Source organism: Panthera pardus, unplaced genomic scaffold (genome assembly GCF_024362965.1).
Source record: "Panthera pardus isolate Hobbes unplaced genomic scaffold, ASM2436296v1 HiC_scaffold_19, whole genome shotgun sequence".
Lineage (NCBI taxonomy): Eukaryota > Metazoa > Chordata > Mammalia > Carnivora > Felidae > Panthera > Panthera pardus.
The window spans coordinates 22,870,920-22,940,549 of NW_026526754.1; the positions used below are offsets into that span (position 1 = coordinate 22,870,920).

At 57.4% G+C, this 69,630-nt stretch overlaps 1 protein-coding gene across 1 annotated transcript; it reads left to right on the forward strand.

Annotated features, from left to right (window-relative positions):
* Positions 1-15,418: 15,418 nt before the first annotated feature.
* IRF8 (interferon regulatory factor 8) lies at positions 15,419-38,386 on the forward strand. The gene is made up of 9 exons (XM_019412994.2): positions 15,419-15,535; positions 19,208-19,382; positions 24,435-24,618; positions 27,020-27,108; positions 28,506-28,611; positions 29,811-29,858; positions 34,087-34,473; positions 35,353-35,468; positions 36,075-38,386. Exons 2-9 carry the CDS (start codon positions 19,209-19,211, stop codon positions 36,249-36,251), a joined length of 1,281 nt encoding a protein of 426 aa, XP_019268539.2. The 5' UTR covers positions 15,419-15,535; position 19,208; the 3' UTR covers positions 36,252-38,386.
* The last annotated feature ends 31,244 nt before the right edge of the window (positions 38,387-69,630 follow it).

A 69,630-nucleotide genomic window follows, 5' to 3' on the forward strand; every position in this document is an offset into this window, starting at 1 on the left:
AGGCTCCTGGCAGAATTCAGCTCCTTGAAGACGTGGGCCTGAGGTTCCCCACTGCCGTGCTGGATGTCGTCTGGGGACCGGTCTTTTCTTCTAGAGGCCACCCACGTTCCTCCTCGTGCTTTCCATGTGGCCCCTCAGGCTTTGCCTCTCTGACCTCCCCTCCTGCTGCCGGCGGGGGGGAAAAACTCTCTGGTTTTTCAGGGGTGCGTGTGATTAGATTCGACTCACCAGATAATCGTCCTTTTGATTTTACTCAAAGTCAACTGATGAGTGATCTTAATTACAAAATGTCACGTAACAGACGTAATCGGGGCATGACGTCCCGTCGCCTGCACAGGCCCCAGGGATCAGGGCAGGGAATCGGGGTGGGGGGGGGTGCGTTTTTAGGCGCTGTCCAAGTAGAGGTGATGTGGACAAGGAGAGCTTGCCACTACAAGCCACTAAAGGAAGAGGAGGATGGGAGCATGAGGGTCATCTGTGCTTCCCTGGCCTGGACGTCACAGCAAGCTTTATGGGTGCGGCGGGGGCGGGGGGGGGGGGTTGCGGCCCTGGCTCCCTGGCAGTGGGGCAAGGGAGGTGCTAAAGGGGTGAAGCCTTCTGTAGATTGCACACGTCAGTCTGATTTGGTGCTGACCCTGGGGATTCTTTCTTTCCCTCTGAACTAACAATCTTCCCAAGTGTTTGACCCGGGGCAGCTGGTGGCCGGTCTTCTCACCAAATCTGTACATCAGGGGACACGGTGATCTGACACGAACACTTTTGGTCCTTTTGGCTTTCTGAGGTTGAAATGCGGTGGTGATTTTAGGGCCAGAATTACCTCGAATGTTTTGGAAGCAAAAAGCGCTATTCTCTGAAAGACCGGTCATCAGTCTTCCCCCCCCCCCCCCACCCCGCTCCGCCACCCCCAAGTCGTGAGGCTGGGAGCCCGTTGCGGGCAGAGCAGGCTCACTGCGGGCGCAGCTCGGATCTGAGCAGAGCCCGTGCTGGAGGACCAGACCCCTCAAGAGTCTGGTGTCATTGCTCCTATCCCCGGAAATCAGTGCACGGTGACGCTGGAAGATTTTAAATGGAAGGTGTGTCACAGAAATGTTTTGTATTCCTTTGTCCCTTTTAAAAGTCATCGGTCAAGGCTTTGTGTTTCACACGAGTCACTCGGTCCCGAAGCCAGGCAGTGCCGTCCCGGGCAGTGTCCGGGGCAAGGGGCCCCCAGATACCGCTGTATCTGTATCTGTATTTAGCAACCTGGGAGTTGCTAAATTAGCAGGGTTTCTGGATAGGAACAAACACCAAGAAATTCTCCAGCGGGAACCATAGAAGTTCCTCCTTGCTCTTCACCTGAGGCCCACGGGGCCAAGAGAGAAAGGTGCACTGTGATGCGATTGGTTTCTTCTTCAGCCATATATACACACTGCATGATGTGGCTCCCCAAACCGTTATTCTCGACGGTGCCCTGTCATCGGATTGCCGAAGGAATCTGTATGGGTGTCCTGGGGCCGTCACAACAAATTGCCAGAGAGCGCGTGGCTGAAAACAACAGAAACTCGTTCTTTCACATTTCTGGAGGCCAGACGACTGAAATCAACGTGTAGGCAGGCTTTGGGAGGAGAACCCATTCTGTGCCTGTCTCCCAGCTTCTGCTGGCTGCCGGGGACCCTGGTGTTCCCTGGTCGGGCCGCGTCGCTCCGATCTCAGCCTCTGTCTGCGTGCGGCCTCTCCCTGGGTGCCCGTGTCCTTTCTTCCTATAAGGACCTCCTACGTCTCAGGTAATCTCATCTCGAGATCCGTAATTTAGTCACATCTGCAAAGAGCCCTTTTCCAAGCAAAGTCACAGGTCTTAGGGTGTGGACATACCTCTTCGGAGGGGTCACCATCCAGCCCACCGTGAGGTCCACGACCCAAAAGAGGCGGAGAATCCTTGTGACCTCCCTAGGGGATTACTGACGTCTCCTGTCAAAACCTTACTTTTTCATGATTTTTGCTGCTGGAACTTGCGGGCATTCCTGACTTGCCCACCAAAAATAATGCTTCCCCTCCGCCTTGAAAAGCTTCTGAACAGGATCAAGTTATACTGAGGACTGACAAGGGCATTTCCCCCACCTCCCCTGCTTTTTTTTTTCTTTTTTTTTTTTACTCTCAAATATTGTCTAATCAGGAAACCACTGGATGGAGGTGACGTGAAACCTCTCCCACATACATTCTACAGCGTGACGCTTGCTAAATGCCTTTTCGCCAGGAGGAAACTCCCGCCGTGCTTGGGACAGCACTTCTCAGCTTTGGGCCCGGTCTCAAGTCCGACACCCACATCCCCTGTCCCCTGTCACTTCTCCCGAGACACTGGAAACCACTGCGGGGTCAGGGCTGGCTGGGCGCCCCGTCCTCTACAAACCACTTTCTCCCACATGACTCCATGTGGCCACGACGCTGGTTTTCCTCCAGCTCACATAGCCGATTTCTCCGCTTTTCTGTTCTTAACTTAAATGTCACCCCCTCAGAGCTGCCTGACCACCCTCTCTGCCCTGAGGTGCCTCGTATTTCCTCTTCTCTTTTCCCTCCCCTGTTGTCTCCTGAAGATGTCTGCATAGCGAGCAGACAGCAACCTCACTGCCTTTGAATGACATAATTTTTAAATTTCCTCCAGTCAAAACCAGAAGAGAGAAGTGGAGAACGCTGGGTGAGAACCATGTCATTCAACAGCTTAGGATATGCGCACAGTGAAATTCGGGCGATTTTAGTCTGAACGTTCAAATGACCTTTTTTCCGAAAGAGCGCGGGAGCTCGAGCTTGACCCCCCGATCCCCAGCTGCAAACGTTTGCGTGCCCAGACCCACCACCGCTACCGTATGTTTGGGTACGGTTTCTTCTTACTGGGGTAGGATTCGTTTCTTCTTACTGGGGTAGGATTCACATGCCCCCAAACCTGCCATTTTCAAGAGGGCAATTCAGTGCATTTTAGTCCACGCACAGGGTTGAGCCAAGCCGCACCTGGGATGCTTGGCTATTGCAGAGGCGAAGGGTGAAAAACACTTTTTTTTTCTAGTATGGAATTTGTGTCGCGCCTGTTAAGGTGTTGAAACCACATTAAAAGAACTTGAGTGTGTTTCTGTGTCGTCTGGTGCAGGGGAGCGCGTGAGGGGCCGGACGGTAGCAGGGGTGCTGCCCGGCTGGAAGGCGGGCAGAGGGGGAGCCAGGCAGAGAGGGAGGCGGGAAGCCGTGAGCCAGGAAAGGAGAACTGCCTGTCCGGAAACCCCCAGGTTCACGGTCAGGGAGACCAACCACCCACGGAAAACTTTTCTGAATGACACAATGAATTCTTTCATCTTGCCACCCACCTGAGGCGAAGATGCCCACGGAGCCCTCCCCTCCCCCTCCCCCTCCCCTCTCCCCCTACTCCCCCCTCCCCCGCCTTCCCAAAGGCCATCTGTGTCTCAGCACATCACTCGTCACTCGGGTTCTGGCGTAGAAAGCCCATCTCCGCATGGCTCCCACCCCCGCCCACGTGTCCCTTACTCTCCCGTCTGTAACCTGGATGCTGCTACCCTGTGACCACCAGTGTCCCCGGGCGCTGCCACACAAAGCAACCAGATTCCAAGAGATGAAACCAGGCTTTCTATTGTCCCAGGGGTCCCCGCCACAAGTTTCTCTCCCGGTTAGGTCTTTTCTGCCTCTACCTGTAAAAAGCCCTTCTCAACCTTTAAAGCCTATTTCAAATGTGGCTTCCTCTGTGAAGTCTTCCCTGATTGTTCCAGTTGGGGTGAATTTGGTGCAACAGGTAAGCCCTACTTCCTTCATGTCAAGAGAACCAGGTTTTCTCCTTCTCCAGTTTGCTGACTGGCCGACCCTTTGTGCCTCGATGCATCCACGTTTCTGCATGTGTCCAGTGGGGGTGCTGGTGTTCAGCCTGACCCTCCATCCCCCAATCAGACGGCCGAGAAGCTCCAGCAGACGGCCCGTGGCCCGTGAGGAAGGGCTTCATCGACTTTACCAGAGTGTCCTGCGTGGGTACATTGTTATCTTTCCCTCTGGACCCGCACGTGCTGGCCCTGCCCAGGTCCTTCTAACCACATGCATATTTTACTTTGAATTATAGTGATTGTGCACTTGTCCAATTGTCCCTGCTAGAGAGGCCCCAGGTGTCCTGAGAGAGGAGATTATGATTATTCTTTACTCCTCCTAATCATTTAGTATATGCCGTGTGTGTGCATTTTCTCCCAACCACCCCCCCCTTCTCTTTTGTGTGGGTACATTTGCTAACAAGGTTGAAAAGTCAGTCCTGGGTCAAGGGACAACATAGGATCCCCTCCCTGTCCCAGCTGTGCCTTGTCTGCATTCCCTTGTGAGCACACTGTTTCTTGCCTGAAACCCCTCTTCCCATCTGGTTCACATCTCTGGATTTGTCCTTCTGAGTTCTGCTTCTGGTACAAGCTGTTCTGGCCGTTGGCTCTCACTCCCGGGTGTCACATCACATTTCCACACACATAGGGCAGTTTCCGAGCTGACCCTGTGGCTTCCATGACTTTCAGTCTCTGCCTGGGCTGTCACCGCATTCCCTCAGTCCCAGCCACTCAGTGACAGGACTGGACATCGGGCAGGGCGAGCCCCCCACATCGTTGTGCAACACTGTCTTGGCTCGTCTCTGTGATGTTATGTGCTCCCATCCATGAACATGGTATGCTCTCTATCCGGTCATGTTCTGTTTTCTCACTTCCAATAACAGAGCACTTCCTGATTCGCAAATGACACCCTCTGGCCGTGTCCTCACATGGTGGAGGGGCGAGGGGTCTCTCTGGAGCCTTTCATAAAGACACTGACCCCATTCATGGGGGCTCTGTCCTCATGACCTAATCACTCCCCGAAGCCCCAGTTCCTCATCCCATTACATTGGGGGTCAGGCTTCCACATACGAATACTGAGGGACATGCACCATTCCAGGAAGTTCATGTATCGAAACAGTAAATAACCCAAACCAAGCAGCAAATGAGGAGGTAAGAGCATTCGGACGGTCTGTGGGGGGAAGAAACATGGCATCCGTTGCCTGAGAGGGTAAAGCACCTGCTCAATACAGGGGAGTCTCCGCGGGCATCAGCAGCACACGCTGCCTCTCCGGAGTCCTACCTCCTGGGATGAAACAGGTTTCCATCTACTCGCATCCGATGAGAAAGAGTCCCTGGAAATTACTCTACAAAGAGATAGTCCCCAACGCTCAGGGGCCCGGAAAGCAGCCCCAAGACTTGGAAGCGAGCAAGGAGAGGGTGTGCGCAGCTCCCGAGGGTTGGTGTGAGCTCGTGCGACCCTCCCGCAGACGCGACCTTCACACCTGCTCCAGGAGCGGAGGGGAAGCAGGTGGTGTTCGCACACATCTCCAGTCTGACCCTCAAGTGATGATGCTTCTGTTTGCATGAGTAGGTGACAGGGGTGCAAAGCAAGAGCTCAGAGCAAGAAGAAGGCTGTCAGGAAGGAAATGACTAACTTGTAAAGAAATTTCAGCCACTTGTGTCCTCTCTCCAACGCCCCAAGTTCCCAGTGGGTGGGCATTGCAGCCTAGCTCTGCCGGAGAAATCAGTCCCGGAGATCTGGAAGAAACTGAAGCACCTGGCCGGTTCAACCCTTTAATCTTCCAGGAGAGGAGACAGGCACCCCCGGGGCAAAGCAACGTGGAGGAGGGGGAGGAGCCTTGGGCTTGAGGTCAAGAGCTCTCGGCCTCCCTGGGCCTCACCCTGCACATCTGCCAAATGGGGACAATCATACCTGTCCCACAGGGCTGTTTGGAAAACCACATGAGAAGGCCCGAGAGCAAGCGTTTTGTCAAAGAGAAAGCAAACTGCGGATTTAAGTTGTTACGGCCCACGAGGGCGTTAAGCCCTGCCCTTCACTTTCAGGCGGAGTCCTGTGATCCAGCGCTGGCCACCAGAAGGTCCCTGCGCTGTGCCTCCTCGGCCTTGGGCACCGGCTCAAGGTTATGGCTTCCCTGCGACCTTTCTCTGTTGCTAGTTAAGTGGCACATCCCAGCCAGTGACTGTGCGGCTCCAGCGAAACGAATTACGACCGGGTGTGGATTTAACCGCCCCAGTTCCCGTTAGTGACAATGAACTGGAATCATGATCTTTTTTTTTTTTTTTTTTTTTTTTTTTTATTTAAGTGATCTCTACACCCAGTGCGGAGCTCGAACTCATGACCCCGAGATCGAGTCACATGTTCTTGCTGTTGAGCCGGCCAGGCGCCCCTGCAATCGGGATCTTAAACTTGCAAGGGACCTGAGTAGTTTGGATTCAGTCGCTCTCTCCTGATGACGCCGGAGCACTTCCCGCAAAAAAACCGCCACAGCCGGGGAAGCACCTGTTCCCTCCGCGGTCCCCCGGGGGAGAGGTAGCTCCCCAACGCACCGGGCCCGTCATCCCGCGTTCAGAGGGCTTGTGAAAACACAGCTCACCCATCACGTGGACTGCAGTGGACACGGAAGCAAGTCCTGCCACTGGCACACAGCCCCACGTGCCACAGAGGTCGGAAAGAAGGTCACGTGGGGACTGTTGTCAAGTTTTCCGCCCTGTCTCTTAGGACCAGTGTGAAGACGGGCTTCTGGCTCACCGTTTTCAATGTCGCTTTGAATCCTCAGAGCCTATGGCTCTACGCAGAGGTAAATAACCACCGTTGTGCTATTTTTCCCCCCCGTGCTCAGTCGTATGTTTATCAGAGAGATAATTATGGCAAGTCCACAAAGGTAGCTCGGAGACGGGATGGACCAACTCGTTCTAGATTATTAAGCACTGCTGGTCGAGCGCGAGCAGGGTCCTGGCCCCAGCCCGAAGGTACTACGCGCCCCGTGTTACTTACGCATATTAAAATTTAAAGACTTTCATCTACGCTACATGTCAGAATCGGTAGTTTTGGTAAAGCGGTGTTTCCTTGCAGTAGCCCCAAATGGGATAGATATTTTTGATCTGTGCCTAGAACCCGTTTACTCCAAAAAGCTCTTCTTTTCAATGAGTGTCCCAAGCTCTCTCACTAGTAATTGGTGTGAATATAAAGTTTATATTTGAAAGGGAAAAAAAAAAAAAAAATCAAATGCTCAGTGCAAATTCTTTAAAGTTTTATACACTTGCCCTCGCTCCTTTGGAGGGTGGTTATGAATTAGCACATTGCAAGGATAATATATAATAAATAATGTATAATAAACATCCAGGAAGTGAATAAACAGTGCCTTTGAAAGTAATGGATTTCAGGGGCACCTGCGTGGCTCAGTCGGTTGAGCATCCGACTTCGGCTCAGGTCATGATCTCACAGTCCCTAGTCTGTGGGTTCGAGCCCCGCGTCCGGCTCCGTGCTGACAGCTCAGAGCCTGGAGCCTGCTTCCGATTCTGTGTCTCCGTCTCTCTGCCTCTCCCCTGCTTGTGCTCTGTCTCTCCCTCTCTCAAAAAATACACAAAAACACACACAAAAAAATAAAAACATAAAAAAAAAAAGTAATGGGTTTTAGGGTATAAACAAACAGAGACTTATCTCAGATTTTTGTCATCCTTCCGGGGTAAAGAAATAAATTGGGGGTAGTATTAGCGACGGGTAAATAATCATCGAACTCCACCTTGAACAAATAGACCAATTGATTCAGTTAAAAGAGAAACTGCTTATAAGGACATGGGCTCAAAGTTCACATCCCTAGAGCAGACGAGTTGTGTCCAGGTTCTGAATATTTCCTTCCCAAGGCCCTTGGGTCCGCCCCGATTCGGCACCTTGAAGAAATCCCCCTTTTATGGAAAGACAGCCTCTTACACGGAAAAAAGATTGACCTCTTGCGTGTACCCTCACGCGCACAGACGCACGCACACGCCCTTTGTGTTTAACAACCTGACACACTGCAGCCATCTGTTCTGTGCTGGGTGCACTAATGAACGAATCTTTCCCTTATCTGCCTGGATAAAGAGCCAGCTTTCAAGTAGCCTGGCTTTGTCAGGCAGAGCTCAGACTTCCTGCACTGCGGGCCCAGGGCCGCCCGTGCACACCCTCGGGTCTTTGTTCTGACCTCACCAAGGTCTGTCGGGCGTCTCGGCTTGAGCCAACATCCCCGTCACTTGCTCGCAGGTTGTGAGTGGCCCCTCTGCCACTGTAGTCCTCGTTCTACACAAACCTTGAATACAGCAGGACGGATTTTCCGGACGTTCACGGCCGTGTGCACCCCCCACCCCCAGACCAAGGTGTCGATGGCTCCCTGGTGACTCATCCCCATCACGTCCTGCTCAAGCCCCGCCCCCATGCCACCCCTCCCCCCCCCCCCCCCCGAGGTGACCTCTATTCTGACCTCTGCCACCTTAGTTAGCCTGTTCCTGAACTCGTGCACACGAAAGCAGACACCGTTGCTCTGGCTTCTTTCACTCAGCGTCGTGTCTGTGAGCCGCGTCCTCGCTGCCGACCGGAGTGACAGTGTGTTCTTTCTGTGATGCACCGGGTCATCCGCGCGCAGCCCAGTCGGGATCCGGGCTGCCTCCGTCCGACACTGGGTGTTATTCTGCGTGAAGCTGCAGTGAAGTCTCCGGCACGTGGGTTTTGGTGGACGCGCTCCCTGCGCTCATTTCTCTTGCGGACAGATTTAGGAGGAGAAGTTCTGGGCACGGGTTCCACCTGTGTTTTGCAAAGCGATCTCGCCAGGTTGCGCTCCCGCCAGCCGCGCGTCATCGCCCTCATCCTCCCCCGTCTCTCCCGACACCTGGATTGTCGGTCCCTTTATAATTTTGGCTGTTCCGGCGGGTGTATCGGGGTATCTTGCTGTGGGTTTCGATTCGCGTTTCCCTGGCCGGCGACTTTGTCCACCTTCTCGTGCGCTCTGTGGCTACTTACTTGGTTAGTGCCGAGGCTGTTTGATCTTTCTCTTCGCTTCATGTGTCCCGTCTCTTGACAGACGCACGTGTGAAGGTCAGAGCGCGAGCATGACTTTCCGTGTTAGCGAGACTTAATCTCGATAGTCTTAGAAGAAGGACTGATTCAAATGTGTCCTTTGTTTTGTGCCCACACAAACCACTTCACATCAAGGAGCTCTCGCAAAGGGGATCAGCCTTGTGCAAGGAAGTCACGTTCCTTTTACAAAGCCTGAGCGCTTGCCGGGGCTCCAGGGCATTAAAACGTGTCGCACGAAGACCGCTAGAGACACAGGTCCGGGCACTACGCTGTCACCGCGCCCGCCATCCGTCACAACAGAGCAGTTTTCTGTAACAGCCAGGCGGAGAGTTAACTAGGGGGCCGACTCACAGATGATAAAGTGCATTTCCACACAGCTCTTCCCACTGCCTTTCTCTGAAAACGGCCTGTGACGTCTGGCGGCACAGAAGGTCCAGGCACCCAATCGCCTCTGCTTTGGAGTGGAGATGGAATCTTGCTCTTACTGGTGCATAGGACTCCTTTCTATTCTAGACAAAAGTCATTTCTTGAAAATGGGCGTGGTGAGTTTCTGGGCTCGCTTCATGCCGTCTCATAACGAACGTGAACTCCCGATTTTAGTGAAGCCCCGTGTATGTAGCGTTTCGTTCATGGCTTTGTTGCTTTGTCCGTCCTGTCTGAGGACCCTTTGCCTGCACCCACCCTCCCCCCCCCCCCACAACTGTTTTCTTGCTTGTTAGATTATTTAAAAAAATATTTTTAACGTTTATTTATTATTGAGAGACAGAGCGTGAGCAGGGGAGGGGCAGAGAGAGAGGGAGACAGAATCCGAAGCAGGCTCCAGGCTCTGAGCCATCAGCACGGAGCCCGATGCGGGGCTCGAACTCGCGAACCGCGAGATCGTGACCTGAGCCGAAGTCGGACCCTAATCGACTGAGCCGCCCAGGCGCCCCACTGAGACGATTGTTAGATTATTTTTAGCAAGCATCCTGTCCTGCCGGCGCTATGCTTCTGACCCACGGCCCGCCGCACCCCCGGCACATTGTGTTTTCTTTAAAGCCTTTCGTATCCACCCAGATGAATACTCTTCTGACTGTCCTGCTCCTCGGCCCGTGTGTCTGGTGCTCTTTGGCTGGCCAGTCACAGTTTTAGCAATTAACCAGCCTTTCGACGATTTGGCCTCGCCTGTCTTGGAGGAGAGCAGTCATGTCCTTGTGTGGATGTGGTCTTAAACAGAAAGTTCACTTCAGAGTCAGTATCACATCCTGAAGGGGCTCAACTCCATTAGAGTCATTGTTTACTGGTCTCACGGAAACACGCCCTCAGGAAAAAAAATCCGACCGTGGTCCTTGTTTCCTAAGCCCAGGGCCGTACTTGGAGGGCAGTGGGGTCAAGCCTGGGAAGCCAGAGAAGCTAGAGAGGCACATCGGGGTCCCCGTGGCCGGCAGACGCAGCTGGCAGCCAGCAGGCCCCACGCAGCGTAGGCGATGCAGGTGGCAGGAGAGAGGCCCTCCCCGGAGGCCTTCCTCCCACCTGCCTTCACTCCTGCCTGTCCTGCGAGCTGCGCCCCTGGGCGACAGGAGAAAACGCAACTCACCCTCGTTCACAAGTAAATGCAGGCAGCTGGTAGCAGGGACACAGCCACGGGCGCCTTTTGGGTGTCAAAAGCCCCTCAGAATTGGGAGCGTGTGCGGAAGTGAGCGGACGCGGCAGGGCTGAGACCGTGGGCCCCGGGAAGGCCTGTTGGCAAGGTCGGCCCTCGGCCGGCATCCGGGATTCGGGGAGGGTCCCCCCCTGCCAGAACCGACAAGAGTGGCTCCCTGTGCCGACACTGTGCAGACGGTGTGGCTGGTGTTGAACACCTGCTCCTCTCCTGGGAGGCCGGGATTTGGGCACGTGCCAGGCAGAGGTGGGCGCACACGGGACCGGCCCCCCGATGAAACCCCGGGCGCTGAGTCCCTACCGAGTATCGTTGGGGGATGCCACGTCACACTTGCTGTCACAGCGCATCGCTGGGGAATTGAGTGTGTCCTGTGTGACCCTGGGGAGAGGGCTCCGGAAGCTGGCCCCTGTTCCCCCAGACTTTGCCCACGTGCCTGTGCCTTTGCTGATCGTGCCGTGTGTCCTGTCCTTAGAATATCCTGGCCGTGAGTACAACTCTTTGCTGAGTTCTTGAGTCCTTCCAGTGAAATACCACAACTGAGGGTGTTCTTGGAGACGCTCAGCTAAGAGGAGTGTAAAAAAATAACTCCTCTCCTAGAGCACAAAGACGAAAGAATGTTCTTCCAGCTTTCTCTCCTCTTGTCCCCCCGAGACCACCTCTTGTCTGTCTAAGGCCCCTCCTAATTCAGGGCTGTGCTAACTAGGCGTGCTAAACCAGAGCAAGGTTTTATTCTTTATCTTAAGGAGAATGCAGAGCAATCGTTCATAAATGTGTCCCACAAATTATGTTATACAGACTTCCGTGTGGCTGGAGTCCAGTGCGTTTAAAATGAGGGTCAAAGGCTGGAGGGAAAAAAAAAAAGGTTAGGCTTGAGTCGGATCTTAGGGATAGTGTGGCAGGCAGAGTAATGGGCCCAAAGACACCCGGGTCCTAATCTGTGGAGCCTGGGAACGTGTCATTTTACACAGCGAAGGGAAAGTCAGTTTGCAGATGGGATTGAAGGTACTAATCAGCTGGGTGGGGACAGTGTCCTCAGGTGGGGACGGTGTCCTGGATGACGCCGGTGGGAAATGCATGTGTACCTGGTGTCATCACAGGGCACTTAAATGTGGGAGAGGAATGTCTTAGCTTCTTGGGCCTGCTATGACAAAACACGCACACTGGGTGGCTTATCTACAGCACAGATCGGTCTCTCGCAGTTCTGGGGGCTGGAAAATCCACCCTCAGGGTGCTGGCAGATTCGGTGTCTGGTGAGGGCCCGCTTCCTAGACGGCTGCCTCCTCTGTGTCCTCCCACGGCAAGGAGGGAGGGAAGTCCCTGGAGTCCTTTCACAAGGGCCCTACTCCCGTTCACGAGGGCCCCGCCGTCACGGCCCCATCACCTCCGCAAAGCTTCACCTCCTAATGCAACTGAGGGGTTATCCTAATAGGAGGGGCTGTCTCGCCTCCTAATCACCGTGGGGTGAGGATTTCAGCGCATGAATTTTGGGTGACAAGGGAGGCAGAAGAAAAGGGCAAAGTGATGGGATGTGGCTTTCAAGATGGAGGAAAGGGCCCCAAGCCCAGAACACGGCTGGAAGAAGCTGGAAAGACACAGGAACGCAGCTCCGTGGACGCTTTGATCTTAGTCCCCCGAGACCTGGGCTGGATTTCTGCCGCCCAGAACTGCAAGATAATAAATGTGTGCTGTTTTAAGCCTTTAGTTATTGGTGATGTTACAGCAGACACAGGAAATGAATAGAGACTTGGAGATTTTTTTTAGTGTGTTTATTAGGTAGGTGATGAACAGTACAAGGCACAGGCTGCGGGCTGTGACCCGCTCATCAGAAGTGCTCGGTGCCACGACCAGTAGGTCTCCCTTGCCCGGTAGGTTTCCAGAACAGGAGTCAGAGCCCCCGCCCCAGGCTTTCTCAGGAGGGAGTTGACACCTGTCCTCCCAGCGAGCACATTTCCGAGCTCTCTTGAACCCTCCTCTCTAAGCCTGGCTTAGAAAGTGCAAAGGTGGGGCCTGGAAAATGAAAATCTCCCCCCCCGAGAAATCTCTCCACTAGTTCCCTTACTGAGCCCGCAACCTCCCTGGCGCCCCCCATGGTCTCACCAACCCTCGCTACTCCTAAGAGGCAGGCGTGACTAGGCTGAACCATGCGAAACTGCCCTTTCTGTGGAGCAGAAAGCAACTGAATATCAGCGATTTCAAATGATTTAACATAACAGTATCATCAGCGCCATTATACAGACGAGGAAACTGAAGCTTAGGAGGGTTAACTCCTCTGCTCAAGGTCACACGTTTAGTAAGCCAGGAACTTGGGATCTGAACCGGGGCCCGGCTGCATAACGTGCTGTTCTGACCGCGTTGGCAGGCTGCGACCCAGGGAGAGGGTTCGGGTCAGATGATGTAAGAGGTGATTTTGGAAGGGTATGGTTTTTATTATTTATTTATTTGATTATTTATTTAAATGTTTATTTTTGAGAGAGAGAGAGGACACGAGAGTCGGGGGGGGGGGCAGGAAGAGGCGGGGACAGAGGATCCGAAGCAGGCTCTGTGGTGACAGCAGCGAGCCCGACGCGGGGCTCGAACTCACAAACTGTGAGACCGTGACCTGAGCCGAAGTCGGACACTTAATTGACCGAGCCACCCAGGCGCCCCAGGAGGGTATGGTTTCTAGATGCCAAGATGAACATCTCGACGTGCTGTGAAGCCACAGCGAATCCATCCTGGAGGGAGAGGCTTCAGCAGGGGGACCGGGTGGGACACGCAGAGACCCGGAGGACGAAGGTGCCCACGGCTGCGGCAGAGACCAGGGTGAAGTCTACCTGGATTATGGGGTGCTGGCAGGTCACCGGAGAGGAAGGAATGGTCAGAGACTCTTTTGTTCTTTGGGTCTTCGGTCCGTGGCACCGTACCTAACCCACAGCCGTGGCTCAATAAATGCTCATTAAGTAAGAACAGAGCTAAACGGATAAGGTTAGAAATTGTCGCCAGGCAGTGAGGACTCACCACGGTGAAAATACGGGTTTCAGGAGCAGTTTTACGCAAGCTCGTGTATTGTGAACGGCTCCCGTAATGTATATAGTGACACCTACCGCCAACAATGCATGCTGTGACGGTTCCAGGGCTGACTTCTCTATATTTGTGTGCTCCTGTCTTTACCCAACTGGAGTGTCGAGCAGGAATTTGAGCACACATCTTTGTGTCGTGGGCAGCACTGATCGGTCAGTAACTCTGGGTAGCTTAAGGGGCACGTTTGCGAAAAGGTAGGACTATAAACACCCATGCAGCCTCTTTAAAGCATTTCTGAGCTCGGGAAGCTTGTCCCACATCCTAACAGACATATCAAAATACTCCCACAAAATCATCCAACTACTCTTAAAGAATTTGAGCTTTGCAAAAATAGCTTTCACTTGAAATTATTTGGTGACAGGGAACTCATTTAATGTTTGATTGCTATGACTTCCTGGCAATCATGGTGTCAGGAAATTCTTACCAAGTGATTTCTAACTTGCATGTGGTTTTCAAAGACGATGGAATGTTTATCAGTAAATAAATTACAATTTGATGTTGGCACATTATGTTTTGGGGGCTTTTCTTTGAGCACTTAGTAATTTCAAACTGGCAGCGTACTTTTTGCATTTTGGGGCCAATAAAATTTCTTTCTCAGGCTCAAACATTTTTATAGGTTCTTGAAAAGCCTAATGAATAAATGGCTCGGAAAACACCGATGCTTGTGTATTAGTGGCCGATGAGGCCATAAAAACCAATGAAGGCTCTCCTTCTTCTCTATATAAGGCTGCCCCAGACCTGAGTGTGGGGAAACGTGTCTTTTTCCTCCTGTCTTCGAGGGTTTTCTTTGTCATTTCCGTCACCACTGTTGCCCCCCCAGTGCACTCCCATATATAGTAAATGCCAGCTTACATCCACAGGGGGCTGGAAACTGGATGCACACCCACAGAGGACCCTGCCTCAACACAAGTGACATTTTCTGGGGAAAATAATTTATGATGAAAATTTCCCTAATTGGACATTCTAGCACGAGTATGCTAGACAATCCTGTTTTTATTTCTGATCTTCAGAGGGCAGTGGTTTCGGATACCTTTTTAGCTGGGCACTTTTTTTTTTTTTTAACACTCCCGGTCAATTGCAAGCATTCCTCATCTAGGACCAGGTCTATAAGTAGACACATGTCGGATGTAAGGTTGGCCATTGTTTGGACATGTTATTAGGGGCTTCCTCCGGGTGGCGGATGCCTCCCACGCAGCCCACAGAGATGATAGCCTGACCAGGGCTGGGTGGGCACCCTGGGGGTCACTCTGCAGGGACCCACAGGCCGTCTGCAGCATTGACCTCTGGGCCCCCACCATCCCAGCCGTGACTTCCACTGACCTCTGCGGTCTGACACCCATCATAAATCCCAGAGCCCTGCCTCTGGAATCTGAACCCGGCCCCAGCCCCAGCCCCACCGTGTCCTGAACGCCGCCATCTGACCCTCGCCCCAGCCCCGACGTGGCCTCACCTCCGCGGTCTGACCCCAGCATCGCCCGGAGAACCTGGCAGCGCCTTGACTTCCGCCATCTGACACCCACCGCCCGCCCTGCCCTCGGCCTGGGCGCGTGGACGCCCCCGAGTCCCCTCGGGAATTCCTGCGGACACCCCCGTCCCGCGCCGCCCCCGGGACCCCCGGCGGGGACCCCGGAAGGGCACCCGGGCCGTCAGCGGCCGCCCCTGCGCAAAGTGATTTCTCGGAAAGCTGAGCGCTTCGAAGAAGGCGGGCCGGACGGGCCGCGCCCATTGGGCGGTCCTGGCGGCGCGTCCGCGCCCATTGGGCCACCCGGGAGGCCCTGCAGCGCCCATTGGCCTGCGCGGCCGTCGCTCGGCGCCCCGGGCCCGCCCCCCGTCCCTACACTCGCGCGGGCGCCCGAGCCCGAGGCCGCATCCCTGGAGCGCGGCGGCGAGCGTGGGAACGCGGGCGGCGGCGCCGAAGGCGGGCGGAGGGCCGGGCGCGCGCGGCGGCAGGTAGGCGGCTGGGCGGGAGCGGGCCCAGGCGGCGGGCCGGCCCGGCTCTGTCTCTCCTCCCCCTCTGCTGGTCCCCCGGAGCCCAAACCCAAAGTCCAGGCGTTGAGCATGGGGTGGCCGCTCCCTAAATGGCTGATGCTTGACAAAAAATAATCCCATTTTTCTTAAAATCTGGTTTGCACGGAAAACTTTAGAATGGCCTGCCTAACGAGGGGAAGTATTGACCCCTTTTTGCAAGAGCTGCCCCTGGGTCTCGCCCAAGCCCTGCTGCCTGGAGGAACGCTTGGAGGGTCACGACCCAGAAACTGCCCGGAAACTCGCCGAGGCTGCGTGCCCTGCATTGTGGAGGGGTGCGCCCTGGGGTTTTCTTCTGCCTGCTGACAGTTAGGATTTATGAGTGGGTCTGCGGCCCTTTGCTCCTGTCATAGCCCAGTGGTCCCTGGCGAGAAAGGCTGTGGAGGGCTCACAGCAAACGGGAGCATTTTGGTATAAAAGCTCCAGGGCCAAGGGGAGACTTTCTAAGGTGAGATCTGTTGCTTCCCCAAGGTTGTGGAGGGTGTTGTGAATGGAGACTGGAGACTGAATTTTCCAGAACTTCAGACTCTCCCTGGGGGCACCTGGGTGGCTCAGTCGGTTAAGCGTCTGACTTCGGCTCAGGTCATGATCTCATGGTTCCTGAGTTGGAGCCCTGCATCTGGCTCTGTGCTGACAGCTCAGGGCCTGGAGCCTGCTTCGGATTCTGTGTCTGCCTCTCCCCTGCTGGTTCTCCCTCTCCCTCTCTCTCTCTCTCTCTCTCTCTCTCTCTCTCAAAAATAAACATTAAAAAACCCCAAAACAACCTAACCCTTCAACATATGGGGAGATATGACACTTTTTTTTTTTTTTTTTTTTTAACCTAAATTAGGAGCTGGTCCTTAAATGAAGGTTCTGAGCCTGTCCTTTGGGGTTGTGTCCGGTTCCTCCATGAACAGAATTGGGTTCAGTCATTTCAGAAAGATTGAGGCCCAAGCAAGAAAAATGGCTTTGATGCTTTTGGTCTGGGGTCAGGGGAGATGGGGATTTGTGGCCACCAGGCAAATGCCGAGGGGCCCTGAGGAGTGCGGGAGGTGAGTCCTCTGTGGCCTCATGGGCACATCCTGGAATCTGGGTTGGGTGGGGCCCGGGCTAAGCGTCTTATCATCTCCTGCCTGGGAAGCCTGATCCCCCGGACTCATTTATTGGGATGCAGATTAGCTCCAGATAGGACTTGGCCCATAAAGAGAATTATTACCTAAAAATCAAGGAAGAGGAAGTTATAAACATGTGACTGGACTTATACATTTTTTTCTGGCTTGGCATTTGGTGGAATTAATTTGTTAGCGTTCAGTAAATCATTGTGGGTCATCATCGAGCTAGAATCTTGGCTTTTACTGCTGTTTAGGGTCTTAGAGGTGATCTCAGTGAAAGTTTAGGTAGGGCGGTCCATGTGCTTAGATCTCGTGACTTAACCGTGGTTTTTCTCTGCAGAGTCAGTGAAGTAAGACGCTGGCCGGGGTGCCTGGGGGTCAGGGTGCCTCTCTGGGTCTCCATGTTCCCTCCTGTGAGCAAACCGGCTGCTCACATGGCTTCTAAAGTGTTGTCCCGCTTTCATGTCCCGTAATCACTTTTCCTCTTAGTGCCCCTCTCTGTCTTTTCTCTTTTCCTGTTCTTATAAATCAGCAAGGCAGTTGTTCCTGACAATTCTGGGAGTTGTGAATCCATTAGAAATCTCAATAAGAAGGTGTTGGTTCACTTTCTAGAAAAGCATCCATACAAACAAAATCTTGCTTTTCATTTCAGGGGGCTCCTGGAACACGGACTGGGGTTTATAAGCCTAGTACTAAGAGGGTGAACAAAATACTCCTGAGTGGGCACATTTCATTGAATTGGCAGACCCGCAGACACCGCCCCTTCTATCGTGTTCTGGCCCCTCACCCTCCTCCTGCACACAGCTCATTCCTCAAGCGAGGGGACAGTCTCCTGTCTTTTCTCCAGGGGGGATCTGTAGGAATCAGTCCTCTGCGAGGTTATTTTTCCGGGGCGGGGTTGGGGGGGGCTTGGTGGTGTCGTTCTCTTTCTGTTACTAGGTGTCCCTCCTAAATCTGTACCTTCTTACTTATACATGCAGGGACTGCTTTGGAATTCTGGGATGCTTGAGAGGCACTCATTTTGCAGATGAGGAGAGCCTCAGAGGCGTTCAGGTGGTTTTCCCAAACACCTTCCTCTAGTTGGAGCAAAGCCTTTGCTGGGTCTGCAGTTTCCAAATCCAAGTCCAATTTCTATCCCACGTGCTTCACTCCTTTTACCTCCACAGGTGGGCATGGAAAAGTTACAGCTGGCACTTGGGACTCACCTCCTCTCTGGGACCCGGACCCCCTTCCGGTCCGACAGCTACCTGCAGGGTGGCTGGTTTCCGAGTCACGTACATTATGGACCAGCATGGCTCTGGATGTGACTGTTTTCTGGAGGACATTGTGTCTTGTCTCCACTGATTGTCTCAAACCGATTTGCCCGAAGAGGTCACATTTTAATCAGAGGAATAGAAATGCTTTTTTTTTTTTTTTTTTTTTGGTGGGCGTCTGTCCAACCGCCTAGGGGATTTCCACCCCTGTTCTTGTAAATGCGGGCTATGAGTGGATGTGGCATGACTGTTCTCTCTTTTTCTCTGGGCTGTTGGGAAAGCTGCCTGTTCTGGCGAGAATGTTCCTCCAAACGATGTCTCTGGGCACCCTGGTGAGATCCCCAAATTCTGGTGCCTTCTGGAAGAGTCTAGCCCGGCTAACTTGGTCTGTCCAGTGGTCAGAGTGGGTTTCCTTGCTTTTGTCCCCGTTGGTCGTGAGACTTCCCGAGGAAGAAAGTTGGAAGAAATGACATCCGGTATTTAGAGAGAACCTTCTAAGGTCCAGGCGTGGCCTCAGGTGCTTTATACACATCCTCTGAGCCCTCACCGCAATGACGCAAAGTATTGATACTTGTTCTGGGGCTTCAGCCTGGGTGCCTGGCACCCAAGGTTAAATGATGGTTCAGGGTCACTCAGCTGGGAGATGGCGGGACTCAAGTGGGCCCCCAGCTCTGTCTCATTCCCAGACTCTTGGTCTTATCGTTAGCCCAGCTGTGAAGGAACCATCTCAAAGGGATAGCCTTGAGGATCTCTTCTTTCTTGGCACACACAGATGTCATATTTACTCATGAACACTGGTCAGACTGGGCATCGAGTAATGGAGCTTGCTCTCGGAGGGACGAGCTGCTCACTAAAGGGACCTGACAGTGTCAGAGTGATTACTCCCCATCTCGTACTGTGAGTGGAAAGGTGTCCTCAGATGGGGCTGTCTGCCCAAACCAGAGCGAGGGGCGAAAGCTAGAAGGAGTGCCAGGCGGAACCCTAGGAGGGGCTGACGTCTGGCTGCTGGGAAGCTGCAGGTTTCCCGGGGAGCTTCCACTTTTCCTTCGGGGGTTTGAGGCCCAGGGGAGGCATGGCCTCCCCTCGGCAGGTGGCCCGGCGTCCCAGGTCTGTGGGTTTCCCCGAGGCGGGCACCTGTGTGGCAACCCTCTGATCTTCCTGTCAGTGCTTCTTGGTGTGCCAGTACACGGGACGCTGCGATTAACGGGACGATATTTGTAACATCACAGAATGTGTTCGATTTCCTTTCCAAGGATGTGTGACCGGAACGGTGGCCGGCGGCTTCGGCAGTGGCTGATCGAGCAAATCGACAGCAACATGTACCCGGGGCTGATCTGGGAAAACGATGAGAAGAGCATGTTCCGGATCCCTTGGAAGCACGCTGGCAAACAAGATTATAATCAGGAAGTGGATGCCTCCATTTTCAAGGTACAGACTCGAGCTCCCTCCCCGCGTCACCAGTGGTTTCGGTCTTCCCTGCAGGCCCGTGGAGGGGTTGAGTGACATCTCTCTTATTTGCTCGAAAATTAACCTGTTTTCTTAAAACACACATCGATTGAGTGCCGAACGTGTCTCAGAAATATATACCGGGTGGTTTTGCATCTACGGTATGTGTGATCAAATCCCTTCGAGGTTGTGTGTTGTTGGTATTCTCCCCCCCGAGGAAATTGAGGGCACCTTTATCACCTACACCACCATTTATTTTGCACGAGGACTAGTGAAGCGGGAGTGAGAGTACTTCTCCGAGGCCCTGAGACCCCCGGACGCTACCGCCTAAATCCACAAAAAAATTCTAGGAAGGGCGTAAGTCTTCATTTTTCAAGGTTATCTGCCTGGCAGTGTAGGGTCGGCTCAGATGAGAGAGACACCATCTGTCGTGACTTCCGGGGCCTGGTCATGTAGGGTGTCCTGAGGCAGCAGCAGATATCTAAAATAGTCTTCCTCCCCTTGAGAATAAGAAGTACCCAAGCATGGAGAGGCTCGCTGTTTACCGCCAGCGCCCAGTGAGAGCTCGCCCCGTGCCAGGCCTGGCCCACGTGTTTCTTTTTCCTTCCACACACGGCTGTGCTGCTCTCCTGCCTCTGTAGAGGCCCCGAGAGAAGGGACTTGTCCAAGATCTCATGGCTCTCGGGTGATGGAGCCTGGCAGCCCAAGCATGAGCCCTTGCCCCCGAGCGAGCCCGAGCCGTACCCATAAGCAGAGGTGTTTGTCATTCCCCTGGGGGTCATCGTCACCCGTGGGTTTCTCTGAGGCTCCAGGAATGCAGGCTCCCTGCTGCGTTCTCCCTGGGAGATTTGGATCCCTCGGTCAAGGTGAGCCCAGGCTTCTGTGTTTGCAGACAGATGTACCGCAGGTAGCTGACCCTGAGCCCTCCCTTGTTCTGTGGGCATGGGGGTATGGGAGTGAGTATGGGGGAGGAGCAGGGCGGGCTGAGTTGTGGAAGGGAGGAACAGGACCCTGGGCCGTGGTGAGGGAGGGAGCGCAGGCCTGCGGGTCCCCAGCGCAGCGCCCGGATGCTTCCCCAGGGATGACTGATCCACTGGCCCAACCAAACAGAAGCGACCGGAGATCACCCCTGGCCCCAGAGCGGATCATAGGCAGGTCGCGGCTGGCTTCAGAGGCGTAATCAGTGCTTCTGGGCTTTGCGGGGAGGCTCCGCATCTGAGCAATTCTGTCACCTCTGTCATCCGGGGGCGTGGGTCTCTTTGGGAATCCGCTGCCAGTTACTGGCCCTCTTCCAGAAAAGTGGGCACATGCGGGCGGACACAAGTGCACGCAGTCGCCTTCAGGGGGCCCCATGTAGCCTGAGTGTCCAGCAGATTTCTTCCCCTCGAGGACCCCGGCTCAGGAGCCTGGCAATGGCAATGGCCCCCTTATCACTCTCGGTGGGGCCTTTTGCCTTTGGGGCTCGTGGTGGACCTCTCTTCGGAATGGCTCTGGCTACATTTAAACAGTGCCCAAGGTTCTCTGGGCCCGCTGGGAGTTCTGGATGGCAGCTGGCTACAGGCCAGAGCCCCTCAGCCTTGGCCCCGTTGGCATCTGGGGCCAGCTAGTTCCTCCTTGGGGGGCCGTCCTGGGCACTGGGGCACGTTCAGCGGCACCCCTGACCTCAGCCGACTACATGCCAGTAACGCCTCTTCCCAGTGTGACGACCAAAGGCGCCCTGACATTACCAGACCCGCCTGGGGGGGGGGGGCACGTTCCCCCCTCCCCACTGAGAAGCCGGCAGGCTGCCGACCGCGGCCAGAGTGAGCAGGTTTAAGCAGGCGCGTGGGGTGCCGAGGACACGGTTTCAGGGTGACCATCACGGCAGCCTCTTTGGGAGGAGAGGAGGGGCCCTGGCCGAGGCCCCTGGTGGCCTGCCAGGCCTCTCCCTTCACGCAGCTCCCTGTTTCAACTTACGCTCTGGGGGCAATGAAATAAAGCCCCAGATTTATATGTCTTATGCAATGCCCTTCATGGCCGTTTCAACAGCGTTGAGAAAAATGTGTAAGATTCCCAGTGTTTCCGTTCATTTCGCAGTCGCCCAGTGTGGCAATCTGAGAGAAGCCCACAATCTCGGCAGGAGCCGGGTCGGAGGGGGGCGCGGGCAGCCCCCAGAGCTGCTGGCCGTGGGGAGGGAGGCACGCGGGTGCGAAACAGGGGGAGGAGGCCACGTGGCTCTGCCCTGTGCCATGCTGGCTGGCTCCCGTCCTCTGAGGGTGCGTCCCCGCGACGCCCACGGGAAGAGCCCGCAGTCGGGCCTCGGTTGGATGGAGCCATTTTATGGATCTTCTGGTTCCGTAGAGAAACTTTTGTTTGAAGCATTCAAAGGAAACCTTTAAAAAGTCCGTGAGTTAAGAGGATAGAGTGGAGCTTAAGAAGGCATTTGTACCAGAGCGTTCTTCGTCGTCTGCAGATAGGATTCTGCGGCCGGCCTCGTGGGGCAGGGCCAGAGATGGGGATTGAAAAAGACGGAGCTCATTTGGTACCGTCCCCGGGCACACCGAGGCCCTCGTATCCACTCATGCTTGTTTTTCAAAAAGCATTTTGCCTCCTTTTCACAAACCCGGGGCGGTGGGGTGGGTGGAATCCTTGTTGACTGAGGGTTGTTTCTCTCCTCGACCAGCCTTGTGACAGGCCTGAGTGAGTTAGAACTTACTTAGTAGCACAGATATTTCAAACCCAGTAGGCCTTCGAGGAAAAAAAAAAAAATAGTGCTTGATTTTTAAGACACGAGATGGGGCAGTAACATTGGGTCAGGAAGCGTGTGTGGTCAATGCTGGTTGCTGCTGAATGCAGTGCCTGGGCGGCGGGGGGGGCACTGACCGCCGTGCTGGCTGTTGTCACTGGGCCTCAGAAGCGCTCTGTTCTGCCAGATGTTAGCTCAGGAAGAGTCTTGAGAGATCAGCCAGCCAAGCTGGGAGGTTTAGAGCCCAGCAGAGAGCCCACGAAAGGGCTCAGGGCAGGGCTGGAAGCAAGGCACCCGATACGGACCCAGGGCACTTCCTGACCGCGGGGCCGCGCGTTGTTCTGTGATGTCCTGGCTTTCTTCTCGGGGGAGTGCGAGCCGTGGACGGAAGGTACTACCGTCGGCTAAAAACCAGCTGGGCCCAGCATGCCTCTAAGCCCGTGCTCCTCGGGGTCCGTTTGTAATGTGGGTTAACCAGTGGTTCTCAAAGGGGGGGGTGGGGCGGGGGAGTGTGAGTGTGTCGCAATTTCGCCTCCCCGGGGACGCGCGGCAGTGGCTGGAGACATACTGGGTTGTCACAACAGGGGCGGGGGCGCTCCCGGCATCCAGCGGGTGGAGGCCACAGATGCTTTTGGACAGCCAGCCACGCACGGGACGGCCCCCGTCACAAAGTACGATCCGACCCCAAATATCAACAGTGCTGAGGTGGAGAAGCTCTGACTTAACGTAATAGAAGTGTGAACTTGCCGCTCAGCGGGTGCGTGACGGGCCTTCCTTGGGAGAAATAAATCAATGCATGGTCTGAGCTGCAGTTAATAAATCCTAGGGGCGCCTGGGTGGCTCAGTCGCTTGGGCCTCCGACCTCGGCTCAGGTCACGATCTCGCGGTTCGTGAGTTCGAGCCCCGCGTCGGGCTCTGTGCTGACGGCTCGGAGCCTGGAGCCTGCTTCCGATTCTGTGTCTCCCTCTCTCTCTGACCCTCCCCCGTTCATGCTGTCTCTCCCTGTCTCAAAAATAAATAAACATTAAAAAAATTAAAAAAAAAAAAATCCTTGGGCAAAAGACCGGAAGGGACTGAAAACCATTTACTTTGGAACACATTTCTAGGGGGGAGTTTGCGTCTGCGTCCGAGAAGGAGGTGACCCTCGGAGCCTGTTTGGGATTCGCTTCTCTCCGCGCCCCCCCCCGCCAAAATAAATAAATAAATAAACATTTAAAGGAAAAGGTGCAGATTCTCAGACCTGACCCACAGTTAATGAGAATCTCAGGGGGCAGGGCCCAGGCGTCTGCATTTCACGAGCTTCCCAGGGGGCCGGTGTCGGCATTAAGCTTCAGAACTCTGGCTGTAGTGGAGTTTAATTGGGTCGGAAGTGAGGACAGTGGTGTTTAACCCCAGGCTGGGTCACCTTGGGGAGGTCACCTTTGGAACTGCATTTTCCTGAGTGCGACTGGGGATTCCCCCCAGATGGCGTGCTATCCCAGGCTGGGAGTTGCATCCGGTTTCGTCTGACGGGGGAGGTTATCTTCACCTGATAGCAGTGACCTCCTCACTGGGGTGTCTGGATTCCCGTTTTGAAATCTTCAAACCGTGCCCGTTCGCATGTTTGTCTGAATTCTCTTTTAGTTCTGCCCCATTCTGCACTGTGGCTTTTAGGTCTTCAGCTTTGAGTTTCTCGTCCTTGTTCAGAGTCTAAGGGGTTTGGAGAGGTCAGAAGCAGAGCCGTGGAAAACCAACAGCGACAGAACCCATTTCATTGCCCTTTTAAGCAGGGCCCTGGGGGTGGGGCGGGGAAGGTTAGAATAAACGCCAAAATGCAAAACACAATTTCTATTAAAAGTAGCAAGGCAGCGGTGACCACATTCAGACTTCTTGCAAATGTTCCCTTTTCATGCTAAATTTTAGCCAGGGGTTGATTTGAAAAAGCAACAAATTGTTCTTTGTTTTGAACATTCTAGTGAAACCATGTGCGACTTCCTCTTTGTGCTGTAGCTGACCTCAGGCTCCTCCAGACCCTTTGGTCCCAGGCAGGAATGGCCCAGAGACAGATCCGAGATGTGTGCTGTATAGGAGCCAAGGCCCTGGGCCGGATTCTGGCTCAGCTGGGTGACCCCCAGGGCCCCTTCCTGGCCCCGATCTTTTCACATCTGTCACAGAAAGTTGTCCCGAAAGTCCTCGAACGAGAGGTGGTGGCCAAAAGTGACTGTCAGGACTGGCGAGAGAACGTGCTGGTCTCGCCCGTGGCCGTGGATGCCTGTGGGCAGGGCCGGTGGGGGTGGGCGGCCATGTATTTTATGCGCTTCTTTCTACAGGCCTGGGCAGTGTTTAAAGGGAAATTCAAGGAAGGGGACAAAGCAGAACCGGCCACTTGGAAGACGAGGCTACGCTGTGCTTTGAACAAGAGCCCAGATTTTGAGGAGGTGACAGACCGGTCCCAGCTGGACATTTCAGAGCCATACAAAGTTTACCGCATCGTCCCCGAGGAAGAGCAAAAATGTAAGTATCCCTTACGGGTTTTCAGCCCAGCAGAGGCTGCCCGGCCCGCAGGCCCCGCCAGAGAGCCTGGGTCGGGGGTGGGAGGTCGGGGCGAGTGGTTTTAGCTCAGCTGCCAGTCAACTCCTTTGCGTAAGCAGATGTGGAGAGCCCTTTCCCCTGACCCTGGCCACCATCCGCTGGCCGAGTGGCAGCTTCCGTGGGAGGAAGGGGTGGGGAGGTTGGGGCTGTCAGACGGGGAGCTCACTGTGGGGCCTCCCCGAGGCTCAGTAACGAACAGGGTTAGACAGGAGCGAGCATCCTGGACAGTGTGGATGAGGCATCCCTTTTGTTTTCCAGCAATGCCCAGAGGGGGCCAGGGGCCAGTCAGGTGGTCGAAGAAGGGATGGGTGACAGGATGGAGGGTAAAGTTACCAATGCGTCTGGGGACGATGGCGCTGTTAGCTTTGCCGCCGTAGACCAGATACGCCCCAGCACACGGTTACATCCCGATCGTTATGTGGGAACTCTGGGATGTGATGATTCCCGAAAGGTCTTCCAGCTCTAGCTAGAATCCCGAGAGAGTGTTTCCCAGGAGATTAAAGCAGGGATGGCGGAAACCCGCCTCCCAGCCCGTCGTCCTGCTTCGGCACCCTGGTCAGACATCACTAATCAACCGGGATGCGCTGAGCTCGCTCTGGCCTCCGAACCCTTTCCAAAGTGGCAGCCTGTGTAGCTGCTGGGAATCAGCAGAGTCGGCCCGGCCCGTGGGATAAAAGCTAATCACCGTCACTGGCTTGAAGCGTTCTTTTGACACGTCGATTAGCCGCTGGATGTAGCAATTAGACCCCTGCAGCCTTACCCTCTTCTCCTTACCTGCTTTTTAGTGGTCCAGGAATGCCCGGGGCATCTACAAATAAATGGAGCCCTCAGAAACTCCCTAGGGCTGTGCAGAAATTCCGAACTCGAGCCCTTCCCACTTCGGGGGGGGGGGGGGGGGGGAAGGTTGAGAGGGTCGACACGTAATTTCAAAAACAGTTAAAACTGTGAGTCTTCCAAAGAGACAGTGAGCCTGGGTCTCAGCCCTTCAACTCACCCACGAGGGAGCCAGCATAGTGATAAAGACTGAACAGAGGACAGGAAGCATGGGTCACACATGGTCAGCGAGCCCAACCCGTGGATGTTCCCCCCGACCCCAGTGTGGGGGTTATCTGTGCTGCCGGTCACTTGAAGCTGAATTGTCTGTAAATTAGCACCGAACTTGACTGAGTCAGAGCCCTAATCGATAGTCAACAGTAAGTCAAACAAACTGACCACCCCCCAGAGAATCTGACGGCCTTTACAGGGAGACTTCTTAGATAACCCTCCGGGATGGCTTTGAAAGGCCAAGTCTGCATCGTTTCTGCCTTACTCACCTCCAAGGTTGGGATAATTGTTCATTGTCACAAATCGAATTGTGGTTTGAAGGAGTGGAGAGGTTTCTGTTGGTCCCTCCCACCCTGGGATTGGCCGAGCTTGAGCCGGCAGGTGACCCTAGCTTGTTTGTACGGGGTGCAGCCAGCATCACCTGCAGGGACGGGTTTTAAAGAAGCAGTAGGTTCTCAGGGGGCAGAGGGACGCTGCATTTGCATAAAGTCTAAATGGACCCACTGTGCTCTGTCCTTCAGTGGTTTGCAGGCTACCCCCTCCTTCCCCCATCAGCAGCTTCTAGCCAGTTCTTGAGTCTTTCAAAGTAGAATCCAGATGCAGTCAGGACAGAGCGATGGGTCAATCAAGTGTCTGTGGCCCTCTGATCACTTCGGAAGGCAGGTCTGTGGTGGGGGGGATGGGGAGGAAGTGGGGGGCTTGCTGTCGGGTCGCTCTGTGCCTGCAGCCATGCCTGACGGAGCTTGTTGCCCCCCCCCACCCCACCGGGCCCCCATGTGTGGGCCTGCCGTGTGTGCACAGATGCATGCTGTATATTTGGAAAGGCCACAGAGACATTTCCTGTCAATTAACTTTAAAAAATGACTCCAATCTGCACACGCATTTTGCCGGGAGATCTTTGAGCGTCTTCAGACAGCCTGACTTACAAATGGAACCTGGACAGGTGGTGACCGCCCAGTGTAGAGTGTGTCCGACGGGAACTCGCTTTCTATCTGGGCAAACGGGGCCCAGCCGCACCACTGTCCTTGTCCTCTGAGTGTTAGAAACCACGAAACTGACTTCTCCCTTTGACTTTGCCCGTCAAAGGACTGAAGCATCACGGGAAATAGTTTCCGGGCCTTTTTCCAAACCAGCGAAGACACTCAGTGACTTTTATTTCCTTCAACTCGGCATTTAAAAAACAAAACAAAACCAAAAAGCACGACACACTGATTTTGGCCTCGCGGAAGGCTGCAGTGCCCCAGTGCCATTGGTCACGCGCCTGTCCGATTTTCCGCAGGCAAGTTAGGCATGGCGACTCCCGGCTGCGTGAGCGACATCACGGAGATGGAGTGCACGCGCTCTGAGATCGACGAGCTCATCAAGGAGGTGAGTGGCCGGCCCGCGGCACTGCCGGGGCCCTGGGAGGAGCCGCGTGGGTCCCCGCGAGGAGCGGCACCCCTCTTGCCCTGGCCAGGCCTGCAGAGCCCTGGGCTCTGTCGGGCAGCGGCACCTGCTCCCCCGAGACGGAAGGCGAGGCCAGCCTCTGCCGTCTGGCCGCCCCGTCGCCTCGTTCCCCGCCTCCATCCCGAGCGCCGGGGCTGGGTGCCGTTTCTTCCCGCCCTAAACTCGCCACATTTTAAACATTTCGATTGGCAGTCTTAGAAAAAGTGCATCCTGCTTCCTCTTGGCTTCTTAGACAGGCTACGATGAAAGAGAGACTTCCCTTGCAGCTTGGGGTCGTCGTGACCACTTGGCTGCTCGAGGGGGGCGCTCAGGGCAGGCGGGCTCCCTGTTTCCTAATCTGCGGCGTTAGGTCTCGATGGATTGGAAAGGCGGGCCTTGGAGCTTGTTAGGCCTGTATATCGACTCCGAGTTAATAGGCTGTGAGTAAAGGCGTAACGGGGTCTCCGGAGGCAAAACACACGGTTTTCGGATTCCAGCGTTTTCTCTACAAATACCCTTTTCCTGCCGCCATCTGCTTCTTAACTCCGTTTTTACGGCCAGTACAAGGCAGACGTCGCCTAGCTGAAATAATCCCGCAGGGTCCTCGTACACGGCGGTGTGGGTGCTGTGGACGTTCTCCTTAATACCGTCGTGGCAGCAACAGAACTTTTACGAGTAGCTTGGCTGTCAGGAGGTGCCAGCCTCCTCTCGGCTGCTGAGTTTTCTGCCGATGGCAGCTGTTAGGTTTCTGCGTGGTCTCTGGCAGCAGGCCAAGTGGACTCCGGGCTTCGTGTCTCTCCAGCAACGTCCCCTTTTCTGCACGAGGCTTTTCTGCTGACTCAGCTGAGAGAGGTTGGGTTGGCGCAGCAGGATCCCAAGGAAAGCAGATTTCAAAATGCTGCCTACCCAGATTTATCCGCATCCGTTGAGGAGTGGGTCAGAGGTCGGAAGCGTGGGCGTGGAACGGTGCGCGGGGCCTGCCCGGTCGTGGCAGAGCTTGTCCGGCGTCGCTGTGCCTCGGCGTCCCAGCACTTGTCTGCCTCCCCGGAGCATCCGGGCGGCTGGGCGACCCGTGGCCATTTGGTTTTGCAACTGGCGCCCATAAACTTATTAGGGGTCCCGCAGGGGCTGGTAAGTCGGGCGCGTGGTTTGAGCGCTCAGCCTGCTGGATTTGTCTTAGGTCTTTCAAGAGGCGAAGTAAAACTTTCCCTTTGTCTTGGGATAAAAGGTTGACAGTGTGGCTTGGGTTAAGTCTAAACCGTTTGCCTTTACGAGCACCGGAGCCCCACTTTGGAAGCCCGCCGACCGCAATGCTGTTCTCTCTCACCCTGTTCCTCCAGCCTTCTGTGGACGATTACATGGGGGTAGTCAAAAGGAGTCCCTCTCCGCCGGAGGCCTGCAGGGGCCAGCTGCTCCCAGACTGGTGGATCCAGCAGCCCAGCGCAGGTGAGGAGGGGCCCCCCGGTGCGGCCGGCGTGCGGGGCTCGTTCGAGTGGTCTGGGCACTGACTCCTTTCAGCCTCCAGGCAGCTGGGGGCAGGTGGGGCGGTGGTTCTACTGTGAGCCCTATTTTATCGAAGGTAACTGAGTCCGCAGTGATGCCCGTGGCCCCGTTCGCCACTGCCTCTCGAGGGGCACATGGGCCCTCCCCGTAGGAGGGGTCTGCTTGTCTCCTGCGCTCCTGGAGGGGTCGGAGGGGAGGGAGGGGGTGTGCAAACTTCTCCAAGGCCAGAGGGGAGTTGGGGGTCTCGGCCACACTCGTGCTTGGCACGGATGTCTGCCAGCCACTACCTTGGGACATTAGGGACCCCCCCCCCCCCCTCAGAGCCAAGGGGAGCACAGGGCGTCAGGAGAGGAGGCGGGCGAGGGTTGCCCGGGTGGCGCCCTGGATTTGAAGCCCCCTGGCGGGGCGGGGGCCTGCAGATCTCATTCATGCCTCGGTTTACTCATCTGTGAAATGGAGACACCAGGACCTGTCCCATAGGGTCATGATACCCCTATTTTCATTGGGATTAATAAATAATCACTTATTTAATAAATTACTTAATTAGCTTCTGATACCACTTCCCCCCCAGCCCGCTTCCTTCTCGAACGACCCTCCACGAGCACAGATTTCTTTGCTTGTCCCTCTACCTCTTTCCCCGACTGTTCCTTGTGGGAGACTGGGAGGTGACTCTGGCCCAACTGACTTCAAAGGTCTCCAGGCTGTGGGTGGCAGTTTTGCCTCAGGGGCCCCGGGAGAGCCCCCTCTCCCTGCACGGTGGCTATCCCTCCCGGAAAGCGAGCTGAGGCCCCAGGTTTCCCTCCGGAGACCAGGCCTGGAGGGTGGGCACGCCGTCCAGTGACATTTCGGGAGCAGGCCCTTGGGTGGGAGGAAAGCATCACCCCGGCACTTGGTCAAAAACCCCACAGCACAGAGGACGTTTCCTCCCCCTCTGTGCCGGTCGAGTTGAGGCCTGATTTTCCGTGTTTTTGAAACGCGGGTCATGGCGCTGGGAGGGAAAAGCACTGAATTGAGCGGAAGCCTGTGGCAGGGCCTCTGGGCCTTGGGAGCACACCCCGTGTGGCTTTTAAAGGAACTGTTGGGGGGGGGCGGCGCTGGGGTTGGTTCCTCACGCGCAACTGGGCCTTCTCTTTCTCCCACAGGCTTGCCGCTCGTGACGGGCTACACTGCCTACGATCCGCACCACTCAGGTACGCGGGTGCTCGGGGCTGGGCTGGCGCGGTGGGACGCGGGCGCTCCTGGAAGGCAGAGCCCAGAGGGCCGAGTGGGCTCGCAGGGGCCCGTGGATGAGCCGATCGCACGTCGGAAGGCAGCACCCCAGTTCATCCTTCTCGCTGCTTGCTTTTTGAGCACGTCAGGGGCCGGCCGTTTTGAGGCTCTTCTCAGAACGGGCCGAAAGATGGATCCCGAGAGCTCTTTGCAGCGTAACCCTGCAGGAGAGAGAGCAGGGGGACAGACGGACTCAAGGCCCAGCCCTGCCTCTCTTGTGTGACGCCAGGCAGAACCTCACCGGACCCTCGTGAGGATTAGACGTAGCGTTAGTTTTCTGGTAGGAGCGTCACTGGTCAGCGAGCGTCCCCAGTGCCCATTTCCTCTACTGTCTTCCACACTCAAGTTCGTGATAACGATGGTCCTAATTAATGGCGACGATGGGGCTGGGGCTGGGGCTGGGGCTGGTGGTGGTGACGACGGTGGTGATGGGGTTGATGGTGGCGGCTGACGCCGAATACTGGCGAGGCGCCAGGGTCAGGCCTCGTCCCGTTACACCTCCCGCCACATCGTTCCCGCCGCATAGGCTCAGAGGCTCTGGGTCACACAGCACGTGGGCCGCAGAGCCAGGACATGGCCTCTGGCCGTCCTCTCCAGGCTCCCGCCCCTCGTGGGCAGAGGTGGCCTCTGTGCCACGTTTTTGTCTGTTGATGCTGGGGACTCAGACCTCCTGCCGTGGCCCCTGGAGTTTGCATTCTGGCTCACTGACGGAGCAGAGAAAGCCCGTGTCCTCCCTGATAGTTCTGTGAGAAGTGAACAGCCTGACCCATCAGGATGGACCCCAGAGGCCCCCCCCCCCCCCGGTGCGGAGGAGGAAGCGGGGCTCAGAGAGGTGTCTGGACCATGGGCCTCGTGGGACGAGTGTTCGGGGTGTGGCGGAGGCAGGTTCTCACCCAGGCCCGCAAAGTGCGGAGAACCCGCGTTCCTGTTCGTCGCACTCCTGTCACCGCTCCGGGACGCCCTGGCCCGCGGGGCCAGGCCTCTGAGCTAGTCAGCTCTGTGGCCCGGCGAATCTGCTGACCGGTGCTCTCTGGGGGCGGGAGAGGAGCCGGGGGCAGGGCCGAGGCATCCGGGTGAGGAGGAAGTGTGCCGAGTGGCTCCGGACTCGTCCCAGCGCACAGCGGGCGGAGCGACCCACAGCAGTGCCGCGTGCACAGAAAATCCTAAAACCTTCTAGGTGTTGCGGACTTTGGTCCCTCTGCTCGGGCCACAGGCTCTCTGGCCCCGCCCTGTGGAAACAAGGTGATGGCGAGGGTCCCCGGTTCTCAGGGCCGCGGGGACGAGGTAGTGAGTGAGCGGGGCCGCGGAAGGGCGGGCAGGGAGCGCTGGAGGCCACGGCGGAGTGCAGGGCCTGCCCCTCGGCTGCTCAGCGCTGGACGGTGCCCTGCGGGCCTCAGACCCGCCAGGCTTGCTGTCCCCACTTTTCCGGAGGGATCAGAAGTCCAGACCTTTACGTGAAACCTCCCCGTGTGGAGTGTGGGCAACAGAGCTGCGTGGACGCCCCCCCCCCCCCCCCAACCGGGCTGGATCCGGACACGCCCGTGGCTGCCAGGGGGGGTGGGGGTGTGCTTGGCGGTGTTTGCAGTGGTGGGGCAGGGGGGCAAGGCCGTGTCCGGAAACGGAGGGGGCGGGCTCGACGCTGCAGGACGCGGGTGCAGGGCCGGCCTGCCGGGGAGCCCCTCTCCCCGCTTCGTGGTTGCGCCATCAGAGCAAATGCCTTCACCTGTCGACACCCGACTCCTTACCTGGAAAAGGCGTCTAGTGATCAGCAGCCTCCAGCTCCCATCGTGAGCGTTAAATGTGCCCCTCAGTTCAGCGCACTGAGAACAGCGCCTGGCATGTGCTGCCTCGACCAGGAATTAGGGCTTATGACTCCGGGAGTCTCGTCTACGCGGCTAGCTTCCGGTCCTGTTACCCCGATTTCTTCAGGAGCCGCCCGTGAGCACCGCACGACACACGAGCTCCTGCTCGTCCCCAGCCGCCTGGGGAGCTGGGTGCCACCACGATCTCTGCTTTGCTGATGGGGAAACTGAGGCACAGAGTCACAGCTGGGCTCACGCGTCGTCGGGGAGTCTGTGCTCCTGGCATCGTTGCTCTGCTGCCGTTGTGGGGCGGCTGTCCCCCGGTGGGCAGGTGGCCGTGCGGGGGCAGGGCAGGTCAAGGTGGGCTGGCCAGAGCCACCTGGTGGCCTTGGTGGCGGCTTCTCCGCGGGTCTCTGCTGGCCGCTCACTGCGGGGGCAGCGGTCGTCGCTCAGGCCTTCCCGGCTCGAACCGGCCCCAAGCTAAGCTGCCCTGTGGCACTGGGGTCCCTAGGAGGCCTCGTCTGGGCCTCTCCAGAGCACCCATCTGTGGCTCCCTTGGGCCGCGAGGCGCTGGTGTGAGATAAAGCCTCGGCAGTGGCGGGGCGAGGGTGCGGAGTGGTGACAGAGTCGTCTGTAGTGTTTCATTCGTCTGTGACAAAGTTCAGAAATGTTCTGGAGCGAAGGAAGTGGAGCGTGCCATCGGGGGATGCAGATGTCCCAGAGCTGGCACAGTGCGCAGGATGGGGAACTGGACAGGATGAGACGTGTCACTCACCAGCTGGGTGACCTCAGCTGCCACTCACCAGCTGGGTGACCTCAGCTGGGCCTCAGTTTTCCCACATGTCATATAAATGAATTGGACCGTAACACCTGAAGCTTCCAACCCAGAGTGGTTCTAGAATGCCGTTTAACCCCCATGTGGGGGAAGATGGAGCCTGTGCCCACAGCAGCAGGGGGTCTTATTATTTGACTGAGCAAATGATTCTTAATCAGAGCCCAGTGGGGAGGGGGCAAGAAATTATAAGTACACAGCATTATTAACCTGGGTGAGGCAGGTGGCCACCCACAGGGCTGCCCCTGACTATTGTGTGGGTGGTGCACTGCACAACTCGAGGGGTTGCCATGGGGGTGGGCAGCTCACAGTTTGTGTGGCTCTAGAAGGCAGCCCTGGACTGATCCGGGACCCTTAGGAGGTGCCCCAAACTCACCAAGTTTGGTGATAGTGCCTGTAATTCTTACAGTTTAAAACTATCAAAATGCAGATTTCTCTGGGACTGTCGCAGAAGTTAGCTGTTGTCTTCATTGGTGCCTTAGCTTAAAGGTTCCCAAATTTCAGTTACTGGAGCCCCACTTGCACGATGGTTTTTCGTATCTGGGTACCACCTGGTAACATCCTCTTTTTCTCTAACTGTCATTACAAAAGAAGTTTTTATTTATTTGAAGAGAGAGAGAGAGAGAGAGAGAGTGTGTGTGTGTGTTGTGTGTGTGCACGGGGGAGGGACACAGACAGTGGGAGGCACAGAATCCAAAGCAGGCTCCAGGCTCTGAGCTGTCAGCACAGAGCCCCCACTTGAGGCTTGAACTCACACATTGCAAGATCATGACCTAAGCCAGTTGGTCACTTGACCGACTGAGCCTCCCGGGCGCCCCGAAGATTGAATGATCTTTTCACTTACTTAGCTCTGGGTCACCGCCCTGCCTCCTTCCCCGACCTTAAGTGTAGCACGTCTGGAGAAACGACTTAATTTGAATGATTTTCAGACTCTTCTAAGAACAGGCTTAGATGAAGGGTTTGGAGGGATTCGTGATTTGAAATCCGAGGAACCCCAAGAGGGCTGTGAATTTGTCAAGGAAAAGAGGGCATGTCTGTTCTCCCTGGCGTGGAGTTCAAATCTCACACTTCGGTCCGTTGTGAATCCGGTCACGGCCCCGTTGTTCCACAGCACGAGCGACGGTGTATCTGTCGGGTAACGGATAACGCGGCGTGTCGCTTACGGGTATTCTGTGACGTCGTATGACGGTCCCAGAGTGCCGTGTGACGGGGCAGTTCTACTGACTTCCAAACCGTACCGGCCCTGCGACCTTCCCCAGGAGAACGGAGAGCACGAGAACAGTTGTTTCGTATTTTGAGTCACTGCTTCCTGAGTGATTCTGCGTACGTCCTCGTGCTCACAAAGACACCGTTTCCGGAAGGCGTGCGTGAACTTCCCGCACTGCCGAGGGGTCCCCCGCACGCGAGGAGCCAACCGGCCTGCTTGGGAGGAAGGAGAGCGCTGGGCACCGGCCCGGAAGGGACCGGGGAGCCCCGCCCAGCGGAGCTGACCTGTCGCCCTCCTCCTCCCCGCAGCCTTCTCCCAGATGGTCATCAGCTTCTACTACGGGGGCAAGCTGGTGGGCCGGACCACCACCACCCGCCCCGAGGGCTGCCGCCTGTCGCTCAGCCCCCCGGGCCCGCCCGGCGCCGGGCTGCTCGGGCCCGAGGGCCTGGAGCTGGTGTGCTTCCCGCCGGCCGACGCCATCCCCAGCGAGCGGCAGAGGCAGGTGACGCGGAAGCTGTTCGGGCACCTGGAGCGGGGCGTGCTCCTGCACAGCAGCCGGCAGGGCGTGCTCGTCCGGCGCCGGTGCCAGGGCCGCGTGTTCTGCAGCGGCAACACCGTCCCGCGCAGGGACAGGCCCAACAAGCTGGAGCGGGACGAGGTGGTCCAGGTCTTCGACACCAGCCAGTTCTTCCGAGGTCGGTGCCACCGCCGGCTGGCCTCCCCCGCCTCCCAGAGACCTCGCCTCCCTCCCGCGGGCCGCGCCCCCCCCCCCCCCCCCCAGCTGGGGACCCTGCCTCCCAGAGACCTCGCCTCCCTCCCGCGGGCCGCGCCCCCCCCCCCCCCAGCTGGGGACCCTGCCTCCCAGAGATCTCGCCTCCCTCCCGCGGGCCGCCCCCCCCCCCCCAGCTGGGGACCCCGGTGGTGGTGGGGGGGGTCCTGCTCTGCGCTCTCTTGCTCAGCGACCCTGGGGGGGAACCGCTCCGCGCCTTGACTGCCCCGTGTGTGGAATGGGCGTGCGGAGACCGCAGCTTTCCCGTGTGGCCCTCGGGGGGATGAAGGGACCCGGTAGCTCGCAGGTGCATCGCCGAGTGTCCCCGTAACCCGGGGGCCGGTCAGAAGTGCGGGGTCTCCGCCGCCCCCCACCGAGGCCTGCGGGGTCAGACCTGCATCTCGGCAAGGCCCCCCGGGGCTTGATGTGCACGTCCCGAGGCGCGCTGAGTCCGCGGACGGCACTCACGCTGGCGGTAGCTGTCGTGACTTATTCTGTGGGGCATGTGGCTAGGATCCCGCCCCGGGTGCTCCTCCCAGGTCACCTCCAGGTCAGGGTGTCTGCAATCGCTCCCTTCTCTGTGTCCCCAGAGCTCTCTGCTCCTCTCCCCGTGACCGCGCCGGCCCAGAGCTGGGGTCAGGCCTCTCCTGCCGCCCGGCCTGAGCAGTCCCGGCGGCTTCCCTGGAGAAGGGGCCCCGGAAGGGTGGGCTCAGGTGTGACAGCCGCGGGGAGCACCCCCGGGGAGAGAGCGTGGCGGGGGCCCCGGCGGCGTCGACAGGGGCCCCTCCCCCTCCTGTCTCCCCAGAGCTCCAACAGTTCTACAACAACCAGAGCCGGCTTCCCGACAGCAGGGTGGTGCTGTGCTTTGGAGAGGAGTTTCCAGATATGACTCCCTTGCGATCCAAACTCATTCTCGTGCAGGTAGGAACAGGCGGCCGTGGGGCTTCTGGCCACGGGGCCGGATCTCCTGGCCCGCACGGCGGGACCCACTTTACGCTTGGGCTGGAGAACAGGGAGCGGGCTGCTCCACCCGTGGGCAGAGGCAGGCCCGGGGCGCACGGTGAACCTCCACGCGGGGCTGGTGGATTCTTGCCGTCTGCCATTCTTGCCGCTCTGAACCATCTTCCCACGTTCCGGGACTCACAATCTTTGTGTTCTCTCCCTGCCTTTCTTGTTTGTTTGTGTTTTAAGTCGAAACCCCCTTTCTAGCAAGACGCTACCTTTCTAGCAAGGTTCAGCTGCCTCAAGGTCTGAGGAACGGATTAGGGCTTTGCAAGCCCTTGTTTAATCTAGTCAAAGGAATGAAACCCTAATGGTGGAATTCTGGCCACCGGCTACCAGGCCGGGGCCCTATGGGGAGACCCCTTGCCCTTTCCTTGCACCGCCTGTTTGGGGCTCATTCGTGTGGGACTCATGTGGAGGTTCTCCATGTCAGCTTCGGCCTGGGTAACCCGAGAATCTGGCCAGGGCCAAAGGCGGGGCCACCGCGCTTCCCGCCTCCACGTCTGACCTGTGCCCGTCCCGTAGATCGAGCAGCTCTACGTCCAGCAGCTGGTGGAGGAAGCCAGGAAGAGCTGCGGTTCCGGCCCCATGGTGCCGCCCCCCGAGGAGCCCCAGCCGGACCAGGTCTTCCGGATGTTTCCAGACATCTGTGCCTCCCACCAGAGACCTTTTTTCAGAGAAAACCAGCAGATCACGGTTTAAGCCTCTCTCTCGGGCACCCCGTCCTGCCCGCGTCTCGCGTTTCGTTATTACAATTACTGTCGTAATTATTTAAGGATGTAGCTCCCTCTGGCCTGGGGCGGGGCTTCATCTGCTCTTAATTTAGTAAGGGCGTCCCGTGAGGCCTTGATGTTCGACACAGAGTCGCGTCATGCCTCTTGTTCAGGTACAAACGTAGGAAAGTGTGCCGAACGATCCAGATGCTGTAACTACATACACAACCCGTGATTAAAACATGTATTCCCTGCATTTCCCCTAATTATCATCAGTTGCTAGATTCTTTCAGCATTTCGGGATAATCGATATTTCCAAAGACTTGCCATTTAGTTTTACTAGCAAATAGCTGCTTCCAGGAAAAAAAAAAAAAAAAAAAAATTGGAGTAGGAGATCAACTTGTCAGAACAAGTCTGCTTTTTGTCTGTACCTTGCGTTAGAGCCATAGATTCGTGATTTGAGATGCTTGATTCCGCGTGGAGCGTCTCTGCTCTTAAGCACGTTAATAAGGTTTAGAAAAACTTAGATAGCAGCCCCCCCTTTAGCAAGTGAACACAGAACTCTTGCCTTGTTGCGGGAATGCACCTCCTTCCGGGGATCCGTTGCCAGGAGGGCATTTCCATCACCAGGTGAGCTGGTGTGTTTTCACCTCCACACAGTGAAGATTTTTCCTCTGGGCCCTTGTCGCCTGGAAGCTTCGAGCTAAGTGTGTGTGTGTGTGTGTTTTCATTGCTGTAATTCAATCATCCCAGATCCCTCACTTTTTCTTCTTTCTAAATGGTTTTGACCTGTTTTTAAAAATACTCATTCTTTCAATTTGTCCTCTTGTAAACTGCTTTGATATATATATTTTTTTCACATAAGGTGAGCAGGATATAAACCACAGATTCAAAAAGTAATTGTAGATTGTACAAGCATTTTGATTTGTGCCTTTGACTCGGTCAACCCATCGACGAGCCGGCGGTGGTGAGCGTGTGGGCGCGGCTCGGGTGGGTTGGGGACCGCGGATGAGAGGTGTCGGCTTCTTACCGCTGCCCTGGTCACAGGGTGGATGGCGGCAGGGACAAGGCCTTCCCCATCCCTCGGACTCCCAGGCCTGGGGCCACACCAGATTCTACTCTTCAGCCGAGTCCTGTGGTGGGACTCCAGGGGAGGAGTCCCAGTTTTAGCCCCAGAGGAACGTCACGCTATTTCCTGTCCAATCAGATGCATTTATTGCCCCACAATGTGTCAAAACGGCAGCGGCAGGCCAGCCTTCCCGTCGACCTTCCCCATCTCCACAACCGCTCTGAAATCACTTTCATCATTGAAAAGTACTTAAACGTTTTTTTCTGGGAAAAAAAAAAGCCAGTTGTATTTCGCTAGATTGGGGTGCCCCCTCTCCGCCCGTGTATCCTGTGCGATGTGCTGGGACTGGCAGAGGGTGGCCGGGTGCCGGCCGCTTGCCAGTGGAAGTCGGCGGCCGGGGTGAGCCCGTCCCACCTGCAGTGTGGACCCCTGGCAGGGTCGGGGAGGGTCCGCGGGCTTTCCCCCCAACTCTCTGTGGAGCGGGGTTGGGAGGGGGAGAAGAGTCGTCACCCCGTTCTTTCTCCTTCATAACCCAGCCTCGTGGCCACCAGCCCTGACTGACAGCCGACGGGGCTCGAAGCGGCCTCGCCTGTCGGCTTTCACCTTGAGGTGTGGGAGGAGCCGGGATCTGGGGGACGAGACTGCCAGCCTGGCCCCCTTGTAACCATGAGTCGCTGCTTTAAAATCCAAGCCGAGGAAGACTGGTTCACTTTGCCCGTGGCTGCTTCCACGAAGGTGACGCAGGCGTGGCATATGTAGCGAGACTTGATGGTCGTAGGCCCTCTAGGTGTGTTTGAATTCACCTGAAAATACAGGAAAATGCGGCAAGAGTGGCTTTTCCTCTTTGGCGGACAGAGCCAGCCTCACATTGTTGGGGGTAACAGACCCGTTTTCTGAAATTACGTCAGAGAACAGCGACTTTCGGTTTCTAGCTCAAATGAATGGGAAAGCGTGTATCTTGAATATGCTAAGTGAATATTTATTTTTGTATCCATTTAAAGCGTGTATTGATCTCTCTTATTCTTTATTAAAATAAAGTGCCTTTTTAAAAGCTGGTTCATGCTCCGTTTTTTGTTTAAGTCACTGTAAAATATTTCATCACTGTCACTCTGTTCTGGGTTCTTTAAGGGGGTGGGGATTAAAACACAAGGCTACGCTGGGAGTTTAAGGGTTTTTTGCCTGTCGATTTGTTTTGTTTTGCTTTTCACTCCTCCCCAAAACAGTAGCGAAAAGGTACTGAGGCGCACAGATCATACAGGATATCCTGGAGAAAATGTGGGACATGCTATGTTTTTATGAAAGTCCGGGGTCCTGTTTGGGGTCCCATGAGCTGATGGAGGGGTGTGTGGGGGGGTGTGGAGCAAGTCCTGGAAAGTGCTGGGCGTGATCTGCGCGAGGCCCCCCGGCCTGGGTCGGTCGCACACGATGGGGTCGTGTATCCTTCCATATCCTTCCAGTTACACACGTGCTCGCTGTGCTGGGTCCTTAGGGACACAGACAGCGGGGACACGGGCGGACCCAGTTTGGTCCGGTTGGAGGTTGCCTCATGAGACACGCCCCTTGAACAACCCAGGACCAGTCGGTCCATTTCAGGGAGGCCCAGACCCCGGCCAGCCCAGGGGGAGAGGGGTCCCCCGCCAGCCTCCGTCTATGGGCGACGTGCACTCTCTCTGCAGCCTCAGACGAACCACGCGGTCCTGGGACTGTCCTCCTCAGCGCAGAGACAGGGGGAAGAAGGCACGGGCCCGTCCATGCTGGGCGGGCTGGGGCCGACTCGTGTCCCGGGACAGCTCGGCGTGAGAGGCCTTCTGACAAGGCCTGTGGCTGGCCTGTGACACCCGGGCAGGGCGGCTCCTGGGCCAATCGCTGGCTTTCTTAGAAACCTTCGCGGTTGCAACCAGACACTTTGTTTATCAGCAAGTCCTATTCTGCCCCGGGGATCTCTCAGGGCCAAATGTGGAAACTTGACTGAGTCTGCTTCTCCCCCGGAGTTCAACTCTCCTGTGCGGACGGTTCACAAGACGCTTCTCACTCAGCTGCTCGCAGGGAGAGGAGGGAGGCTTTCATCCGCAGAGGACGGGGTTCAGGGACGAGGTGCTTCAGGAATAATCGGGGGCTTAGAAAATGCCGTTAGGGGGGCGCCTGGGGGGCTCAGTCGGTTAAGCGTCCGACCTCAGCTCGGGTCACGATCTCGCGGTTTGTGAGTTCGGGCCCCACGTCGGGCGCTGTGCCGACCGCTCGGAGCCTGGAGCCTGCTTCGCATTCTGTGTCTCCCTCTCTCTCTGCCCCTCCCCTGCTTGTGCTCCGCGTCTCTTTTTCTCAAAAATAAATACACATGAAAACAAATAAAAATAAATGAGAAAAGAAAAGAAAATGCCGTTAGGGCCCTAGAGATGAACTGACTCTTGAGGTGGGTGGCTGCCTCTGGACAAGTAGCTGCTGGGACCTAAGGGCAGCCCGTGGGAACGGGCTCATGAGACATTCTGTCACACGAGCAGCCTTCACACTTTGTTTTCTAAAAAACATTTACACAAATTAAGATATTTCAGCTATCACTTCCTGAGTGGTTGCCCCTTAGGAACACCAACCTTTGCAAAATCCATGTGGGATGGAAGATGGTGGTGAATTAAGATGTCGGCCCCCTCTGATAAGCATCCACTGGGTCTGCTGGGCCTGGGGTCCTAGGAGAGTCCTCCTGGAGGGGTCCCCTGGGCAGGCACCCCTGTGTGCTCCTGGGGACAAGTTCTCTCCATGAAGAAGCCATTGTGGGAACCAGGAAGAAGTTCATGTGAGTGAGTCAGCCTCTCCACAAGAGAAACTTTTGCAACTCAACTACTCAGAAATATTTAGAAATTCTTTCTAAAGAACGATCTATAACTAATGACTGTAATTTTTAACAACAGCTCAGTGGGCTGAGGGAGGGAGAGGGGTGGTTTCTCACTGGAAAGTCTGGCTCTTTTCACTGAAAGTAGGGGGGAGGCAGTAAATGTCTTGGCCCGCTCATAATGTCTGTCTTCCTCCTGGGCATGTATACTGCGCGTAGAAAGTTCTCTCTCGTGCTGAGAAACTCACGTGATCCAGCATTTTCCAGACTTAACTTGCCCTGAGGTTGCTCCTTACAACATGTCTATGGGGAAACAGTGGCTGATATGGTGTGACCAACCTCGGGGCCCTATTTCTGCTCTGGCTGGGCTGCCTTTCCATCTAGATGGAGCCTTTCAGGGATGGGGGCGGCCACCCCTCACACTCACTACCTTCAAACTTGCATTTTGTTTTGCTCATGGATTTTGTGGGTCAGAATTTAGACAGGGCACGATGGTGTGACCTCCCCTTGTTCCACCACGTCTGGGGTGCCAGCTGGGAAGGCACAGATGGCAGCGGGTGACTTCGGCGTCTGGGGGTCGGGGGGGGGGTGGTGGAATCTTCCGGAGGCCTTTTCATCCACATGGCCGGTGCCCGTGGCCGGGAGGGCTGGGAGGCTGGGCACAGCTGGGGCCGCACGCGGCCTCTCTGTGTAGCTGGGACTTCCTCACAAAATGGGGAGCGCGGGGTAGCGCGGGGGACCCGGGGCATGCTGGATGGCTGTTTGTGACCCGGCCTCGGACACTGTTGAGAGTTACTTCTGGCACGTTCTGTTGGCCAGCGCAGTCACACGCCACGCAGGCGAGGAGCGTGAGCAGGGCCCCCACCTCTTCGTGACAGGAGTGTCCAAGTGCTGGCAGCCATGTTTGAAAACTGCCTCCGCGGGCCCCGGAAACATCTCCTTTCCTACGCGTCCCACCTGCCCTTTAGTTAAACAAGTCTTCTGCCCCCACCCCTGCAACCCCAGCTCCTTCAACCCCAGCTCCTTTCTGCCCTGATTCCCCAAGTCCCAGGCAGATAGACCTCCTCGCTCCGTCGTGGTCGCTGCCCTTCTTCGGGAAGTAGCCCTTCTCTTGGGAGCACTGATCCCCAATCAGGGCGTGACTCTGGTGTATTTTACTGTGTCAAAAAGACCCCGTCCCCACCAGACGTGAGGATGGGGCCTGAACGGAGCTTCTCAGAGGGGGTTAACCTGGCCGCAACGGCAAGAGCCTTGAGTGGTGTCTCCCTGATGCAGATTCATCCCATCCTTCGTTTTATTTTATTTTATTTTATTTTATTTTATTTTATTTTATTTTATTTTATTTCATTTCATTTCATTTCATTTCATTTCATTTCAATTCAATTTAATTTAATTTTAATTTAATTTAATTTAATTTAATTTTAATTTTAGTGCCCTCCTGAGTACCCAATCACTCTTTCCCCATCCCCCCTCCCCCCCCATCAACCCTCAGTTTGTTCTCTGTATTTAAGGGTCTCTCATGGTTTGCCTCCCTCTCTGTTTTTATCTTACTTTTCCTTCCCTTCCCCTGTGATCCTCTGTTACGTTTCTTAAGTTGCACGTATGAGTGAAATCATACGATCCCTGTCTTTCTCTGATTTATTTTGCTCAGCACAATACCCTCCAGTTCCATCCACGTTGTTGCAAATGGCCAGATTTCATTAATTTTCATTCAGGGCCACCTTCCTTCCTGCCATCCTCCGCACTGGGGCTCTGCCAGAATGTCTGTGTGACCACAAGAGCCGTAACGAAAGGTCACGCCGCTGGCTGTGTCTCTGTGGGGCCGGGAGTGGTGGGTCGGGCTTCCAGCTCTGGAGCTGAGTGAATGACGGCGGGTGGGGAAGATCCCCCAGGCCTCAAATTTCCCATTTGCTTGGGGGGGGGGGGTAAGTGAGTTAGCACCTCGAAGCAACTTGGAACAGTGCTTGGCGAGCAGGTGGCGGTTTATTGGTGTGAACGGTCATTACCGAGAAGCCGTGCGGGGTCCTGCTTCTGATGCCGCCAGAAGCAGAGCCTGAAGCAAGGATGGAGTGTGAGTAGTCTGTGTGTGGAGTCCTGTCAGGAGAGGCTGGTGGGGGGACAGGAGCCCACGGAGGTGACCCCCTGGCTACTGGGGAGTGCTCCTGCTGGACTCGGAAGGGCCAGGCCCCCGGGAGGGACCCGGACCCGCGCCCACCTTCCTCCCCCAGGTGCCGGTTGAGGCCGCTCCCGGGGGCGTTAGCGACTGGCACTTTCCCCCTGCCTTTCGTGCAGGAAGAGGGGGCTCTGGCAGCGGGGGACGTCTCGGCCACCCCCGCAGCGGCCGGCAGGTGGGGGTCGGCTGTGTGCCCCGGAGCAGGAAGGGCCAGGGGACGAGCTGGGGCCCCGGGAAGCTCCACCAAATGTGGTCACCCTCTCAGCAGAGGCACGATGTGCCAGAGAGCCCAGGGTTCAGCTTCCTGCTCAGGGCTTATTTGCTGTGTGTCCTAAAGGAAATCACTTACACTCTCTGTTCCTCAGTTCCCTCATCTGTAAAACGGGGGTAATCCCCTATTTTCAAGTGATCAATCACCTCACAACCACCGATTGTGGGTTACCAGGGCTCACGATAGCACCTGGCCTCAGCAAGTACTGGAAAAAGCATATTTATATTTATCGTTTATGTAATTAAATTCCTTTATTATTCCATATTGATAAGTCTTAGGAAGTAGTGTTGTTTACATGAACTATAAATGATAATATGCAATTATTTGCAAATTCTTACTCAATAATGTGACAAATTGTTTATGTACTGGACCTAATTTTAGAATTATTTGATCATCTCTCATTAGAATCATGTAACTTTATAAATACAATAATTATTCATTAGATTATATAATGATCAAGAGTTTGAAACTATGTTATAGTATATAAATATGGAAATAATTATAACATAACTTTTATTATACTGTCATTTCTTTAAAAAATTGTTTTTTTAATGTTTATTTTTGAGACACCAAGAGACAGAGCACGAGCGGGGGAGGGGCAGAGAGAGAGGGAGACACAGAATCTGAAACAGGCTCCAGGCTCTGAGCCGTCAGCCCAGAGCCCGACGCGGGGCTCGAGCTCACAGACCGTGAGATCGTGACCTGAGCCGAAGTCGGAAGCTTAACCGACTGAGCCACCCAGGCGCCCCTAATGTAATTTCTGTTTTAAACACTTTTTATTTTTTGAGAGAGAGAGAGAGAGCACGTGCACGCATGTGAGTGGGGGTGGAACAGAGAGAGAGGGAGAGAGAATCCCAAGCGGGCTCCACACCCAGCGTGGAGTCCCGCGAGGGGCTCGATCCCACGATGCTGGGGTCATGACCTGAGGCGAAATCAAGAGTCAGACGCTCAACTGATGGAGCCCCCCCCCACCCCCACCGGTGCCCCTGAATTATACTGTTATTTCTTATTTACTGTCTGCTCTTCAGCAAAGGCAAGGACCATGTGAACCAGGGCCCGGTGTGCAGAGGTGTGCACTCGGCGTTTGCTGAGCGAGTCCCGGATGTGTGCACGCGGTGGGTCAGGGCTCTGATGGTGCAGGTGGGTCGGTGGAGAGGCCACCGTGGCACGCGGACGGACGTGGGGGCTGCCTCTCTCTCGCAGGGGAGGCGAGGGCTGCAGAGGGCAGGTGTTCCAAGCTGCCTGGCCCACAGTAGGTGCTCAAGACACGTAGGCTCCCCCCCCCACTCGCCCTGGGTCGCCTCCTCCCCCCACCGTGCAGGGTGGAAGGATGACGGTGCTCTCGGAGGGTTCCGCGGGGTCACGTGAATGCACAGGTCTCTCAGGTTCAAAGCTCTGCTTGGAGGCCCAGGGTCGCTGGCTTCCCTCCCAGACGGGCTGTCTCCCCGGGGGGAGAGGAACCACGTGGGTCTGCAGGGAGAGAGGGGAGGGACAGCAAGCCGCCCCGGAGTGCGGGTGCGTTGAGCACGCGGGTGGTCTGTGCTCAGGACGTGCAAAGGCTTTTCCTGAATGCCGGGGTGGGTTAGCCGTGTGGATCCAGCTCAGGGTTCTTTCTCGACGGTGACGTTGGGGGGCGGGGGTGGATCTGAGCTGCCCTGGATCGGCCTGTGGTGTGGAGCTAGGTTTCCTCGGGAGGGACGTTTCTGAGACGGCCCGGTTCCTGGCTTTGCACACGCGCACACACACACACACACACACACACACACACACACACATGCTCACGTCACCCGGTACCTGAAGGGCGCCCTCTCCTCCTTTTCACCCAACCGTAGGGACCCGAGGGAGCTGGAAAGAACAAAGAATCTGGAAAAGAACAATCTCTCAGAGACACACAAGGGCTTCCTGTGTTGTTTTCTCGAAGAGCTTCTGGGGGCAAAAATCACGGAGCGCCCGGCCGCCCCAGATGTGCCCCTCCGCTCGGCATTTCCCCTCCTGCAGCTCCTACACGAGACCTTCCTTCTGACCTCGTCCCCGCTACTCGTCCAACACTCACATTGAGCAACCCCGGGCCGGTTAGAAATCCCGAGCCCAGAAATAAAGCGACTGTTGCTTTCCTGCCCTTGCTCGTTTGCCCCGGGGTCCCGACAGGGGCAGGGGCGATGCCTGCAGGAAGCAGGCGGCCTGGTCTACTGTACATTTCGGAAGATTTCGACTGCAAGTCTGGCCGGGCTGTTGCATCACTGGGTCAGGCAGGGCCACAGGACGGAGGGGGGCGGGGAGCCTGGGGGCTGGGCGGCAGGCCAGGAGGGGCCAGGAGGCTGGGTCTGGAGACCAGGAGGAGGAAGGGGGAGACGGGCGGGGAAAAGGGCCCCGCTGTCACCGAGGTCCACGCGCCAAGGGCACATACACGGACGGAGGGCTCAGATCCTGAGTGGGCTGCTGAGTAGCTGTGAGACCCTGGGGAAATGACCTCCCTTCTCTGAATCTCAGCATCCTTGGCTCTAAATGATCTGTCACTCCTACTACACGCGGCTGCTGTGGGGGTAACAGCCCTGACCTCGGGGGAGGTCGTCGATGCACAGCGCTTAGGCCTGGCCCGGTGCTCAAGGTGGTGCATTTGGGCCAGCCTCTTCCTGTGGGCAGGTGACAATTTGGGGGACTGCTTAGTGGGCGTGGAATCAGACAGAGGGAGCTAAGAGAGCCCCCAAAGGGCCTGTCCGCTCGGTGCCCACCTGCTTGCTCCCTGGGAAGCGGACCTCCATGGACGCGCTGGCAGGCTCCCCCAGCCCCCCCCCTTCCAGCCGCGTCAGCCCCAGCAGGAAGTCGGAGGGAGGGAGGAGAGAGGCCAGGCGCGCACACCCCCGTCTTCTCCCTGCGTCTGCCCGAGTCAGCCATGCTTCCCCCAGTGCGGTGGTCTGCCTGTGACTGTCCCTGGGCTCCAGGAACTGTTCCTCCTTCTTGTCCCTCTGGACGCCACCACCTTGGTGACCGCTCTGCTCCTGCCAGTCCTGGCTCCTACGCCATCTCTTCTGGTACCCTTAGGCCAGGGGTCAGCGAGTCTGGCAAAATCTGGCCCCCTGCCCGTTGGTGTCAATAAAGTTTTATTGAAACGCAGCTGCGCTCGCGTGTTTCCGTGCTGTCTCTGGCCGCTTTTGTGCTACAGAGACAGAGGTGAGCGTTTGCAACAGAGACCGCACGGCCCCCAAAGCCAGCAGTGTTTACTCTCCGGTTCTCCTTAGCCTTTTGGAGCCGCTTGTCAAGCTCTGCGTCAGACCCACCCGCACGGGAGAGACCGGGCCTTCGCTAACCTCCGCAGGGCCCTTGGCTGGTGCCCGTTTGACCACGGGAGTCCTGTTCATGCAAAGGACTCCTCTTTCCTGAGGTTCTGTGTTCTTGTGGGTGTTGACGACACTCCTCTCTTGGAGGAGCGGGACAGGAGACAGTCTTCCTCCCAGGGCCGCAGGAATCGGGCTCTGAGAGGTGGCACACATTTCACTACGGGAGCGCCCCAGTTCCCTCACTCTTCAAGGGCTCCCGCCAGGGGGCCGGAGGTGCGTCCTGTACCCAAGGCAGCGTGTGGACCCCGTGGGACACAGGCCCCGGGGGTTCAGAGGATGGAAATGGAACGTGGGGTGCGGGCAGGACGGGGTAGCCGGGGGGCGGGGCGGCGTCTCCGGCTGGGGCCTGGGCTGGCGGCAGGGGGAAGGTGGGGGCCCGTCAGGAGGCCTGGGGAAGCCACGGGGCCTTTGCGCACGACGAAGACGGCGGGTGGCAGTAGCCGCGTGGCCCACGGAGCGGCAGGACGTGAGCCAACACACAGGTGACTCAGGAGGATACTGTTTTCCGGGAGTTTCGGGGGAAGGTGCGGGACACGGGCCGTTCTGAAAGTCAAGGTGATTCCCTTAAGGGTGCCTTTCGCTTCCTGAGCGTGATGCGGGCCTGGATCACTTCCCTTCCCTCGGGCTGCAGGGCCGTTGGCACCAGAGGTCGGCAGGGGGGCCCTGCCTCCCCACCCCCAACCCCGGCCCTGCCCGGTTTGTGGGAGCACGACTGGGACCTCTCATGCTCAGTTTCCTCCCCTGGCAAATGGGCGGGAAGCCGCAGAGAGACGGTCCTGGGGCGGGGGCCCTGGACCCTGCCCAGCGAGCCCAGGGTAAACGCGTCCTCGCCTTGGCGGGCGCCTGGCTCCTGGCTTCGTCTGCGCCCCTAACGCCCTTCTCTCCCCCACTGAGAGATGGTGTCCTCACCAGCATCACCGGGGGCCTCCTTACCCACTTTCAGGACCACACGGGAGACTGGCAAAGGGCAGGGGGGCTTTGCCCCAGGAAGGTCAGGAGGGCAAGGCTGGAAGAGGCCGAGCGGAGGGAGGCGAGAGGCGGCCGGGACCCCGTGGCGGCGGCTGTGATCTTCCTGCCTGGACTCTGTCCTACCTCAGTGGCTCACTGGTGGCATCTCCGTGGCATCTCAGTGGCCTCCCTGCCACCTTGGCTGCTCTCTTTCTTGTCCCGCTTGGCCACTATGAGTGAAGCGGCTGCAACGCGCGTGTGCAGGTGTTTGTGTGGACATTAGCTCTCAGCTCCTCTGGGTGGGCACCTGGGAGCACCGATTCGGGGCTGTAGGGTGAGCCGATCTTCAGCTTCGTGAGAAAAATGCCCAACCACCTTCCAGAGTGGCTGTGCCATTCTGTATCCCCACCAGCAGCGGGTGAGAGCTCTTGGGGCTGAGAAGCTCGATGCTCAGACCTTTGGTCCATCCCGATTCGACTAGGTGAGTGAGGTTCCCACCTTGGACACGAAGCCGGTGTTACGTCAAGGTGGCCGAGGGCTCGGACTCTGGCAAGGTGTGGGTTGCAGGGGCCCGGGCCTGCCGTTCTCTCCCGTGTGAACATGGACAGGCCAGCCAGCACTCCCCACCTGAGCCCGACTTACCCCTCTGTGGACGGGTGGGGACGGGGCCTCACTGCTGCAGGTCACGTGGGACAGCGCACTGTGGGGGAGGAAGGCCGCCACGAACATTCGCCGCCATTGTCACTGATGGTGTTTGGTAGAGAAGACTCCTCTCCCTTGCCCAGAATCTTAGAAGGTTCAAGAGGGAAGGAACTTGGGGTAGGCGGGGTAACGCCCCCCGACGATGTCCGTATTTTCGTGCTCAGAAGGAACTCGTGAGGACGATCCCTTCATGGCCAAAGGCGCTTTGCCGGTGTGGCGGGGTCGAGGGCCTGGGGATGGGGCGGTGGTCCTGGATGACCTGGTGGGCCCGCTGTCCCCGCAGGGTCCTCTAAGGGGGGAGGGGAGGAGTCAGTCAGAGGGAGACTGGAGGGGCCATCCCGCTGGCTTTGGAGATGTGGAGGGGCCACGAACCAGGGAAGTTGGTGGTCTCTGAAAACTGGAAAAGGGGAGGAAACATGGTCCCCGGAGCCTCCAGGAGGAACCAGCCCGGCTGACGCTTGGGCTCGAGCCCAGGGAGACCGTGTTGGACGTCTGACCTCCGGACGTCTGGCCTCAGTGTGCACCGAGATGTCAGAGAACAGAGGAGGACACGGTGTGTTGTTTTCAGCCACTGGGTTTGTGGTCCTTTGTTACAGCCTCGGGAGGAGACCGATTCAGAACCCGCGTGAGCGGATGGGGAAACCGAGGCTCAGCTTCCGCAGCGGGGGCCTGCTGCCCCACGTGCCTTTCTCAGACCTGCCTTGTCTCCCGTCCTGTCCCATGAGTCCAGGGCCCCGCCAGTGTCACACGGGAGCCAGGCCGCCCGAGCGCTTTGGGGACAGGGGGTGAAAACCCCAAGGTTGAAAATAGCTCTGTACCCTGTGTGGTTAAGTTTCTGCTTCTCGGCCTGCCGTGAGGTCGACAACTCACAAAGCCACTTCCTTCCCACTCGCTGTTGCCAGCCTGTCTGGACGGGTATTCCCTCCTCTGCCTTCCCTCCGTCTCCGAGCCTGCTCGGCCAGACTCTGGCTCGGCCAGCCCGGGGCCCGCCTTCCACCTGTCCTCGGAAACATTGGCGACCGGCTCCCGGGCCGCGGCCCCCGGGGCTTCTGGCTCAGGGGACTGCTTTTCTGTGTGTGACTAGTACGGTCTTCCTCGTTTTGAGGTTAACGTCGGTCCTTCCTTTCTCTGGTGCGAAATTCAACCATGATGCAGTCACAGCAAAGGCCGTATTTCCACTCAAAACCGCTGTGAGCGCAAGGCTTTCTCGAGACATCTTCCTTAGCTTCCTCCGGGTTCTCGGGCTTGACCTAAAGGAAATTCGTAGTTGGAAAATCTGAACAACATCGTAGGCGCACGGTGTAGCGTGTGTGGGAGGAAAGGAATTATTTTCTAAATGAGGCTTACGATTTCTGTTTCATTTCAGACAGGAGTGCTTCACAAATGCCAAAGACGTTTTAAAAAGCCTGTGTGCTTACAGTAGAGACCCAAGCTGCCAGCCGCCAGCTGGGTGTTCAGTTTGCTCCCTGGCACGTCACAGGTGCTCAAGGGGGTGTCTGTTGAAGGAACAACCAAAGGACTGTGTGAGTGGGGCAGAGTTCGGAAGAGGCCGGAATGTTCCAGAACTTACCGTCACACTGTCCCTCTGATAGGGATCCTTTGTTCTTACTTTGAACCGTTCAGCACATGAGAGTCTTCTCGTGGCCCGAACACTTGCTGAATGGGGACCGAGGCGCATGTCACGGGCCCAGAGGGTCGGGCCGGAGCGAGCTTTCTGGGAGTCTGGAGGAGACAGATGACGAGTCTCCCGCTCCCGGACTGTGCCGTCAACGGTGACGGCTCTGTGGGGGGCGTGGCGTGTAGGGGAATAAATGTGTGTCCTGTGGATGAGCGGGCGTCATCCCAGTTATGAAGGGAACTCGTATTTGTTGAGTCCCTCCCGAGAACCTCAGCAAAACACTATTCCCGTTGCTCAGATGACAAAACCAAGGCTGAGTGATGTCCAAGTGAGCAAACTGCCCGAGTCTGGGTGAGCGACCCGGATTTGCCTTGAAGCTGACCAGTGACGGGGACAGCGTGGTTCGTCAGCGGACGTCCATCCGCCTACTTCTCCCGTGCTCACCGAGCCCGTAGTGTGGTGTCTCCGTCACAACCAGTTGACAGGTTCCTGTTAACTAAGCCTGTGCTTACTTTCCAGCCAGTGTCCTTTTCCTGTTCTAGGACCCAAGTTGGGGTCAGTCGTCCTGTGTCCTTAGGCTCCTCTGGGTGGTGACAGTTTCCCGGACTTGCCCCGACAGCATTGAGGAGAGCCGGCCGGGCGCTTTGCAGACTGCCCGTCGGTTCGGGTGTGTCTGATGTTCTTGTCACCCGCAGCCTGGAGTTGCGGGTCGTGGGAGGAACCCGGAGGCGAGGGGCGCTTCTCAGCACGTCATACAGGCGACTTCTCGCTGTGGGTACTGACCGTGGTCACCTGTCAGGCTTCCCGGACCCCTTTCCACGCTCTCGAAGAAAACAGGTCCCGTTTTCCCGACACTAGGGGTCTTTCTCAAGGTAACCGAGGCAGGAGCCGGTGGGGTGGCACTGACCCTGGCCGCTCTGCCTCGGGCACCTGGTCTGCAAGGAGAGCCGTGGAGAGCCGTGGCCGAGTAGGCTCCGTGGCCCTCCCGGCGCTGGCCGTCCAGCGGTCGGACGCAGCTCCTCGAGGCGTTCATTAGAAGGTCGACCCGCGTGATCTTTTCACGAGCCCAGGAGCACGGCGCTCTACCCCTTAAATCCGTTCTGTGGCTTCGGATTGCTTTCAGGGTGAGGACCAAAACCCTTCGGGTGGCTGTAGGACTCTGAGTGCCCCGCTCGAGCAGCGCCTCGAGCCCTCTCTCGCTCCACGCTCCTCCTTGCCGACCCAGCTCCAGGGACACCGGACTTGTTCCAGCACGCCCCACGCCTCCCGTGCGCCCCAGGGCCTCGGCACGTGCCGCGTCCTCTGCCTGCAGTCCGCTCCCTTTCTCCCTGGACTGGCGAACCCCTGCTTCCTTCCTTCCTTAAGTACCGCGTCTTTGGGAAAACCTTTCCCGATCGGCCTCCAGATTAGGACTGTTGCCCCGTCTCACCGCACCACCTCGTGGAACACTTACGTACTCATGCGTGCGAGTTTTTCCTTTTGGGGGGCCTGTCTCCCCTGCCAGACACTATGTTCAAGGGGGATGGGCCCGTGTCTGTCTGCATCCCCAGAAGCCTGTGTCACAAAGCGCGGGCTGCTCCGTAAATGCCTGCGGGACGAAAGGCGTGAACGCGGGAGACCTGGCTCTTGCTGTGTGGGCAACACAGACAGCGGGTTTCACCAGCAGGGCTCACTGCTCGCACTGTCCTGACCTTGCCTCCCCCTGCCCTGCCCTCGGAGGGCACACGAGGGTGCACTTTCAAATGGGAGGAGGTGAGATTTTTGAGTCGGCAAATTTGGGATTTCCAGTCTTCTGTGTGTCCCAGCCTTATCGATCTGGGTCTTACCAAACCGAAGGGAGTGAGATTCGGAGGGCCTGACCCTGTCGCGGCCTCGCCACGCAGCATCATGGTCTCGCGGACCACACGGCTCCTTCCCTCCTCTGCCGGGACTCCCCCCGTGGCCTGTCCCAGCTAGAGCTGGTGTCCCAGCTAGAGCTGGGGGGGCTGCTGCTCCCTCTTTTACCCAGAAAGTTCTGTTCCGTTGTAACAGGACTCCTGTGTGAGGTTTGCCTTTTCTGTAGAGAGGGTTCTGGCTCCCTGATGTCCCACACGTTTGTCTGGGCCTGTCCCCCCCGAATCCCCAGAAGCTGCAGCCTCCCCCCAAGGCCAGCTACTCAGAATCCCGCCTCCCAGCCTCACCCAACAACTCGCTTTGGCTCATCACCATCTCTTCTTGTCTCCTGTCCCATACAAGGCCCTGCGCTCTCAGCACATAGCCTCTCAGCTTCTTAGGGTGGGAGCCTCCTGGACTGGCGGTTCCATTCCTTGGTGATGGTGAGGGACTGGGGGCTCAGCCGGTGAGGGCAGGGTGGGGGTGCGTGTGAGTCCCAGATCTGAGGTTGTGAGCATCTGGCGGTTTCCTCTCGGGCTGGCTCTGTCGACTGTCGAGTGATGGAGTTTTTATAAACACACCATGTTCATTCACTCACTCCTACACCTGCCCACCTATCTACCTGTCCAGCTCCCCCTACCTACTCACAACCCATCATCCACCTACCTACCCACCCATCCTCCATCCATCCATCCATCCATCCATGCATCCATTTGTCCTTCCATCCATCCATCCATCCATCCATCCGTCTGTCCATCCATCCATCCATCCATCCATCACCCAACCATCCACCCATCCTCCATCCATCCATCCATCCATCCATCCATCCATCCATCCATCCACCTGTCTGTCCATCCATCCTTCCATCCATCCATCCATCCATCCATCCGTCTGTCCATCCATCCATCCATCCATCCCCCCACCATCCACCCATCCTCCATCCATCCATCCATCCATCCATCCATCCATCCACCTGTCTGTCCATCCATCCATCCATCCATCCATCCAACAGCCAGCCATCATCCATCCATCCCCATCCATCCATCACCCAACCATCCATCCATCCATCCATCCATCCATCTATCCACCCACCCACCTGTCCATCCATCCATCCATCCATCCATCCATCCATCACCCAACCATCCACCCATCCTCCATCCATCCATCCATCCATCCATCCATCCATCCACCTGTCTGTCCATCCATCCATCCATCCGTCTGTCTGTCCATCCATCCATCCATCCTTCCATCACCCAACCATCCACCCATCCTCCATCCATCCATCCATCCATCCATCCACCTGTCTGTCCATCCATCCATCCATCCATCCATCCAACAGCCAGCCATCATCCATCCATCCCCATCCATCCATCACCCAACCATCTACCCATCCTCCATCCATCCATCCATCACCCAACCATCCATCCATCCATCCATCCATCCATCCATCAGCCAACCGTCCACCCATCATCCGTCCACCCATCAAACCAAGCATGGTGCCAGGTTCAGGACACAGGGTACAAGGAGCTGCCCGTTCCAGGCTGGAGCCCAAAGTATTGGCGATTGCACACAGTTCTAGGGAGCTCCCTTTTAGAGTTCCTGAGACTTTGGGACTTGGCCCTCTCTCTCCTGAGTCTCTGTGGCCTCCCTGGGCAGGGTACAGATGATGGTTCAAGGTTGGACCAGCACATTTGCATTTTTTACCCTTTTGGTCTCAGTTTTGCAGAGGAAACTTTTCTGGAAGTCTTAAAAAAACTGAAGAAAACACACATACACAGGAAACCGTGTCTTGTGTTCTTTGTAGCGAGTCTTGTGCTAATTTTGAATCAGTTTTATTTTTCTTTATTTTTAAACCCTGAGTCTAGAGTGTGAAGAGAGAAGCTTCCTCCAGTGAAGCGGCAACCACTGGGGCTGCAGGGGGTGGGGGGGACGAGAGGACCCCCGTGGGGTGAACAGCACACAGAGGCTGGGGCAGGGGCCGGCGGCCCTTACTATCCCGACGCTGGTGTCATGATCGGGGTGTGACTGTGGGACTCGTACATGCTGGAACACGCCGGAAGTCTGGCCCTGCCACCTCCCTGCTGTGTGGCTTCAGGCAAGGGCGTCATCTCTCTGTGCTCGGCTTCCTTGCCTCTGAACTGTGGGTGATGCAGTTGGCACCCCTTTCTCAGGGTTATTGTGAGAGTAATGGCAGCGAACACACACACACACACACACACACACACACACACACACACACACACACGCTGCCCCCCCGGGGCACGAGTTCCCTGCTCATCTGGCCCAGGCAGTGGAACAGACGCAGGTGCCCGGAGGAAGCTGCCAGGCGAAGAGACACGGGGCACCTCGTGGGTAAGAGGCTGGGGCCCGCGGCTCCTGCTGTGCGGGGGGTCAGGGGCAGTGCCCCAGGTTAGGGGAAACTCCCTTCTTGGTGCTCAGACCTCCTCAGCACCAAGTGCGGTCGGGTCGGGTCGCCAGGTGGGAGTCTGTTACTTGGTTTGCCGCCTGTTAAGGCTGAGCTCTGCCAGGCCAGGCCCGGTCTCCTTGCCAGGCCACCTGTCCCGCCGTGAGAAAGCGGCCACCGCAGGCTGGGGACGCCTAACCCACGTCTTCACACGGGCCTGACGGATTCTGCAGGTATCTAAGAAACGCCCACCTTGGTAGAAGGGCCACAGACACCTCAAACTCAGCACATCTCAGACCAGGCTCCTTATCTCAGCCACTGCCCTGGCTGCCCATGGCCGCCTCCCTTCCTCGCCCCTGTGTCTCAGCCAAGGAGGCCGAGGACGCTAGACATCTGAGCCTCCTTGGCCAGCTTGCCCCCTCCCGGCCAGCAGCTGCTGTTGCCTGGACCACTGCCTATGGAGGGGCAACCTCTCCCTGCAGACACCCGGCCACCCTTCTGATCCGCTGTCTTCATAGCAACTGACTGTCACTTGGCCTCACAGATCGGACGTCACGAGCCTCCCCACCGCCCCAAGCCCTGTAGTGATTTAGAGCCGGGCTGTCCCATGCGGTGGCCCCTAGCCCCATGTGGCTATTTAAATTCAGAGTAATTAAGTCATGATGGCCTCCCAGTGGGTCTCCAGGCGGCCTGCTCTGCCCCATCGTCCGCACAAGAGCCAGAGAGAATGTTCTAGAACCTGGCTTTTATGGGGCCAGTACCCATCTCCCACTCTCTGCTCACACGCCCGTCCGCCCCTCTTCTCCCACCTCCCTCCCAAGTGCCTCTCTCTTGGCCCCAGTGTCCCACACCCCTGTGCCTTCTGTCCCCATCCGTATGCCTCCCTTACTCCTCCTGCAAGGCTCCAGGGTGACAGAGCACTTGGTCCTTGAGTGTCCTTGCACGTGGTGGAGGTCGACGTCCAGGCGCTGGACCACCCGGGGTCGGCTCAGCTGCGCATGAACCACGGGGCTGGTGATATTTTCAGCTCTATGCCGTGTGGATCCCTAACCGGCTGGGTGTCCACTCTGTACTCTGTATCTTAACGAGGGACCCCAGGTCAGCAGCAGCAGGTCCCAAGCCCGGACCCACTGGCTCACCGTACCGATCGTGTAAGGAAATGGGGAATAGTGCTCAGAGCACGACAGGAAGGCCGTACCGAAATGCTGGGTCATGTTGTGTGATCGAAATGGGTGCTCGATACATCGTAGTTATTATCAGAATCAACGGCCCCCGGTGATGGGCGTGCGCACCTAGTCCTCTCTAACCTGGTGGGGTGGGTGGTACCGTTGCCCCATTTCACAGACGGGAGAACCGAGGCTTTAGGGAGGCGAAGCGGTTGTGTGTCTGGCAGCGGCCGCTGGTGGGGCCGGGTCTGCGTGGCTCAGAAGGGGTCCGTTTCCAGGATGGCACTGTGTCCTCGGCTTGGCCATCGAGAGTGGGCTCTGTGTCCAGAGGAGAGCCCGGCCCCGGGGCCGGCGGGGGGGGGGGGGGGGGGCGGGGGACGGCAGCGGCTCCCGGGGCCGTGGGACCCGCCCGGCTCTTCTCCTTTCTGTTCCAGCTCTTCTCGTTCTGGATTTCGTTTCGCCTCAGGCTTCTGCCCCGACACACGTACGTGAGAGACCGGAGAGGTTTCGGGGACCCCGCACATCCAGGCAGCTCCACGGCGGCAAGGTGCCCGGCTCCCGAGATGAGTCACATGCACCTTTCTGATAAGAAAAGTGAAATCGCGAAGTTGGGGACGGAAGGCGCCCGGCTCGGCGTGTCCTGCCCTAGGGAACAAGCGACTCCCAAAGAGGAATCGTTAGTGGAAGTCCCACGTTTTGTGGGCGGCGGAAGGGGAACTGGCCGGGGGTCCGGTTTCGGGGTCTCCCCCCACTCCCGCCCCGGGCCCAGAGTCCACGCTGTGCCGGGGCCGGCCCGTCCCTCTCTGGACACCTGTGCCTGCGTCGGGGGCCCGTCTTCCTGAGCAGCCGGGCGGCGGGGCCGCTGGGTTGCAACACGGCCGGCTGAGGTTTCTGCGGCGCCTGCAGAGAGAGGGCGGCCCAGGTGCTGCGGGCGGCCCGTGTGGGAGAGACCGAATTAGAGCCCCTTGGAGCCCCCCGCCCTCCACGCCCGGCCTGCTCCCCTGCAGGCCCGGCTCCCGGCCCGCACCCCACACGGCGGAGCCCCGCTCGGACACCCTGCCTCTTCTGCTTACCCGCTGGCCCGTCTCGTAGGCCACTGGCCGCGGCGGGCTTTGGCTTCCCGTCTGCGCAATGGGTGCGTGGACGGGACCCGCCTCTCAGGGAGGCCGGCGGCTCCGAGCGGCTGGACGCAGGCGGAGAGCTTGGGGACCCGCGAGGTGAACGCTGACGGCCCCCTTGGCGGAGGGGGTATGAAAATACTCGGCAGCAGCCTCACACTCGTGTATTCACTCAACACGGGTTTGTTGAGCACGTTCCGTGCGCCGAGCCCGGCACCAGGGCCGGTGGCTGAGACAGACTTCGACACAGACACAGCCCGTTTGTTTCTAGGGCTGGAGACGGGGCGAATGGAAACCCGAGGAGCCCGTGTTACTCACAGCATGGAAGGTGCTAGAAAAGAAATCAGGAAAGGGCCGCTAGAGACGCTGCTGGGAGCTCAGCTCGCCCGGAGTGAGGACGAGGCTTCCGGGCCGAGGGGGCGCCTGGGAAGGAGCGCGGTTCGTGTCGGCAGCCAGAGGGCAGGAAAGGGGCGAGGGGACAAGCCGAGGCCTCGGGGCGTGCGGGCTGGGGCCAGACCGCGTAGGGCCCAGGGGGGCTGCGCCTTCGGAGCCTCCATAGTTATCAGGCGCGATGCTGAGCCCTCCCAGATGCTTTAGCCGACAGGCCTGCCCTTAAGTGGTCACCGCAGCACCCCGTCCACGCGCTCAGTAGCCCCGCACGCCGGTGCTACGGAGTATCTGCGACGGGAACTCGCTGTGAGACTCCCTGGCTCCCATGGACGCCGTTGTGGTAGCTTCCCTCTTATTTCTGCGCTTTATAAACTCTCTCCCACAAGCTGCCCAGCTTCCAGAGCGGACAAAGAAACTTCAAACTTCGTTTGTAGTCAGACTAAGCTTGAAAGTACCCCAGTTTTTCCTGTGCATTTCAGGTGCTTCGGAACACATTGAAGGCTCTGAGAAGTCCTGCAGCCGAAGCCCAGTACTGCCGAAACTAAATAGTGCAGGGAACCCTTGTCTTCCATGAGACCCTGGAAACTCATGAAACTCTAACGTGACATAAAAAAATCCTTTGGAAAACGTGGCTTCATTCTGCACATGAGCCCGTAGAGGTGTGGGGCCCGGAACCGTCTCCTACGACGCCCGGCACGGAGGGGGTGGCCAGTGTGAAAAGCAGGGATTGCGGGATGTTTCTGGAAGGGCTCACTCGATTACTCTTGAGGAAGCAGGGGGCCCCTGGCCCCCCGGGCACGGTCCTGGCTCCTGGCTGGGCGCAAACCGCCTCCCAGAACACCAGCCTCAGACAAGGTCGCCCAGAGGCCAGTGCCGGGGAGACGGAACGGGTCACCGTGTCGCCTGCGAGATAGCAAGCACTCTCCACTCTCGGCTCAAATGAGGGCTCCATCTGGGCTGCCCCCTGCCCTGCAGTTAGAGGAGCGGCCCCCCCTTGCCGAGCACCCAGTCCAGAGGGGACCCCGCGCTTAGACCCTCCCCAAGCCGCCCCCCCAGGGCTCTAACACCTGCTCGATGCGTGGTTCCCGTGGGAGGGTCCGCCCTCCCTGCAAGAGGAATAAACCAGACTCTTCCACCCCAGGGCAGGCGGGCCCCCCGGGGCTCTTGGCTGGAGGGTCCACACTCTCAGAAGCAAACAGTTCTCTGAGCGAAACTCCATCGTTTTTTGTTTTTTTTTTTTTTGTTTTTTTTTTAATAAATGAAGCATCTTTTTGAAAATCCACGGAGTGTATTTTGCCAAGATACTGGTCGTGAGAAAGCCTGACTCAGGGGGCCTGTGTTTTCACAGGAGCCGTGGGCCAGGAGGTCCCACACCGAGAGTGATGCCCGGGTGGACGTGACCGCCCTCTCCCGGGTCCGACCATACGCCCGGGCTCCCCAGACCGGAGCGGGGCTCCGCCTGACGACCCAGGCCTGCGGTCAGCGCGCTGCAGGAGCGGGGAGGGCGGGCTCGCCCCGCGGTCCCGCGTGGAGCTGGGTGAGGACTTGCACGTTCTCGCTAAAGGGGGAAGACGTGGGTGAGGGCGTCGAGTTCGGGCTCCCCCAACAACGGAGCCACCTTGGCCGAGCTTTTCCGTTCCTGAACCTCACGCGCTGCATGCACACCTGTTCCCCTGGTGCCCACAACCCTGCGAAGCGCGTGACTTAGTCTGCCGTGGCTCCTGTAACGTTGGCACAGACTTGCCGGCTTAGAACCCACGGATGTGCTCGCTTACGGTTCCGGAGGCCAGAAGTCTGGCACAGCCCCCCGCCGACCCGGGCCGCGACCCGAGCCGTGTTCCTTCTGGAGGCTCCGGGGCGAGAACCCGCTGGCTTTGCTCCCAGCTCCTAGAGATGCCGCCTTGCCTGGCCGGGGCTCCTCCCGCGCCCTCAAAACCCGCGTCGGGTGGAGCCCCCTTTACCTGCATCACTGACTCTCGCTTCCCCTTTTAAGGACCCTTGATGATGTTGGACCCCTCTGGCCGACCCGCCACTCTCTGTCTTCAAGTCGGCTGACTCACAGTCTCGTCTTCAGCCGTCACTCCTCTTTGCCGCGTAACCTGACACATCCACGGGGGATTCGGGCGTGCGTGTCTCTGGGGGTGGGGGGACCCCTGGCCACCACTCCTCAGTCTAATCATTGTTCCCGTTACACAGTTGAACAAACGGAGGCTCCGAGTGGCCAGCTGGCTTGCCCAGGACCACACAGCGGGTGGGGGCTCTGGCCGGGTCCCTGGACCCTTCGTGTGGAGGCCAGGGGACCACCCTGCTCCACCCCCAGACCCTGCAGGCCTGATCGGACTGCACACTCCTGCATTTTTGCTCTCCACGACCCCGGGGCTCGTGGGTCCCCACAGCCTGGGCAGATGCAGTCTCTGTTCACTCAATCAGACCCCTGGCGCGCTGAGTGGAGTCCAGCTGGGAACATAGAGGGAGGTGAAAATAGGAAACCGTTAAGATCTGGGACCCAAGCGAATGGCTCTTGAAGGCCATAGGCCACCCCTTCTCTTGTCCGCAGCACCCGGGCACCTGCACTTTGAAAATCTCCGGGGACTGGAATGTGTGATGTGGCCGTGGCGTGGCCATGAACCCCCCCACGCAGGTCCTCTTTAAACCTGGCCGACCCTTCCGAGGGCGGGTGTAGAAATGAGTCCGCTCGTGGGTTTCGTCTTTGGATTTTTTTCTCTATGTTCTGAATTTATTTTTGCAACGAGATTTAAAAAAATACAACAACAGGACAGTTTATTTCCTATCCCTGTTTGGGAGACAAAGACCCTCATCACGTGGAAAGCTGCGTGGGAAGGCTGGGGGAGGAAACCCACCCGGCCCCGTTCGGGCGCCGGGGGACCCGGTCAGCCAGCGCAGGCCCAGAGGTTGCCGGTCCTGGGGGCTCACTTAGCAGATGCCAGGTTCTTTCTCTGCCGGCGAGTATCCTGTCCTATGACATAGAAGGCAAATGGGTTCCTGGGGGCTGGGGGGCTGGGGGCTGGGCTTGCCTGGCTGGTCCCTCCCCACCAAGCCTGGACCAGCCACCTCTCCCCAGCCCACGATACCAAGGCTCTCTCAGCGGGGGCCGTCCAGGCACTCCTGCCTATTTCGGGTGCCTCGTCTGTCCCAGGCTCACATGAGCCCCTCTCCCACTCACTCATGCTGCCTTTTCTCTAACCTGGGCTCACTCTTGCACCATGGCCTGTGGACTGGCATCCCAGGGATGTGTGTGGGGGGAAGGAGGCAGGTTCTTCCCACCCGGCTAGTCAGGACGGGTGCTGGTGTGGGCAGGGGGGGGGGCCTGGATGGGCTCCTGGTCCTCGCTGGGATGTGGTGAAGTCAGGGAGGGCTGCTTGGAAGAGGGGACGTCTGAGCCGATGTCAAGGGCTGAGCCAAACACAGAGCTGGGTGGGCAGGCTGCCTTCAGTCCAGAGAGCAGCAGTGTCCTTCAGGAAGCAGCAGCCAGCTTGGCTGGGTGGCACCTGGGGAAGGAGAGAGGTTTAGGCGAGCTGGGGGGACAGAAGGAAGCAGGAGCTTCCTTGTGAGTCCCCTCCGGGCCTCGTGCCCTGCACCGAGGGCGGGGGCGGCCACGCAGGGCATTTGTGCCTCTGACTTGCCTGCAAGTGTGGGGACAGCCACAGAGCGGCTGGGGGGCTGTTTAATGCTGGGCCGGAGGCGGTGAGCCCGGACCCCAGGCTGGCCTTACGTGGGATACGACGCGAGGGAGCGCTGGGCTGTCTCCACTGGGGGCTCGGAGGAATCCCTGTGGCTCAGGTGAGCCTCATGCAGTGGGGTGTCGGGCAGAAGCCGGGGAGGTGTTTGGGGGCAAGGTCTCTCCAGGTCATGTGCCCTGTTCTAGAAATCTAGTTATGCTCAGGGGCAGGGCTCCCCCAATCCGAGGAAGCCCTGTGGCTCTCTGGGGCTGAGCATGGCGTCCCCTGCGTCTGGCCGCGTTCCAGAAGGCCCCGGTGAGAAAACCCGAAACATCGGTGTGTGTGTGTTGGGGGTGGGGGTTTGGTATCGTGAGGAAGGGAAACTAACCTTTCTCGTTGCCTCCCTCACTCTGCCATCGGTTTGGTTGAGACACATCTTTCACCTTAATTTTTTTGAAAATTATAAAAATAATACAGCAACCGCATTATATAAAATTTGAAACAGGGAAAAAAGAACTGCTCCCCACATTCCCCCTCCCGCCCCCCCCCAGACCACACCAACAGCTTTGGTCTTCATTCCGGCTGGAGACCATATTCTGAGCTGTGATTAAAAAAGTTCTGTGTTTTTTTTTTTTTTTTTTAACATTATATCATGCAGGTTTTCCCCATTGTTGCAGAATCGGCCCGACAGAGCCCGTATGCCGTCCTCCATTCAGCTGTCCGCGTGTGGGTGGTCATCGGGGTGGTCTGGAAATTTCTGATCCTCGCGGACGATGCTGCATGCTTTCTCTTTTGGGATGACGTCCAGGACTGGCTTTCCTGAGGGAGAAGCTCTCCATCCTCTGTCCCACCCCTCACCCCACGGCAGCCTCGCAGGGCTCTTTGCTGCACTCAGATGTGATGGGCATGGTCCTACCTCAGGGCCTTTGCACTGCTGTCCCCCCCCCCCGCCGCCGATCATCCCTCCCAATCGTCCACATGGCGTTTCTTTTACTTCGTCCAGGGATCTGCTCAGATGTGACTTCCTCAGAGAGCTGTCCTCACTCCGCTGTTGTCCAGCCTTGTTTTTCTTGGGAGCACTTGCTACCCTGTGACATTAATGCCGTTGGTGGCTTCCCGCTAAACGGTAAATGCCATGAGGGCAGGGACTGTGTCTTGTGCATGTCTAGCTTCTGCAGGTGCCTGGCACACAGGAGGAGGTCAGCGGCTCTGGCTGACCGAACATTCAAACCCAGGGAGGGTGGTGGACATTTCCAGGTGCCCTGACGTGGGTGCCCATGTTGTTTCTGGAAGGTGTGGCCGTGTCCCAGCGCTTGTCCGTGGCTGGCTTCCGTGAAGGCGAATTTCCGCTGGGGATTTCCTCTGGTTCATTCACGCTCCAAAACCACAGATATGAACGTTTCAGGGTGTTAATTTGATAGGCACCAAGTTAATTTGGGCCAGTCCCAGACAGAAGAAATGCTACATCTACGGACGGAGACCAAAGCGATCCACGCGAGGGTCCATTCAGTCCCCACGGCGGATGACCCCGCGTTGGGAAGCAGAGCGCGAGTGGTCCGGGCGATGCTGACCTGGCCCAGGGCAGCCTGAGCCGAACTGAGCTCCGGGGCCTCGATCCCGAATCTGACGCAGACGAGAAAGTAAGAGAGAAATGAGCCAGCTCGTGCGGCCTGGGCGAGAACGTCTTCTCTGGGGCCGAGCTCCCCTCTGGCTGGCGCTTTGCTCCTGACGCGGGAGCCTGGCCGGCTGGATCGTGCCGGAACCAGCACAGGAAAGCACAAGCCCACGTTCTGAGACAGACTCGGACAGCAGCTCGCTGTGTGACCTCGGGTGTGTCCCTCGCCCTCCCTGAGTCCCGGGGGGCTCCTGTGTCGACTTTCCAGGCAGCCCCGGGTTTGCTCAGAGCTCACTGTGGTGCAGGTGGGACGGACACACGGGAGTCTTACTTCTAGGCACGGCCTCAGTGCCACCCGGCCGGTCCCTGCCGACAGTCTCAGCGAGGTAAGGTGACCCATGGAGAATGCTTCGCGCACAGTGGGCTCTCAGTCTCGGTGACGCTAGTTTCCCGGTAGATTTCTGGGCCAAGCAGTGGCTCGGGGTTCATTTCAACAAGCCCGTAGCCTCAGCCCCCCGGTGCCCAGGACGCAGGCCATGGCCGGGTGATGGTTAAGGGCTTGTCCTGGCTTCCAGTCCCGGCCCAGCTGTTTCCAGTCTGGGTGGCCTTGGCCAAGTGGCTTCAACAGCCTGAGATGAGTATCCTCCCCTCCACCAGGGCTCGGGGACAGTTGCTGTTTCCCAGGGACCTGAGGACAGAGGTGAGCGGGAGAGCCCAAAGTCCCTCAGTGGAAGTAACCGGTGGTGATCCCTGTGGCAAATACCGGGCAGATCCACTCAGGAGGGGAGGGGAAGGTGTCTCCCTGCATTTTAGCTCCTGGCAAGCGGCCGGGTGGGTCGCTGAGTCTGTGTGGCCTGGGTCACTGTCGCCCACTCAGAAAGGGAACTGATGTGTCCCTGACGGCAGCTGGACCTGTGTCCTTGAGCGCCCAGGTCCCCGCGGGGGCCCCTCTGTCCACAGAGACAAAATGCCTGCCCTGGCTGGTGGTTCAGGCTGGCGGCAGACTCAGAGGAGGAGTCGCCCCACGAGCGCGGCACTGAGGGGGCTCCCAGGGCCTGTCCCCCCTGCTGAGGGCTCACGGCCTGCTGACCTGCCAACCACGGGGTGTCTGGTTGAATTGTCCCGAGAAGGGGATGGTCACACAGCACAGCAGAGGGGGCCTCGGGCCCAGGCTGTGTGAGTCGGGGGACGGCTCTGGTACCTTCGCTGAGCTGGACGGGGCCCGGGTCCTCGTGCTCTGCCCCCCCCCTCCCATGCACTGCTGGCCCCTCCCCACCACCCCCCGCACTGCTGGACTGGGCACTGTCACCTGCAGACAGAGACCTCCTTAATGGGCTCATTCCTGGGTGTGACGGGCCTGGGAATCTGCATTCTCATGAACTCAGCAGGTGATCCTGATGCAGGTGAATAAAGATGTGGAGGGTCGGGACCCCCCCTGGGCTCATCTGCGCCCCTGACCGCCCCTGTGCAACTTTGTTACAACCAATGAGCCACGACTGACAGGTCCTCGTCGCCCGAAGTCCCTTGTGCAGCACAGTCTGTGGGTGGGGACAGATGTCTAATGAGGTGCCCCTGGCACTCTGGCACCCAGCGCCACCTGTTCCCGCTTCCTTTGCCCAGGCTCTGTTCTCCCAACGGGAAAAGCCGGTTGCGGGCGGACGTAAAAACGCACAGGATAAACCCAGAAGCCTTCTTGGAGCATTCATTTCGATAAGAGATTAGGGAGGGGTGGACAGAGTACCGCAACGAGTCAGTAAATGTTTTATTAACAGAAAAGATGATGTTTTCTGGGTAATTGCAAACCACAGAGGGGTCTTAAAGAGAACACCAGATACTTCAAAGAGATTTGGACCTTTTAAAGTGGTACACTAGAAAGGTCCTGCTAGAAATCTAACTCTTTTCCAGAAGCAACAACAACAACAACAAACCCCACACATACCAATTTCCGTGGGGTAACCACTCCCAGTGTGGCTGATCCAAGCCGCCCACGCGAGGTCCGCGGAACGCGAGGCTCGTCATTACCCCTCATGGGCTGGCGCGGTGCCTTCCGGAACGTCGCCGGCCTTGCAAACCTCCGAGGAGCGGGGAGGGCGCTCAGATTTCTCTGTGGGATACAAAAGATCGGGACGCAGAGGCTAGGGGGGCGGGGGGAAGAACTGATTTTACGTCTCAGGGGATCAGCGGCCAAGCCAACAGTAGAGCCCAGCTCCCGAGACGCACAAGCCGATACGCGGGCCACGCGCTGGGTCCTAAGTTGTGAGCAGCGACCGAGAAGCTCACGTGTCCTGTGTAAACGAAGGTCGTCCTCAGTAAGGTACCACCCCGGGCTCGACGCCCGCGCGGGTCATATAGAAAATAACGGTCTCTACGCCTAAGTGCTACGCTCGTTAACTCCCTCACCCGCTTGCCCACTCACCGCTTCGTGGGCCAGTTAAGAAACCTCCACGCCAGGTGTTGTATGAGACGGGCAACGCAGAAGCGGGAGAAACAGCTCTCCAGCCTCCACTGAGCGGGGCTCCGACGTGTGCATGGCCTCAAGCGGAGAAAACGCAAGGAAGAGGTACGCGGAAGGCGAGACCTGAGTGGAACCTTCTGGGTTTCATCGGAAAGTCCTTGGCCCTCGCTTGCGCTCTCGCCGCACCGTTTTGCATTCGTCCGTGACTTGCGATGCTGCCTGCCGGGCAGAGCTTCTCGGGGCCAGGCCGGGTAGGTCCTGTGTTGTCTTGAACTCTACACCCAGCACCAGGCCGGCACGGGACAGGTGCACGGTGGATGTTCACGGAAGAGGGATGCTGGATGGGTTTCTCCGCCCCGTGGCTCTGGCCGTCCTCAAACCGGCAACATCGTGTGATTTGTTCGCTCCCAAGTTTGACAGCCAAGGGCGAAGCCTGGTCGTTTACAAAGAGCCGTGCAGGGCCCGACGGAAGGCACCTTCTGGGGACGGCTGCGTGTGGAGCCTGATCATCGTGGGCTCAAGCCCATCTCTAGCACTCACTGGTGTGGCCTTCTCGAAGTCCTTTCTCCTCCCCGAGCCTCAGTTTCCCTGTCTGCACAATGGGAAAAAAATGGCTTCCCCCCCAGGGCTTGGTGTCAGGATTAGAATAATGTACTCGGAGCGTCTAGCTGACGTCCGGCACGAGAGCGGCTCGCGGTGAGGATGCAAACGTGAGTGAGGCAGTCGACCTCCCTGGTAGCGGAAGATTCTCAGCCTGTCGAATTTGGGAGAAGGTACTCTGGACATGATGCGGCTTTCGACTCTGAAAGACAGTGAGAACAGAAAGGGGAAGCCTCTTGCCCAAAGTCATCCAGCACGTTAATATCAACACCGGAACCCGACCCGGGGCCCGCTCTCGGCCTCTCAGGCGGCTGTGCTGGGCACCCACAGCTTAGAGGCAGCGGGAAGGCAGAAAGGGGGCAGCGAGGGGCACGGGGCCTGGAGCCAGCTGACCTCCTGCTTCGGGACAGGTGCAGCCCGCCTCTGAGCCCCCGCAGCAGCTATTTAGGTGCTAAGGTAACAGCCGCCATAGTGCTTTGCAAACTGGAAAGGGCGGTGAACTCTTACCGGTAACCAGACCCGTCTCTGGACGCTTACGCCAGGCCCAGGGGGTGCGTTACGTGCCTTGTGTGTATGAAGTCCTGCCAGAAGCCCCGAGAGGGAGCTCCTGGGTAACATCCCCCTTTCCTAGACAGCAAGCAGGACCAGAGAGGTTAAGTCACACGTCCAGGAGCAGGCACTGCTGATGCTTGAACTTGGATCCCATGGACTCCAAACTCCCCACCTCCGACCACCAGCCCGAGCTGCCTCTGCGGGGTGTCCTGGGCCCCTGGAGCTGGGAGAAGGCCAGCCAGTGTGCCCGTCTGGGCCTCGCGGAAGCCTGGGCAGGGTCCGCACGGTTCGCCGTGGGCCAGCAGTGGAATCCGGCCCGAGTCAGAAGGGGAAGCTGACGCCGTCTCCTTTTAGAATGGGAAACAGAAGTCGAGGGCCCGGCCACCTCTCGCACGGAGCCCCAGGGGTCAAGACCAAAATACTCTCCCGGCCCTTGAACTCCATCCTGCCCCCCATCCCTCGGGGCCCCACCAACGCCCCCTCGCTTCCCAGGTCAGCGAGCCCAAGCCCTGGGGGAGGCCAGCGGGCAGAGGTTTGGATGCACTTTGGAAACATCTGGCTCCTGAGGATGTTTCGTGGGAAGCTTGTATCCGCCCACCTCTGAGTCCTCAGCTGAGCCAAGAGCAGCCAGGGTCTCAGAAACTGTGAGCTGGCCACCGTGACGGTCCCCGCAGCCCCACCGGGTTGGGTGCGGGGCGGACGGAAGGAGGAGCTCCCCCCACAGCCACGTTTCCAGGATTTCCAGGAGGGGTGCTCACGGGCCACTCTGGTTGGAAAGGAAGTGGTGGGGGGTGCTTAAACAGCTCTTTGGATAACAGTCAAGGAAATGCGAATTGTTCAAAACTTAAGTACGCACGAAGGGCGGGTCGAGTGGGAGGGTGACGGCTGCCCCACCCCTTGCACCATCCTGAACTTCTCAAAGGCCAGGATCATCCAGGAATGGAGGAGTGGAGGGAGCAATGTCTCTGTTCTTGCTGAGGTACCAGCCTGGCAGGTGGGACCCCGGGGTTTTTGCCAGATGTCCTCTATGACCACTGTGTGGGTCGCTCATGGGTGGAGGTTCCTGGAATCGGGGGCAAGTTGGGGTTGAAAGCCAGCTGCATCCTGTTCCCCAAGCTGGGTGTCTTCCTGGAGGAAGAGATACCTTTCCTAACTCAAAGGCCTGATGTGGGTTGGCACGGTACTGCTTCTCGGCCTTGTAGCAGAAATACGAGAAGTGAAGTCCAACAGACTTACAGAATAAGGACATCTATGATTTCCTTAGTGGGGAGTTATGGGTGGCCTTCAAGGTCAGCTCACAGATGTCCCCAAGGACCCAGGTCCTTTCCATCTGCCAACTTTGACACTGGCTTTGTCTTTGGTCACAAGATGGCGGCAGTCGCTCCGGACATCACATTCGGGTGACAGGATCCAGACCGAGAAGAGACCACCTCTTCCGGGGCGCTCTCCTGGGAGTGAGGAGCCTCTTCCCAGAAGCACCCTGGCTGACGTCTTACAAGTCATTGACCAGAGCTGGGTCACGTGCCCATTGTTGGACCAATCGCTGTGGAGGGACACGATCGCACGATTGGTTGAGACTGATCAGAGGGGGTGGAAGGGAGGCTGAGGGGAGTGTTCATCACAGCCGAAAGACCGCGATTGTGTGAGCCTCGTGGGGTCCTTCCCTCTGGAAATCGGGGTCTCCGGATTCTTCTGTGTCAGAACAGCCGTCCCACGTACAGCCGACTCAGAAGTCTGCTCCCACCCGCAAACCCCTACAGTGACCAACCTTTAACGCGCCCCTTGGCCGACATCGGATTTACGGGGCTGTTCCCAGACACGGAGCGACTCACAGCTGTTCCCCACCGCCCCTCAGCATTTTGGCTCAAGTTCTCTGAAGGTTTTCTTTTTTTTTTTTTTTTCAACGTTTTTTATTTATTTTTGGGACAGAGAGAGACAGAGCATGAACGGGGGAGGGGCAGAGAGAGAGGGAGACACAGAATCGGAAACAGGCTCCAGGCTCCGAGCCATCCGCCCAGAGCCTGACCCGGGGCTCGAACTCACAGACCGCGAGATCGTGACCTGAGCTGAAGTCGGACGCTCAACCGACTGCGCCACCCAGGCGCCCCTGAAGGTTTTCCTTCCACCCATCGAGTGGAGTCTTGGAAAGACCATCGGAAGGACTCGGCTTCACCCGGTCATCTCTCCTGCTTTTTATTATGAAAACTTGTCAAACGCACAGAGCAGTTAAGAATGATGGACACCAGTGTTTACCCGTGACCCCCATTCAACAGCTGTTACCATTCTGCCATTTTTGCCTTCTGTCTCTCTGTTGATGTTATGTGTTGATCGGTTGGAAGTGAGCTGTGGGCGTGTTGGTGGAACACACGCAAATACGCTCACAGTGTCTGCTGAGGGTGAGCCCCGTCCTTCACCATCCTGCTGCAATTACCACACAAAAGAAAAATGTGGTAGAAATGTTAATACCCAGCCCCCACCAACATTTCCCGGTCACGTACCCATCACGGGGATTCGCCAGGATCTGAAAAGAAAGTGAATTTACTCCAGCCTCTGAGGGGTTAATGGGGCTGGTTCTTTTATGGCCCCAAATGCACTGAAAAACACAGGCAGTCTTCCCGCCCCGAGGTCTAAGTCACCCTTTTCTCTACTCCCTCTTACATGTCTCGGTTTGGGGTTTTGTTCTGCTTTGTTTTGTTTTCGGTCATCCACGGGGCAGAAACCAGATGGCAGGCTAATGTGCAGGTCTAGGGTCTCGTCCGGGGCGGGCTCCTGGGGCTCCCGGGACTTGGCACGAGACGATGTATCTCTGGCATCCACCAGCTTCTTGGAAAGTGGATTCCGCTCTCCCTTCTCAGCGTTTGCGGGTTCGGACTCTCTTGACTTCCAGTGACACCGCAACGGGGAGCTTTCTGCTTTGTCCGTCCTCCGGTGCTGAGGCAATCATTCCTCCAAATCGGGTCTCTCAGTGAGCCGTGCGGACCGACCCTTTGCGGGGAAGGGGCGCGCAGGTCCGTGGCCACAGAAAAGTGGACGGCCTCAGCCAGAAAAACGGCAGAGGCTCCGGTTTCCCAAACAAGCGAGTGAGCGCCGTTTCTATTTTCTGGACTCACAGAACGCCCAGAAATTTCCGTTTGCTCCCACGTTCACGTCGGCTCCAGAACTGAGCTGGATCCGTGGTGTCGTTGAGACGGCCGGTGTTGGTAGGGCCGTTGCAGTGCCTGAGGCCACCCTTACGGGGGCAGCGTGGTCAGCTGGGTAACGGCCCCCCCAAAGATAGTCCGTGTCCTAAAGCGTGGCGCCCGTGAACCCCGCCTTCTCTGGCCCCAAGACCACCTTGCGGATGCGACCGAGTTCCAATTTGGGGGGGCGCAGAGAGTGTGTTGGGGGGTCTAGGTAGGCCCTGAACGCGATCGCGAGCGTTCTCGGAGATGCGGGAGGGGGAGATTCCACGCAGAGAAGTAGAAGCCGTGTGGGCCCAGAGGCAGAGGCTGAGCCCCGGGGCCGTGAGTCGAGAAAAGGCAGCAGATGTCAGAAACTGGAGGAGGGGAGGAAGTGGAGTCCCCCCTGGAGCCACCAGAGGAAGCCAGCGTGCTGACACCTTGATTTTTAGCTCAGCAAAACAAGATGCCAGACTTCTGGCTTCTAGAACTGTGAGAGAAGAAATTTCTGTCGCTGTAAGCCGCCCAGTTAAGTGGTAGTTTGTTACAGCGGCCTTGGGACACGGACGCGGGTAGGTACAACGAACGTCGCCCCGTTTTACGGGTGAGGAAAGTGACCTTGGCCTGTAAGGGAAGCACTGGGTGTGGCCAGGGGTCGGTTCAGTTTGTCCGTGGACTGTCCCCTTGGCTCCCCTGGAAGATGGGGGCCCGAGCGCTCTAGGTTTGATTGGCCGGAGGACGGGGGCCGTCTTCTGTACTTGTCTGTAGACCGTGGGTGTAGACACCTGGGTGTAAGCCTTGAATTGATCCAGTGATCTCTGCTGGATCTGTGTTGGGCTTCTAGGATCAAGGCAGTTCAGCGGATTTATCTATTGGTATCTATCTATCTATCTATCTATCTATCTGTCATCTATCGCCATAGCCATCCATCCAGCTACCATTTATCCGTCTGTCTTCACATCCATCACCAAACATGTTCAGCTTAAGAACAGGATATTTAAGCACGGGATACTTAAGAATTAAGTGCGGGCTTGAGGGGTGCGGGGGAGGGGAGCACAGACACAGCTGCCGTGGTGGGAAACGGGGGGAAACCCAGGCCAGGAGGCCAGAGTCTACACGGACAAGGTCATCCCAGGCCAAAATGCACTCAGTCAAGAGGAAGTCAAGAGGGTCTTGACATGTAGAGCAAAGCTCAAAGGAATTTGGGAACAGGGGAAGCTCGAAGGCCTGTGCAAGCAGCTCTGGTCGGTGTGGGAAACTCTGATAACAGGAGGGAGGGTTCTAGAAGCTGCACCTACATGTGAGTGGGGAGCCCTGGACTAGTCAGAAGAAGACGTCAGGGCCCCCGACAAGGGGACTAGATGTCACAAGCAAGCAAGAAACTCAACTCACCGTTGGTTGGGGCACAGGCCGGG

Coding starts and splice junctions, on each gene's coding strand:
- IRF8 (XM_019412994.2), top strand. CDS start 19,209: ATGTGTGACCGGAACGGTGGCCGGCGGCTTCGGCAGTGGCTGATCGAG. Junction 28,612..29,810: donor GATCCAGCAGCCCAGCGCAG/GTGAGGAGGGGC, acceptor TTTCTCCCACAG/GCTTGCCGCTCGTGACGGGC. Junction 34,474..35,352: donor CACCAGCCAGTTCTTCCGAG/GTCGGTGCCACC, acceptor CTGTCTCCCCAG/AGCTCCAACAGTTCTACAAC.